The sequence below is a fragment of the Bidens hawaiensis genome, unplaced genomic scaffold (assembly GCF_021521415.1).
Source record: "Bidens hawaiensis isolate Kalapana, Puna unplaced genomic scaffold, B.hawaiensis_p1.1 tig00021494_1, whole genome shotgun sequence".
Lineage (NCBI taxonomy): Eukaryota > Viridiplantae > Streptophyta > Magnoliopsida > Asterales > Asteraceae > Bidens > Bidens hawaiensis.
Window position 1 is genome coordinate 295579 of NW_027493331.1, and position 72089 is coordinate 367667.

General features: G+C 34.6%; 5 protein-coding genes and 2 pseudogenes across 8 annotated transcripts in view; 4 read left to right on the forward strand and 3 right to left on the reverse strand.

The window, feature by feature from the left end:
* Positions 1 to 1981: 1981 nt before the first annotated feature.
* Positions 1982 to 5704, reverse strand: LOC143563491 (uncharacterized). Of its 2 annotated transcripts, none has more exons than XM_077051021.1 (7): positions 5532 to 5704; positions 3878 to 3918; positions 3717 to 3780; positions 3449 to 3637; positions 2618 to 2689; positions 2346 to 2521; positions 1982 to 2248 (listed from the first exon to the last, which is right to left on the reverse strand). In XM_077051021.1, exons 1-7 carry the CDS (start codon positions 5682 to 5684, stop codon positions 2131 to 2133), a joined length of 813 nt encoding a protein of 270 aa, XP_076907136.1. In that variant the 5' UTR covers positions 5685 to 5704; the 3' UTR covers positions 1982 to 2130. The 2 variants fall into 2 exon arrangements, with proteins under 2 accessions (XP_076907136.1, XP_076907137.1); XM_077051022.1 differs by having other exon boundaries at positions 1985 to 2248; positions 3717 to 3785; positions 5532 to 5680.
* Positions 5705 to 8984: 3280 nt separating this feature from the next.
* Positions 8985 to 10124, forward strand: LOC143563492 (F-box/LRR-repeat protein At3g26922-like; annotated as a pseudogene).
* Positions 10125 to 16133: 6009 nt separating this feature from the next.
* On the reverse strand, positions 16134 to 24611 carry LOC143563505 (uncharacterized; annotated as a pseudogene). Its single transcript, XR_013140681.1, has 9 exons — positions 24220 to 24611; positions 23935 to 24121; positions 23680 to 23813; positions 23493 to 23609; positions 18442 to 18672; positions 17611 to 17766; positions 17457 to 17536; positions 17326 to 17375; positions 16134 to 16437 (listed from the first exon to the last, which is right to left on the reverse strand). The product of XR_013140681.1 is annotated as an uncharacterized LOC143563505 (transcript).
* A 3800-nt stretch (positions 24612 to 28411) lies between these two features.
* On the reverse strand, positions 28412 to 36483 carry LOC143563519 (vacuolar protein sorting-associated protein 41 homolog). Of its 2 annotated transcripts, XM_077051043.1 has the most exons (20): positions 35877 to 35983; positions 35562 to 35596; positions 33597 to 33866; positions 33335 to 33514; positions 32968 to 33228; positions 32755 to 32887; positions 32599 to 32689; positions 32424 to 32526; positions 31694 to 31797; positions 31513 to 31606; positions 31272 to 31427; positions 31121 to 31183; positions 30966 to 31031; positions 30683 to 30883; positions 30520 to 30597; positions 30325 to 30444; positions 30158 to 30238; positions 29990 to 30075; positions 29812 to 29893; positions 28412 to 29120 (listed from the first exon to the last, which is right to left on the reverse strand). In XM_077051043.1, the coding sequence occupies exons 1-20, from the start codon at positions 35899 to 35901 to the stop codon at positions 28686 to 28688; spliced, it is 2664 nt and encodes an 887-aa protein (XP_076907158.1). In that variant the 5' UTR covers positions 35902 to 35983; the 3' UTR covers positions 28412 to 28685. The 2 variants fall into 2 exon arrangements, with proteins under 2 accessions (XP_076907158.1, XP_076907157.1); XM_077051042.1 differs by lacking the exons at positions 35562 to 35596; positions 35877 to 35983 and adding an exon at positions 36205 to 36483.
* A 10439-nt stretch (positions 36484 to 46922) lies between these two features.
* Positions 46923 to 47671, forward strand: LOC143563494 (uncharacterized protein At1g08160-like). The gene has a single exon (XM_077051023.1). The coding sequence runs from the start codon at positions 46985 to 46987 to the stop codon at positions 47591 to 47593; it is 609 nt and encodes a 202-aa protein (XP_076907138.1). The 5' UTR covers positions 46923 to 46984; the 3' UTR covers positions 47594 to 47671.
* A 15486-nt stretch (positions 47672 to 63157) lies between these two features.
* Positions 63158 to 69103, forward strand: LOC143563520 (uncharacterized). The gene is made up of 8 exons (XM_077051044.1): positions 63158 to 63316; positions 64556 to 65318; positions 65879 to 65997; positions 66155 to 66832; positions 66914 to 67127; positions 67201 to 67363; positions 67494 to 67557; positions 68629 to 69103. The coding sequence occupies exons 2-8, from the start codon at positions 64608 to 64610 to the stop codon at positions 68708 to 68710; spliced, it is 2031 nt and encodes a 676-aa protein (XP_076907159.1). The 5' UTR covers positions 63158 to 63316; positions 64556 to 64607; the 3' UTR covers positions 68711 to 69103.
* A 1761-nt stretch (positions 69104 to 70864) lies between these two features.
* LOC143563495 (putative ribonuclease P/MRP protein subunit POP5) overlaps positions 70865 to 72089 on the forward strand; it is a 1763-nt gene continuing 538 nt past the window's right edge. The window contains exons 1-2 of the mRNA XM_077051024.1: positions 70865 to 71185; positions 71275 to 71412. Coding sequence (XP_076907139.1) covers positions 71008 to 71185; positions 71275 to 71412 — 316 coding nt within the window. The 5' untranslated portion in view covers positions 70865 to 71007. The remainder of the gene's footprint in view (positions 71186 to 71274; positions 71413 to 72089) is intronic.

Sequence of the window (72089 nt, forward strand, 5' to 3'; positions counted from 1 at the left end):
ACCAAATCCCGGTCGGACTGGTTCAACCGTCCGGTCCAGTCAGGTCTCAACAACATTGCTTTTAGGTTTGGGCTCGGGTTTGGTCTTGGTTAAGCTTGGCTTGATTCAACTTTAAATGAGTAGATATAGCTTACGAGCGATTTGGCTCGTTTATAATACTGTACTAGCATACATTTAAATAGATTGAATGGAATGTCCATTTTTTAATAACAATATTGTATTGATTAATTAGAATTGTTTGATCCCCAGGGTGGGTATAATAGTAAGTTGTTAAAAATATAATAAAAAAGATAGAACTAGCGGGTGATCAAAGATTAGACCAGTAGTAATTGGATAGCGCCACCAGATGTTGGTGCAGTACGGGGCACAAGGGCTAATTGGGTGGGCTTATGAGAAAAAAAATATTTAAGAAAAAGATTATGTTAGAGAATATTATAGAATATGTATTATTAAAGTTTTATAGTGTTACCGTAATTATAAGATTGTACTTTATTATGTTTTCTTGTATTTATCTAATTGTATTTATATATATATATATATATAATTGATCAATAATACATGAGATTTTCATTATTCTACAGATTACATATGAATTATATTGTTTGTTAAATCATTACGCGTTTTTAAGAAAAAGTTAGAGAGTCTTTATGCTTACGTCACAGTGACATGTTAAGATGTTTTCCATTTTTAATTAAATCAATGCACGTAATCTTACAAGTGACTTAAATTAACAAAACTAAATTGCATCGATTATGTCAATCTAAATAAAGAGTCAAAGATAGTCTTGTACGCCAAATTAATCAAAGAGAAACTAGTACAAATGTACATTTGCTTTAATAACCCTTTTTTTGGTTTATAGAGGCTTTTGAATTAATAAGCATTCAAACGATGTACAATGAAGTGGCAGGTAAGCGGGTAACAAGCTGCGTCGCGACCCACTTTTGGATAGCAAACTCACTTCTACTAAAACCAAAGTTTTGGTTCTTAGGGGGGCGTTAAATTACTATGCACGACCAGATGAATTATGTTCAGAAAGTCACGACATCCGGAGATAAGAAACCAAATATGTCAAAGACAAAAGGGATACACACGTTTTGATTCTCCAAAGATGTTTTCTCGTGTTTAACAACTTTGGTTGATGTCACCTTTAGTAATGCCTGGTCTGACAAACTCATTATTCTTAAGCCCAACAAGATAGACACTCTTGTGAGGCCCACATAAGCGTGGTTTCCCCTACCCATCGAAAACAAGAATATTGGTCGGTCGTAAAGCAAGCATTCATTCGAGACACTTGTTTGTGCCATGAGTATGAGTGTATGACGCTTATTTGTGTATAGTAATTTATCGGCCCTTAAGTCCAACAACCTTTTTGTAACTTTTTGTGCCACGACACTTGTTTGTGATGTCAAGGGCCTCCTTAGTCAAAGTGAACCTAAATGGGAAATCTTGCACCATGGCTATAGATACCCCATTTGTAGCTAATATATAAGAAAATTGTTTTAATTCAATGTTTATTCACCTGTTTTAACCCTTTAAAACATACATAAAACAACATACGTTTACATGCACATGTGTTGGTATATTTCCTGCACGCGACCTATAGAACCTACAAAAATTCGTTGCAATATGATAGAAGGTAGACAGAAATTCGTAATTTGGATAAAATAATTCCCCCCCCCCCCAAATGGTCCACTGACCGTTCGGTTCTTTTACAATTTGAAGTTGTTGATTGTTTAGACGATGGGGAAGCCAATCAAACCTAAACGCAAGGATCAAAGACTCATCGTATGACCATGAAAACGTTAAAAAGTTGTGCAAAAAGACTCAACTGATTATTAGAAACAAGAAAGGTCAAATGATGTAGTTACGCATCTCCTTTGTACATACTTTATAGACATCGCACGCCTTTTGACAACAGAACCATAGTTCACGAGAGGATACGATGGCACATGAACATTAGCAAAAAGAATTTTTCTCAACTTTGACTTAAAAGGCAACAAGATACATCACTATCTTAGATATTAAAGTCCATAGTTCGAAAAATATAAACCGTAACATGTTAAGGAGACATGTTTTGAATTTTATTATAACAATCTTTTAACAAAAAGAATTACAAAACTTTTGTTACCATCATTCTTCTTCGAGCAGAAGCGAGGTGCACGATAGGAGTGAAGACAATTCATCGGGCGTCGCATTGCCATACCCTTGCCAACGTATTCTACCAAATTTGTCCAGCAAGAACATGTAACTGTAGATTATTAAAGATAACAAAAGTTTATAAAAAAACAAATAACATTTTATATTTCATAAGCTAAGAAGAAAGATACAAATAGAAAGATTGTTACCCAGTTAGAAGGTTGAGTATTTTAAGCTCTTTTCTAAAGTAATAATGATCACCAAACGCATACGCGATTTGTTTATGCAGCACACCATTTTCCTCGGGTTTTGACTTCTTTAACATCATAAGTAAAAGCTTCTTTATTGGGGTTAAAGATAGCAAAAATGATTCAATGAATGATATCTGAAACACACAAAAGAAAACTCGTAATCTCTATAAAACTAAAAATATGCAAGAAAACAAAATTTTCTATAAAGAATATGCAAAAACTCATAATACCTCATATAACCGAACTTTATTTGAGTCTTTGAAAGCTTCAATAAAAGGAGCACTCCAAGAATCAGTCATTGCCTATAAAAAGATGGCATTTCAATTAGGGGTGCAAACGAGTCGTGCCGGCTCGTGAGCTACTCGAGATCTGCTAGAATCGAGCTGAGCTTAAACGAGCGCGAGCCCAAGCTTCGCCTATCGAGCTCAAGCTGGCTCGCGAGCCTAAACGAGCCTATTATTTATATGATTTTTAGTTAATGTAATACAAATATATAATAATATTTACTATATATGAAATTAGGATAAAAATAACTAAATAATATATATGTACATATGCATATATAAACAAACTATATCAAAACAATTATAAAAACATTTAAAAATGTATACAAATTAATAAATAAAATGTAAACAAGGCTTGTTATTAAATATATATGTACATATGCATATATAAACAAACTATATCAAAACAAATAACAAGCCAAGCCCAAGATGAGCTAGAGCTCGACAAAAAGACTAACAAGCCAAGCTCGAGCTCCCGTACAACAAAATAGGCCAAACTCTAGCTTAGTCGAGCTCGGACCTGGCTCGTTGCACCCCTAATTTCAATATATATGTAATATATATTCCAAGTTATAAACTTTACATCATACTATAACTAACATTTCATATACATATGCGACAACCCAGAAATTTGCATATAAACAATCTCTCTTTAGCAGGTTTATTATTAGCTATGCTACAATTAACAAGTATTAAAAAAACATTTTTAATATCATGTAACACAGATCAACATAATTCCTTATACTAAATTGATGAGAAATGAAATAAACTTAGAACCTGAGAGGTTGCTCGAAACGAAAGGCACATCAAAGTAGCTTTCGGGATTTCATCCTTCATCGACTCACTGTCAGTTCCATAAGTAGTTATTGGTAGTTTGAAACATTTGCCATTTGAAGAATTGACTTCTAGCTGAGGAAACTTCACAGCTGACATTGCTGGAATGATAATCTTATTTGCTGTAGCAATCTGTGTAATGTGTATATATTCGATAAACTATAAACCGTAAAGAATTCATATAATCTGCATATATTAAGAAACAACTTACCTTACCACCATGTTCTTTGAGTTCTGCCATATCAGCAAAATATCCTCTATTCATTTCATCTTTACTGCCCTAAATCACACAAAACAAAAATTAACCAATATGATCCACTAGACCACTAAAGAACATATTGCAGTTATACAACACCAAATTCTAAAACTTACAGTCGAGCACGCTCTTTCTCGATCGCATCCTTATTTCCGAGCTGCATTCAAACCGCACTTCATTACAAATTGCAAGTACTAGGGGTACACAAAGCGCAAACAAGTTACGCTGACTCGTGAGCTACTCGAGATTGGCTCGTTAAAACTTAAAAGCTAAGCCTGAGCCTTAAATTAAGCTTGTTTAAAAAACGAGCCCGGACCCGTGCCCCAACTTCACTTATTGAACTCGAGCTAGCTTTCGAGCCTAAACGAGACTATTATATACATAATTTTTATTTACTGAATTAAATATACATTTACATAATAGTATTAACTATACGTAAAATTATAACAATTAGGGGTGAGCAATAACCAAACCGAACCATAAACTGACGAAACTGTTCAGAAATTTACTGAAAATCGGTTTATTTTTTTACCCTAGTTTAACCGAACCATTCATATTTTCACATATTTCTAGCTTTTATACCTCTATTTAATGTATGTATACCTTTATTTCACGCATTTTAAGCAAAAAATTTAGCCAAAGTTCAGTTTTTCTTATCAACCGAACCGAAAACAGACAAACTAACGGAATAAAAACGAACCTAATAACCGAAACCGATTGTTTAATACTTAATAAATCAGATTAACCAATGACTTTGGTTTCGAATGAGCCTAATAACTGAACGGCTGAACCAAACCTAATAATAAAAATAACTAAAATAATATATGTTATGTTATATATAAAAATTATAACTAAATAACACATAAAAATAACTAAAAATGTAATAATTAATAAACAACAAACTAGCCGAACGTCGAACTCCAGCTTGAAGAAATGACACACGAGCAGAGAGCTTGAGCGTTAGAACAAGAGCTCAAAACGAGCCGAGCTCAAGCTCTCATAAGTATAAACAAGCCGAGCTCGAACTTGGCTCGTTTGCAACATAATAACCATTAAAAGCTCGAGTCTAAGAAATAAAAAAAACTTGTTTAATAAACGAGCCCGAGCTTCATTGATTGAGCTCGAGCTGGCTCGCAAGCCTAATCAAGCCAATTATACATACAACTTCTACTTATTGAATTAAATATATAATAATACTCACCGTCCATAAAACTATAACTAAAAATAACTAAATAATATACATTATGTTATACATAAATATTATAAGTTAATAACTAAAAAGTATACATAAAAAATCTAATAATGTATATAAACTTATTATTTGATAATAAATAATAACCATTAAAAGCTCGAGTCTAAGCCATAAAAAAAGCTTGTTTAAAAAATGAGCCCGAGCTTCATTGATTGAGCTCGAGCTGGCTTGCAAGCCTAATCGAGCCTATTATACATACAACTTCTACTTATTGAATTAAATATACTTACGGTCCATAAAACTATAACTAAATAATATACATTATGTTATACATAAATAGTATAAGCTTGTAACTAAAAACCATATACATACAAAAAAAAGAAAAACTAAAAATGTATATAAACTTATTATTTATTATTAATAAATAATAAACGAGCCGAGCCGAGCCGAGGTAGAGCTCTCGTAAGTCTAAACGATTTCAAATCGATGAAATTCGATAGATGCGAGATTATTAAATGCCTAGGGTTTGAAATTTGGGGATAAATGCGTAATCAAATCATATTAATTAATTAAGTAACCTGATAGAAATCGAGAAAGCGGTTAGAGGTTAACCGTGCGGGAATATTATTCGGTAAAACTGCTTTATCTTCTCCATTCGATAATAATAATAATAACCGAGAGGTGAGAGTAACTGTAGATCTGTATGACGTCAGCTGCTTCAACCGCAACATATTCTCTACGGCGATGATGATGATGATGATGATGTGTGAAGTGATGCAGGGTTTTGAATGAAGCAGGATCAGGATATAGTATTTGGGTCGGGTTATTGTTTGATTTGACTTGTTTATGGGTTTAGACTTTGGAATTTTGTGGGCCTAGGTTGGCATGTTAATCCATCCACAATATGACCCTATCTTATTCGGTTCCGGTTATGACCAATAAACGTCAAGAATTGGGTCGGGTATAATTAGATATTTACCAGTTTGAGTTTTCATCCGGTTTTGGCCGGGTCGGGTCTGTGTTTTAACTGGGTAGAGGTGGGATTGGTTCCAATGAGTCCGAGTATGATTTTTCTGAGGAAGCAAAACCTGGTTTGTAACCACGGGTCAGGCAGGACTGGGTTTTTTTTCCTCCGCGTTTTTTTCGAAAAATATGAAATGATGTAATTACTAATTAACAAATTCCGTCGCATTGTGGTAGTAACACATCGAGACAAATTTAGTTGATAACGATTAGTAAACACGCATAATAGTATCAACACTCGTATAACCTATGATAAAGATAAAAAAATAAAACAACATGTAGTCGGATGTTGAAACTTGCGCGGTGTGGTTGTGAATAGACGTGAATATGTTCGGTATAGATTACGGAACATGAACTAAACAAACAACTAAATTAGGATATGGCAAAATCCAACATATTAACATATATATACACATATAAACTTGCATGTTATGGGGGTGAACTGACTTGAATTTGGTTGTCATCAACGGTACCACGTTGAATCGTAAACATAAATTACTAAGCCTCAAAAAACATTTTATAAAAATGAAAATTGCATATTTATATAATAATAAAAGTGGGAGAAACATGCATTAGTGTTTTATACATTATGCATCCAAGTTTGTATAATGTAATATTCATTTTTATATAACTTTCATTTTTGTACTTTTGGTCCCTACACTTTTACATAGTTTGCAAGTATGTCACAAAATATATTTTTTCAATTTTAACTTTTGTGCCCTATACTTTTCATCTTTTACATTTTGTTTAACATTTACGTTTGAATTTAACTAGTTAACGCGCTGCAACACATATGTGTGGTTGAGCGTCATGTCTATTTTACCGTTTAACAGCCCCATCGCAACGCGTAGATGTTAAGTTGACTTAGTTATTTTTTTATATTTTATGTTTCGGTCTAATTTTTGTGTGTTAACACGATGCAATGAGCGTGTGTGGTTCAACGTTTTTACGTCTACTTTTTGTCAAGTTTACTTAATGGTTAACGTAATTTACGATTGCGGGAGAGAGGATGCCGAATGAAGGCGGTGGTGGTGATAACTTCATGCTTTCAAGTGAAGTGGGTATGTAAATATAAGGTTATACACCTCCGTCGCAACACGGGATGTAAATACTAGTTTTAAAACAAAAAAAAGGATGATATGACATCACCTCATCCCGTCATGTGGTCCAATCAAATAGATGTTTCTTTTGTGACACTTACATCTCCTATTAAGTAGATACATAATTTGTTCATAGACATTAATTTTATCATTCTCAATTGATTTTAAAGACAATAAACACTAGGTTACTTGTAACATATATAGAAAAATCTCACATTTGGATAAAAGAGACATGTTAGGTTCATAATAAATGTTACATAAAAACTATCACAGCATGTTTTAAGGCATCACATATGGATAAGAACTCCGTAACTAAACGTATTTGTGTGGGAACTATCTTATAACGGGTGACTATCTGGGATGTCTTAACTTGGACAACTAAATAACAATCAGAAAAGTCATTGTGGCGTATGAATAATACTGGTTGGTATGAGCTATCTCGATACTGGTCGAATGTGTCGACTTTCACTCTCAGCCGCACCACGTGAGTTTTACCAACCAACAGACTAATTTGTTTTTCTTTATCATAAGTTATACAATTATCAAACTGTTATGCTTATTATTTGAGTTTATAGTCATTACTCATTACTGTTACAAACCTAATCGACACCAATAGACCCTGTGTGGTTACCTAGTTTATTTTTATTTTTACAACTTATATATTAAGTATGGTGTGGAGTGTTAACATTTTAAAGAAGCCACCACCAACACGTCGGCATTGGACCACTCACCTGGGGTTTCCAGGTATAATTAATATGCATTTGCATTGCCACATTTTCACACTCATCCCAACTAATTATCAGTTAAGATCAGTGCTGTGTCTTAGTTTCATCTAAATTTATTTTAGTTGAAATGACGTAATGTATGACCCCACGTTATATGAATGTTATTTTAAACGACTTAGTTTTGCTAGGGGTGAGCAATAATTGAACCGAAAACCGACGGAACCCAACTGAACTTAATCGAAAAGCAGTTTTCGGTTATTTTTTTTACCCTCGGTTAACCGAACCAAATCATATCATTCATATTTTCATATATTTATAGCTTATGTACCTCCATTTGATGTGCTATGCATCCATTTTATATAGTTCTAAGTAAATGTTTTAGCCCAAGTTTGATTTTGGTTATTAACCGAACCAATTAACTGAACAACCGATTGGTTAATACGGTGGAGGCTAATATCCGAACGATGCACCCTCTAGTTTTGCTATCCAAAAAGGGCAAGCGGCGCAGCTTGTTGCCCGTTTGTCTTCTGTATCGACGTAAACTTTGCTTTTTAATGAAATATGTAGTTTGATTTTAAAAAATAAAAAAATTATGAATGATGCATGATTTGTTCTTCTTTGAAATGATACATGGCTTATTTAGGCCTGTAAATGAACACGAACACTTAATCGACCACATATTCGTTTATGTTTGTTTGTTTAAAGTCTTAACGGACATAAATGAGCATAACTAGACAAAGACAAACGGACATATATATGAACAAATGTAAAAACGAACATAAATGAACACACTTAAATGAACAAATATAAAACCTTTAAGTAGATGACTCATCGAACTAATATTAAATTATTCTCTATTAACACATACACAAACATAAATGAACATAAATAAACGAATGAACGAAACATGTGTTCATGTTCGTTCGCTCATTTAATTAAACGAACACAAATTTTTTGTTCATGTTCGTCCGTTTGTTAAATAAACGAACTTACCGCCGAACGGTTCACGAACAGTACTGAACGTTCGGTTCATTTACAAGCCTGGACTTATTACCACAAATGGTTATGTTCCCAATTTCATTTGTTTCGAGTTTTGCTTATTCTTTACTGTCTTCACACTTTGTTTTTTATTTGTCTTGTGTTATGTTGTAACAAGATTCTTATGTCTTTGGGTTAGGAGAGAATGGCTAGGCGTCGTAAAACTAGACGAAGTATTGATCGCGATAGACTAAGCAACTTGCCAGATGATCTTATTCATAAAATCTTGTCTTTTACTGGCATTAAACAAGCAATCCAAACAAGCGCGTTGTCGTCTAGATGGAGGTATCTCTGGACTACAATGCCCTCTCTCAATTTCTCAAGCGAGGATTTCCGTTCCTTAACCAAGTTCTCCAAATTTGTTACACATGTTCTGGCCACCCGAAACAATCAAATAGAAGCGCAGTCTGTCAAACTCTCTTTTACTAAAAACGCTAACCAACCATTCGTCAAAAGAGTTTTGAAACATGCATTTTCTCATAATGTCCGAGAGCTAAACGTCACTTGCTTGCCTGGAAAGGAGGGGTTTCAAGAAAACTTATACGAAGCCCCTCTTTCGGTCTTTAATTCTCGAACCCTCAAAAGTCTCACTTTGTCTGGTTATGGTTACAGACTACGTTAGGATCCCGCCTACTTGGGACCTTCCAGCTTTAGAAACATTGAATCTCATGTGTGTCGCATTGTTTGATGAAAATATGACTTCATTTTTTGATGACAATACGAATGACAATTGTGCTCGTCTTTTCTCCAGTTGTGCAAACTTGAAAAATCTCGCTTTAAATAACTGTAAACTAATGAACGATGACTATCATTTGCATGATATCAGTATATGCCATGATGGATTATCTTATCTAACACTTGATTGTTCTGAGCGTGTCAAGGTGGTTACACCTCAACTTAAGAATCTCACGATAATAAATTCGTCAAGGATACATTTGGTTTCCGCACCTAACCTTGCCTCCTTGAGTTATAAAGTTGATAAAGATAAGAATGATGCTTGGCCGCTGAAGGTTTCTGCTGACCTTCTTCATTTGGAGACGGCAGATGTATGTATTCAATATGACTTTAAATATGAGGAGTATACGCGCAAAATTGTTTGTCTGCTTCAACAACTTCGTAGTGTCAAATTTCTTACACTTAACTTGGAACTTGTCAAGGTATGCTGGTATAGTGGTATTGGTCGTTAATGTTTATCTTGCGCATCTAACGAATATTTTGAATACAAACATGGATATATACTTATGATTGGCAAAGCAATTAACAGTAGAGCTGTAAACGAACTGAGTGAACACGAACAAGGCCTTGTTCATGTTTGTTGTTGAAGAAATATTGTGTTCACGAACACTTAACAAACGAGATTTATGTTCGTGTTCGTTCATTAAGGAAATGAATGTGTTCATGAACGGTTCACGAACACAGATAAAATCAGCGGAGCCTAGTGATGAGATCGATGTATTCATCAATGTGAATAATGAGAAAGGAAATGGGAGTTATATAAAATGTTTAGATATAATAAATAAATGTACGAAAAACTTTCATGAGCAACATATACAAACGAACGTTCACGAACACAACTGAATGAGCAGGGGCTTGGTTCATGTTCGTTTGTTTAACTAATCGAACGTAATTTCTTGTTCATGGTCGTTCTTTTATTAATCGAACAATCCTAAACGAATGGTTCACTAACTATTCGCTGAACGTTTGGTTCGTTTACAGCATTTAAAAGAGGTATAGTGAGATTGTATTCATGATTCCTTTTGCCATTATTTACAGCTTCTTTCTTTATCAATGGGACTAATCTCGCATCAACCTTCTCCATTTACCAACTTAACGAGTTTAAAGATTTATCAAGCTGATGTTACCGAGCCGGAAATAACCATGTCTACTGAAGTAAAAAACTATTTGCTAGATAGTTCTCAATGTGCCACCTTCACACTGGTTTCATATGAGGTATCTTACATACATTTTACTTATTACTCTACTATGTTCAGGGCTAGTCTCCCGAGAAACCCATAATTGTTAAAAAAGAAATTATATAAACAAAAGCCTACAAAATGACTTATTGGTTTAATGGAAAAAGTGCTAGTCCATGAAACCAAAGGTCATTGGTGTTCAATTTGTGTGTGTGGTGTTCATTTTTTTATTAACAAAAAACTTTCCTTTCTGTTTTATATGGGCCACAGGGCCGTCTACGAGAATCGTGAAAATTTTTTTGGGCCAAAGGCGAAAATAATTTGGGCTTTAAACTAGTTGAGTAATTGGGTTTAAACATTAAGCATACATATATTTTTTTTCAAAAAAACAAATATAATTTTATTGAAAAAAAATTCGGGCTTATCGGGGTGCCGGGCTGGGGTCGGTCGACCACCCGACCCTGCCTCATAGCCGCCCTTGATGGGCCTTTTTTTTTGAACGGTTGATGGGCCATCTAGTAACTTGTTTATTATTATTATTAGTGTTATTATTATTTTTATTATTTTTTGCTTTGGAATTGCAACCTGATTAGAGGTGAACAGTCTAACCGGTTACTAGCCGAAAAAAACCGCCAGTTAGAAACCGGTTTATATTATTGATTTCGGAACCGATTATAAATCGGTTAACCGGTTTTTTTTATAATTATTTTATTATTAACCGGTTTTTATCTGGTTATTCACCAACCGGTTAACCAATTTTTATTTTTTTATCAAAACCGGTTAGTAACCGATCCGATTAACCTGTCTAACCGGTTATTTCCCGCCAAATTATTAAACGGTTAGACAAATAACCGGCTATTGGTTAACCGGAATGTGCACCTCTAAACCTGATTGGTAAAAATGTCAAATTATTTATCACATAATTAAAACGTTATTTTAGGGCCCCCATTTTTTACTCATCCTGAGCCCCAAAATTTTAAGGGATTCTCTGAGACGGCCTGGTTATGTTTTATTTAAAGTGAACCAAATGAAGATTATGTATATGTTTCATGCTTATTATCTGATCCATGCAGGAGGCTAGAGCTGCGATGAACGTTTCATCAGCACGAAACCTTATGCGAGAATTGCAGGCGCTACTAGATCAGTGGAAAAAAAATAGTGAACCAAAAACAGCTCGTATGAAAAAACGCAAGGAACCATTGAAGAACCACACGGAAACAGAACACGAGCAAGCTGAAGTTCACACAAATGTGAAGTGTCATATTGAACGGATGGCACGCATCAACGAGCGGTTCAAGAAAGGGTTTAAAGATACTGGTCATGCAATTTCAATGCTGTGGAAGATTGAAGGAGTAGTCACAAAGCTGCCTGCGTCGCATTGGGCTAAGTTGCAAGTAAGTTTTAATAGTTTGTGCGCTGAGGCGGAAGCTAGCATGGGTGTTATGGCGGATCGTTTGAAGATCCAATGTGATAATAAGTGAACTTGCTATCGCATCACATCCGCCTTGTCGACAAATGTAAGTTCTTGATTTTTTATAGTTTTTTTAAAACCGTTACTATATACTAATTATGTGGTGAGATCTGGTACAAATAAAATTAACATACGAAACATACAAATAACTAGAGTAATTACAGTTTTGAACTAGAGTAATTATGTTATAAAAATGATATAGTGTAATAAGAATTATTGAGTTATAGTGTAATAATAATTACTCTAGTGTTAACATAATTACGCAAGTTATTGTTGGGTTCGTAGGCCTTGTTGGCCCGGTTTATTATATGAAGTCAAAAGAGGAGACAGGTGTGGGCGGTCGGGCCCAAGCCCGGCCCGGTTTAGATTTCTTGCATAATAATTTACTAACCCTAGTTCAGTCTCTATATAAACAACATTATGTACTTGTAATATTTGGTCACTCAATAAAGATATACCTAGTTGCCACCCGTGGACGTAGGTCAGTTTAGACCGAACCACGTTAAATCCTCGTGTTCGTTTATTGCTTTCGTGTGTGTGTTCAGTTTCGTGTGTGCGTTTAATCCTAACAAGTGGTATCTAGAGCTTAGGTTCGGATCACGCGAAGAACACGTTGAACAAGCCGAGTCGCCGCCAAACCATCCAGCCGCCGCCACCCTACTGCGCTAGGGTTCCGCCGCCGCTACGGTTCTCCAATTGTCGTTAGGGTTTACACCGCCGCTGTTTCGCCGCCACTAAACCCAGCCCGACGATCGCGACTAGGGTTCAGTCCACTGCCATACACCACCAGTAACCACCGTAGTTATTCACGCCGTGGATCAGTTCGTTTTCGGCAGTTCAATCGCTGACCTAAGAAGATCAACGTGGTCAAGGTGTTGTTGTCAAGAAGTGGAAGGTTGAGCCAGTTTTTTTTTTTTTGGACCGTGTGTTAGGGCAGTAGGCCATTTAACTTTTTTTTTAGGCCACGTTGAATTAAAAGGTTGAGTTTGGGCTTAGGAGTTAGACCAGATCAATTTTTTGGGCTTTTAAATTACAAGGGCAACAAGCTCAAATTTGATTGTGTGGGCCAAAGTTTGGGCAGTTTAGCCCGTAAAGAAATTTGGGTCGATATCCTATTTTGCCAAGTACGAGCCAGGAACAGTTGAATCAAGATCTTATTTTTGTTGAAGAACAGTTGTCAAGTCAGAAGAAGCATTAAAGAAGCAGTGAACCAGTGTCAACCGCGCTTGACAGGTTTTATCGTTTCAGTTTAAAGTTTCAGTTTCTGATTTTCAGTTCGATATTCCGCTGCGTATAAATAGGTTGATTTTTAACAGAGTTTAGTAGAACAGTTGTTAAGTTCAGGCCCGTGCCATTGTTGTGTCTGTCTCTGTTTTTATCCAGTTTTTCATTTTAGTCATTGTTATGGCAGAAGACGGAAAGGTTTCGATACAGAAGTTTGACGGACAGAAGTTCGGTTGGTGGAAGATGCAGATTGAGGCACTACTTTGTCAGAAAGACTTGGATGTAGTGCTTGAGGATGAAAAACCAGAAAAGTTGTCAGAAGCAGATTGGAAGAAGTTAGACAAGAAAGCTAGGGCTTGCATTACATTGTCGTTGTCGGAAGATGTGGCGTTTAACGTCATGAAAGAAACCACAGCCCGTGGTATGATGGACGCACTATCCAACATGTATGAGAAGCCTTCGGCAGCAAATAAGGTCTATCTTATCAGAGAGCTAGTGACAACTCGAATGAAAGAGGGTGGGTCAGTTACAACTCATATCAATAATCTTAATTCGATCTTATCCCGCTTAGTGTCAGTTGACATTAAGTTTGATGATGAAGTTCAAGGCCTCTTGTTATTATCCTCTTTGCCCGACAGTTGGTCGCAAACAGTGACTGCAGTTTGTAGTTCGTCTACAAATATTACTTTCGATGGGATTCAAGATCTGATTCTGGGAGAAGATTCAAGACGCAGAAGTTCAGGTGAATCATCAGGCAATATGCTAGTCACAGAAGGTAGAGGTAGGGGAAAACAGCGAGGCAGTGGGAGTAGGAAGAGGAGTCAGTCTAAGACTCGTAAGGATATTGAATGTTGGGGTTGTAAAGAGAAAGGACACTTCAGGAATCAGTGTCCGAATGGTAAGAAAAAGGTGAACGTTACAGAAGACGACACAGATGACGGGGTCAGTAGTGATGAGGCTTTGGTTTGTAGTGTTGAGAGTAGCGTTGATGCTTGGGTGATGGATTCTGGTGCATCGTTTCATGCCACTCACTGTAGTGAAACGATGAAGAATCTTAAATTTGGGGATTTTGGAAAGGTTCGACTAGCGAATGATGATATTTTAGAGGTTACGGGTATGGGAGACGTTGATTTGATAACTTCAGCCGATACTTCTTGGACTTTGAAAGACGTGAGGGTTATTCCAAGTTTGAAGAAACGTTTGATATCAGTTGGGCAGTTGGATGACCAAGGGCACGATGTTAAGTTCGGGAATGAGCAGTGGAAAGTAGTCAAAGGGAATCTCGTTGTTGCTCGTGGCAAGAAAATGGGTTCGTTGTATATGGTCGATATGTCACCGAAAGGAGTGGATCCAGTTTTGGTGAAAGACAAAATCCGGTTCACAGAATCTCGTGGGCAGAAGAAGGTTCGTTTTGCAAGTAACAAACCCAGAGCCAAAGTGAAGATTCAGGATGAACGAGCTAGGAAGGTTAAATCAGTTGGGGGACATCGTGACAGTGGGAGCACATGTCGTGTTTCAGTTACAGTTCCAGGTCGACAGTGGATTAAGAAAACCAGTATTCCAGCTGTAAAAGTCTCTACAATGAATTACTTGCTGAATATGGAGAGTGTTTGTTCTCAGGTTATCTCAGGATCCGGTAGTTCGTTACAATGGGAGCCGGTAGGGACAGAGAATGGGTCAGGGGCAGTTTCAGCCGTGACTGACGTGTTGGAGCTCCGGGGAGCTTCAACGGGCCTTCAGGTTAATTGATGAGAAGGCGGTGGCAACTAGAAGAAGTTTAATGTTCAGATTACAGAAGTACAATCAGGAGTGCAGACGAGAGTACTCAAGGCCTCCGAGTGGGAGATTGTTGGGTTCGTAGGCCTTGTTGGCCCGGTTTATTATATGAAGTCAAAAGAGGAGACGGGTGTGGGCGGTCGGGCCCAAGCCCGGCCCGGTTTAGATTTCTTGCATAATAATTTACTAACCCTAGTTCAGTCTCTATATAAACAACATTATGTACTTGTAATATTTGGTCACTCAATAAAGATATACCTAGTTGCCACCCGTGGACGTAGGTCAGTTTAGACCGAACCACGTTAAATCCTCGTGTTCGTTTATTGCTTTCGTGTGTGTGTTCAGTTTCGTGTGTGCGTTTAATCCTAACAGTTATTTGTACACTTCTCACGATAAAAGTTGTATTATAGTATTATAGGAGTTACGATAAATATAATTATTCATATTAAGTAAAACTTATACTTTTAATCAATGTTTTAAAAATTGGTTTTTAACTCGTACTGGATTGGGTTAAAAATGGGATAACCGGTAACCGGGTTGAATAGTTTACCTTGTAATGTTATATAAATGCAACTTCAACTAAAAAAAATAGCCCAAAAGTATATGATTCCATAATAAAACATAATCCAAAAGTTAATCCACAATTAAAAAAAATAATACAAAAGCACTCGATTTTCAAAAAATAATCCAGAAGTTTACTTGTTTCAATATTAAACTTTAAGTTAAAAGTAATTTTTAATACATACAAGCCGAAAATGTTAAAAATGTCTTGGGCTTAAAACCGGTTTGCCAGTTTAAACTGGTATTTTAGAAAAAAAAACTGACGGTTCGATGTTCTAGCAAACCGCCCAATAATACCAGCCTGATATGCGAAACCTGGTTTTACCGGTTTTTAAAACACTTCTTTTAATTCTTTCAGGTTCTCCATCGTCTTGTTAATGTTCACCCTTTTGGGATGTTGAAGTTTATAATTTTTGTGCTTACAAGACTTAACTATTCAAGGATATGTGTTTTTGTGTAAGGCTTGAATAGTAATTGACTTATGTTTATATTTATGAAACAATAATATACATCTTGTGGGACAATATATTGATATTAAGGATGTGAGTACATTGCTAGCCATCCTTCTATGACTTTAATCTCTTCCATTCTTTGTGCAACCAACCATTCTGGATCACTATCCATTGGAGTATGCAAATCCCAACAATGATGACCTAATTATCATTTCCACATAACACACAATTAATAATATGTTTGTAGTCTTTTTTGCATGTTAGTTGTTACGCTACTCCGCTTGTCACATTACTGATACCCATGGTTGTAAAAATCCTGCTTAGGCGTCGATTAATCCCTGATTAATCGCTAATTGGTACCCGACCGACTGGTCGCCGATTAATCCGTATTTGGTCAAAGTTATGGGTGCAAACGAGCCGACCCAAGCCCGAGCTTGACAAGGCTCGAACTCGGCTCATATTTAACTTAAATGGGCTCAAGCTCTATTTTCAAAACTCGAGCTTGGCTCGTGAGTAGATTTCCAAGCTCAAGCTCGGCTCGGTCTCGGCTCGTTTACTATTTATTAATTAATTTTTATATATTTATAGTTATTTTTATACGATTTATTTTATTATAATTTTATGTATATAATAATACATATTATTTAGTTATATTTGGTTATTTTTTCATCATACTATATATATAAATTAATAATTATTAAAAATATATATATTAAAAAAATTAATGACAGGCTCGTTTAAGCTCGCGAGCTAGTTCGAGCTCGATAAGTGAAGCTCAGGCTCGGGTTCATCTATTAAGCGAGCTTACTTTTATGCTCATGCTCGGGCTCATGCTCGATTAAGCTCGGCTCGATCGCGCTTTTTCACGAGCCGATCTCGAGTAGCTCACGAGCGGCTCGGCTCGTTTGTACATGTAGTCATAATTGAAAATTATAAAAATAAAATTTGAAAAGTTACATGTAAATTTTAATCGGATTAATCGCTAGTTTCTATCTCATCGCCTGACTAGCGCTTACCGAGTTTTACAGCATTGGTGATACCACAAAATGGGGGAAAAAATAAATAAAACTTGTTTTGAACTTTTGATACCTTCTTGTGTATAAATAGCAACTATAGTGTCTGATATGTTTTGAAGAACTCTGTCATTTAAATAATTCATTTAATCAGTTAAAAATAATATTATAACCAAAAAATGTACAAAAAAAAGTCATGTTTCTTACCCTCCTGAGCTGTATGGATCTTGTAATCCATTAGAAAATATAATGTTACTTGCAAACATGTTCAACACATTTTTAATATCCTGCAAGACATATAAATCTATAACTTCTAAAGCAAGATCAACAAAAGAAAACAAAATAAAATGTTAAAACTTACATGGCCTCCAAACTCTATTGGTGCCCAATAAGGTCTTGGTGTAACACCAAATACTTGCTCACATTCTTTTGTAAAGTTAGCCATATCGAACGACTTCGCTTGAAACATCGTCTCATTGTCACCACGCCCCATTGGCATCACCATTTCGGTACGCGACTGCATAAAACAAAAATGTAATATGTTACATTATACAAACTTGGTGTCAAGTTACGTCAGACATAAGTTACTGACATATGCAGCATTTTTAATCATGCACGATATACTTAATAGTTATTTATCGATGAAAAAGATTGATAAGTATGTTAAGATATACGATTAAAATCTAAGAAGAGTAAAATGCGATTTACGTCCTTGTGTTTTGTTCAAATCTGCGGTTTTAGTCCAATATTTTCAAATTTGCGATTTTCGTTCCTATAGTTTTATTTCACTTGCAATAAAACCCGAACTCACTAACTCCGTTAAGTCTGGTCGTTAAACCCATCAGCGTGCCCCTCACGTGAGGGCAGTTTTGTCCTTTTTCTTTCGAAATAAATCTCAGCTCTAATTCGCAAGCCCCCTCACGTGAGGGGACGGGGTGTATTTGAGAAACAAAAAAGGACAAAATTTCCCCTCACGTGAAGGGCACACTGATAGGTTTAACGACTAGACTTAACGGGGTTAGTGGGGTTTGGTTTAATTGCAAGTACAATGAAACACGGGGATGAAAATCGCAAATTTGAAACTATTGGACTAAACCGTAGATTTGAACAAACCACAGGGACGAAAACTGCAGTTCACTCATCTAAGAAACATGTTCATATATTGCTTTTTATATAATCTCAACACGTCTACCTGCCAATCCCATCCGAAATCTTTGCTTAGACTATAAGGGAAAACTCGTTTACAACTTTGTCCATGTACCGCATTGTATCCAGCCGTGATTTTATTGAGAATGTATTCCTCATTATCGGTCGTATCAGATGCATTGCAAAAGGTGTATAGGGAATTATTTTTGTTATACCGAGCCATACCATTATATAGATACTCCAAATCGTCCTTGAGCTCCTGTGATGTGTTTAACGGCTTCGGCGAAAAAATATATAAAAATTTGAGATTAAACATACTAACAATTGTAACATCCCGAAATTTCAAAGGTAATATTAATTATATTACTTATTAATAGATGGGAAGTTTTCTCGGGTTATCAGGAAATAAATAAAAGAATAGGAGTTGGTAAGGGTCGGGCTAGTGTCGGGTAATGGAAGTGGGTTATGGACTTGGGTTAATTGAGATAGGTTAAATGAGAATGGGATTTCAGGGATATAAATACCCCCAAAATCCCAAAATATCTCATTTCTCACCAAACTCCCTAACACACACTCCTTACACCCTCAAAACACACATTCTAACCGATCTAGATTCGAAGCCGAGACCCGAGATTTGTTGATAGATCTGAGTTGGTAAGGTAAGAACTAATCTAACAAAGCTATTATTACTGAAAATGGTTAGGATTGGATGGGTTAACCGGACCCGAAACCCAACTGCTACTCAGTCATTTGTGGAAGAAGCTATGTATTGGTGGGAAAGTGTGGAGCAGAGAAAAACTAGGGATGAGATCAAGGCGTTGAGATGGGACGATCTGAAAGAGTTGGTGATGAAGAAGTTCTGTGCAGATGCAGAGGTTGAAAGGACGGAGATGAAGTTCCTGAATTTGAAGGCTGGTATGATGACGCATCGTGAGTATACTACTGAATTCAGCCGACTATCTAGATTGGTGCCTGATATGGTTGACACTGAGGTCAAAAGAATCAAATGTTATGTGAGGGGATTGCCACAAAAAGTCCGCATGTTGGTCAGGGCAAATAAACCTGCTACTTTTGACTCTGCTGTTGAACTTGCAGAAGTGGTTTATGCTGACCTGGCTGAGGACGATGTGGTGGTGGGGGAAAAGAAGGAGAAGAAATGGGCTACCTCTGCTAAGCGGTCTGGCGAGATGGTGACAACAACTGATGAGAGGAAGGCCAAGGTTGGGAACAAGGATGCATGTAAGACGTGTGGGCAAGTGCACCTGGGAGAATGCAAGACTGGGACAGACAGGTGCTATCGGTGTGGAAAGAGTGGGCATTATTCTCGAGAATGCCCTGATCGTCCAAAGTGCTTCAAATGCGGAAAAGCTGACCACATGGCTAGGGATTGCAAGGAATCAGGGGCGGTAGGTGCGAAAGGATGAAGACCTTGGGAAACTGCAGAGAGGAACACCTGATGAAGGAATAATTGCTCATGCAATGGTTTTATTAAATTACATTTGCTTAAGAACTTGTTTTGTGTTAAGGTTTAAAACTTATGTTTATCTGTGGCGTGTAATTATTTTGAGTTTGGTTAAGAATGATTATTATGTTATGATGAAAGGTTGTTTTAGACAATAGTGTTAAAAGTACTAATCGAAACCCTTAGAAGGATGAGATGAGTCTTGGTGCATCGAGGGTCTCATGGACAAGCTACCTTAAATAGCTAAAACACATGACCACCATTCGATGGCTGTAAAGTCGGAAGTAGGAAGGGTAACTCAGAAAGCGAAAGCAATTCTATAAAACGTGTAAATGTAAGAAGTTTTCCTTTTATAGGGAATAAGTTAGGTTTCGGGGACGAAACCTCTTTAAGGAGGGAAGACTTGTAACATCCCGAAATTTCAAAGGTAATATTAATTATATTACTTATTAATAGATGGGAAGTTTTCTCGGGTTATCAGGAAATAAATAAAAGAATAGGAGTTGGTAAGGGTCGGGCTAGTGTCGGGTAATGGAAGTGGGTTATGGACTTGGGTTAATTGAGATAGGTTAAATGAGAATGGGATTTCAGGGATATAAATACCCCCAAAATCCCAAAATATCTCATTTCTCACCAAACTCCCTAACACACACTCCTTACACCCTCAAAACACACATTCTAACCGATCTAGATTCGAAGCCGAGACCCGAGATTTGTTGATAGATCTGAGTTGGTAAGGTAAGAACTAATCTAACAAAGCTATTATTACTGAAAATGGTTAGGATTGGATGGGTTAACCGGACCCGAAACCCAACTGCCCAAATCGGACCCCTAAAACGTCGATTTTAGGCCGATTTGATGGTTGGGGTTTGTAGGCGCCGATCATACGGTTCCGTGGGTACCAAAATCGAGTTATTTGGCTAAGAAACGAAGGAGTTATGGGCAAACAGATCTGCAGCGCGACAACTTCGCCTGCAAGATTAAGTTCGCCTGATGAACTTCGCCTTCAAGCGTAACTTCGCCTTCAAGCGTAACTTCGCCTAAGGATAACTTCGCCTGAAGCCAAGTTCGCCTAAGGTTTAACTTCGCCTGAAGCCAAGTTCGCCTAAGGTTTAACTTCGCCTGAAGCCAAGTTCGCCTAAGGTATAACTTCGCCTGAAGCCAAGTTCGCCTAAGGATAACTTCGCCTGAAGCCAAGTTCGCCTAAGGTTTAACTTCGCCTGAAGCCAAGTTCGCCTAAGGTTTAACTTCGCCTGAAGCCAAGTTCGCCTAAGGTTTAACTTCGCCTGAAGCCAAGTTCGCCTAAGGTATAACTTCGCCTGAAGCCAAGTTCGCCTAAGGTTTAACTTCGCCTGAAGCGAAGTTCGTTTATAAAATAAATTAAAAACCTAATTGAAAATGTGTTAAGGCAGTTATCGAAAATAAAATTTTTCCAAGCTGACCTGGCAGCTTAACCCCAGCCAGGGGCTCTGCCCCTTGGACCCCGCTAGGGGCTGCCGCCCCTAGAACCCCGCTGCCAGGGGCGCTGCCCCCGGACCCCCGTTCGTTGTGGGTCATATATAGATAGAAATACAAAACGAGTAGTAGTAGTTAATTGATATGTGTAAATATTATACAGTTAGCCGTGCACTGCTCAAAGAGGGGAATAACTATTAACGGAGAGCGTAACAGTATTCAGGTGAGTTTCTAGCCCCATTTATGTGTTATGTTTTCGGGGCTGTGTGCATACTCGATGTGTTGTTAATACATTTATCCTAAGTGATAAGTGTATGCCATATGTGATATATGTGATGGATATGAATGGTTGCTTGTCGGTACGCGAACGATCTTCGGATATTGCGCGTACTGTCAGGTCAAAAATAAAGGTACGAATATTATACATCGAAGATGTATGAACATTACAAATGAATACTTGTCGGGGCGTGAACGATCTTCGGATATTGCACGTATCGACAAGAGGTATGGTTGTTAATGAATGATGTAAAGAACGCCTAGGGTGTTCTTATGCTATGATGTAATTATTGTATATGTGAAGTAGGTGTATACAGGTACACGAATGGTATGTGAGTTCTACGTTCGACATAGTAAGTTAGGATGGCAAATCCCTCTAGCTTTTGTCGGACATAGACTCGGCTGGTGATGACGTAGTTAAGGACTGCGGGCCTTATACGCAAAGTAGATGATAGATGTAAACGTAGATAGGGACGGTGGGCCTTATACGTGTTACAGATAATCGACGACAACGTAGTTAAGGACTGCGGACCTTATACGTATTATAGATAGGCATCAGCATAGGAAAGGACTGTGGACCTTATACGTGCTGTAGTTGTATTGTGGTAGCATAGGGGAGGACTGCGGACCTCGTACGTGCTATGGTTTAGGTTGCAACATAGGGGAGGACTGTGGGCCTTGTACGTGTTGTGGATGTAGGATGGTATAGGGAAGGACTGCGGACCTTGCACGTACCATAAAGGGTGAACATAGGTAAGGACTGCGGACCTTTGTACGTGTTCACGACCTTGAGTACAGGTATAGACGGTGAACTATGAACGTACTCTCGGTAGACTGAGGTTAGTGATTGTAGATATGTATGTATGTATGGTAGCAAGTATGTAAGTAGAACAGCAGGGTAACTAGTGAAGTATGGATATGTATCAACGGATATGTATGTATGTGTATGTATTGCATGACGTTTGATTAACTAGAACTCACTCAGCGTAGCTGACTTTTAGTATGCACGCAGGTGAGCTGATTACAGAGTTAGCATGAGGATGACACACGGCATGGATTGAACGGCTGGCATCTGAAGAAAGAAGTAAAGATGTTTTAAATATAAAGTTTTGTGTTATGGTATCAAAGAAAAGGTTTAACGTTTTGTAACAAATGATTGATGTTTTATATTCCGCGAAAAGTTTTAATAAACTCTGATTTGAAGAACTGTGTTTATGAGTAAATCCGACGCTAAAGTAGGGCTACCGGGTTCGGGGCCTTACAACAATGTTGAAAAATAATATTGGATGATTGTTGAAAGGGATAATGTATGTGTAACCCATACAAGCAAGTGCAATGTAGCAAATAGACTTACAAAACAATTTTTGAAAAATAATATTGGAAGATTATTCAAAGATGTAATGTAGAGGTGCACAAATTGGGTTTTCCTGATACTGGTTCCGGGTATGACCGGATATTGGTCATACCCGGTTCAGGTTCTGGTCCATGTATTGTCTTTAAAAACCACACCCTATGCATCGGGTTTGGGTTGGTATAGAACCAAGTATTTTAAAATCAGTTATTTGAATACCATATTTTCGGATATTTAAAAAAACCTTATTTTCGGGTATTTTTTGGTATAGATTGCGTTTTTTAAGGTGTTGCACTTTTTTGGAGTAATTTTTAGATATTTTTCAAGTATAGATCAAACATTTTTTAAAACATGGTTTTGGACATTGGAAAACCCGGTTCTGGTTTTCAGGTGTTACCGGATACAAATCAGGTCTAGTTCCAAATATGAGTTTTAGTACTGAAATGCATACCCTGTCCGTATCCTACGGGTAGTAAAAACCTGATTCCAAGATTTTTTTCAGGTTCGGTTTTTTTTTTCACTCTAATGCAATGTAGGCATGTAGCAACTAAACTTACAAGCAAGTGTTGAATAATTGAGAAAGTGTCAAAAGCCCATTGGGCTGAGCACCACCTCTATCAATTTCAGCCCAAGAATCTTTAATGGTTTTGTAGCAAGGCTCACTTGTACTCTGTGCAATTAAAGGTTGTATCAATGATATCTCCATATAATATATCTAGTTAATTGTTTTGCTCACTTACACTAAAATCATTAGACACCACTAGAGCATAACCATTTTCCGGTGTGAGATCCTTAAAATAGAGTATTGGGGCAGAAGCTGCCAATGCACTGTATGCTATGTGTGGATATTTTAAACGAAACCACGAGGCTAACACTAAACCCAAAAAAAATAAATTAAGTTTATAAGTATATATAAAAATAGTTATACGTAATATAATTAAACAAATAATAAATAAGCCGAACTTGTTTAGTTTAGACCTCTAAATAGAACTTACTTCCGCCATAGGATCCTCCAACAACTATAACGGGACAACTTTCAGCAGATAAGTTTTGTTTTAGATTAAGGATTATCTGAGCATAGTCTGCTAAGGCTTGTTCCGAACTAAAGAATCCAAGACTATTGGCATCCTTATATGCTTTGTCTTTTGATCCAAATGGCATTGAAGTCCCATAGTATCGATGCTACAAATCAGACATTATTTTGTATTATGTTTTTATATAGTGACTTAATCGTCTGGCCTTCTATGTTGTTTAATGAAACTTGTATTTAAAAGACTTACCTCTATATACACCAAGAGACCGTGGAACTGTGAAGCAAGGATCGGAAAAAATCCTGCCACAGACAGTTCGATAGTTACATCTACCTCAGCACCCATATAAACAAAGATTGGAGAACTCGTATTGGACCCGCCCCAATACTTGGAATTAACTATATACCGTTGTTGGAAAGTCATGTAACTTTCGGCTTATAGTTGAAATGATCAAGAGTTTGTGTATAGTTGTAGAATACAAAATCAGGTGAAAGGGGCACGTCCTTTGGATAATAAATGGGATTTTCGTTCACAATGCTTAATCGCGGTCTAGTGGTACCGTTGCGGTAGCAAATGTTACTAGGAGCATGGAGATCAAGGCTAGTATCAGAAATGATGTTTGTCTCATTTTTGAAATTCATATGTTTAGTTTTAGTGGAATAGATTTTTGTTTAGGATTTATAGTTGTTTCTCTTGTGTGTGTTAGGGCTAGACGTGCACAAAAAAACCGGTTCCGGAACCTAACTGGTGGAACCGAACCGGAACCGGTTCCAGTTCCAACCCGGTTGGTACAATACCCGGTTTGGGTATTTTTGTACCCGAAAATCGTACCCGGTTCTCATATTTGTATGTTAGTACAGTTCCAACCCGGTTCCTACCCGGTTCTTAATTGTAACCGGTTCGGTTCGTACCCGGAAAAACCGGTTCCGGCGGGTTTTTTTTTAAGAGTCAAACAAAAGTCAAAGTAGCCGTTGGAACCGGTTCCAACGGTAATATAGCCGTTGGAACCGGTTTTTTAGCCACCAATTAGCCGTTGGAACCGGTTCCAACAGTAATATAGCCGTTGGAACCGGTTTTCGAGAGACAATAGATCCGTTGGAACCGGTTCCAACGGTAATATAGCCGTTGGAACCGGTTTTTGATGCCCAAACCTATATATAACTTGTTTTCCACCACTAATTTCACCACCAAACTCAAAAACAAACTAAATACTACTCCTTTAGCAAACCCGTTCCGTTACCCGACCATCCAACTAAATATTATTATGGCACCCATCAAAAAAACTAACAATAAGGCTAAGAAGAGTGTTTTTGTTGCCCCCGTTCCTGTTACGGAGGACCCAAGGGTTGTTACGGTAGTCAACCATAACCGCAACCAAGACATATGGAAGAGTTGGGATTTGATTGTGGATGACGAAGGTTATCAAAAGGCTCGTTGAAAACTATGTGGTTCAATATTAAAGCACGATTCCAACTCTACTTTGAGAAAGCACATCGAGAAGCCATATTGCAAGGCGTTGAAAGGGATTGGCGCGACCGATCAAATTGACTTGGGTAAAGATGGTACACTATTTCGTTACAACACGACTCAAGTTCAAGATAGAATGGCAAAGTTCGTTATTCAACGAGGTTTGCCGTTTAACCACTTTGATGACCCGGAGTTGACGTCGTTGATTCGCGAAACTCTACAACCGAGATACACACATGTAAGTCGTACTACCTTAAGACGTCATTGTATCAGGTTGTGGGAGTGTGCTAAAAAAGAGTTAATCGAGTCTTTTCATTCTTTAGAAGCCATGGTTAGTTTAACTACCGATGTTTGGTCGGCACCACACGGGTTGCCCGAATCATACATATGTGTCACCGCTCATTGGGTTGATCCTGTGACATGGCAATTGATGAAACGCACCATCGCTTTTGAAAACTTCCCGTTCCCACATACCGCCGAAAAATTGTTTGAATTACTTGATGAAGTTATAACGACTTACAACTTGAGAAATAAAATATTTTCGATTTCGTTTGACAACGCTTCAAACAATACTAAGGCGGCTGAAAAATTTATCATTAAATATTCACCACCTTGTTTCGGGGATTTTTTTCATGTCCGATGTGTTGCACATATCATCAACTTGGTTGTTCAAATAGGTCTTGACAATGAAAACATTTGTGATGATTTAAAATACTTTAGACTTATGTTACAAGATGTCTTCAAAAGTGGTAAAAGAAGACATCTTGAATATAAGAACTATTGCAAGTCGGTTGAAAGAAAGTATTTGGGGCCGAATTGGGACGTTCCAACCCGTTGGAACTCAACTTGTCATATGTTAAAGTGTGCTTTTGCCCAACGCCAAACTTTACAAGCTTTTCATAACAATCTTGTTGAAGAACGCGAGGCCGATATGTTTCCGGAAAGTGTTTGGGTCCAAGTCGGTTATTTGTTGGAGTATCTTGACGTGTTCAAAAAGTCAACAACAAAATTATCGGGAGTCTATTACCCTACTAGTTGTTGGGTTTTGCAAGAATTGTACTATATGTCTTGTGTTTTTAAAAGCTTTGCGGAGAAGAACAAACTCTTCGAAAATATTGTTGCGGTGATGAAAGAAAAGTTCATAAAATATTTTGAAAACATACCGCCGGTCTTTACTTGTGCCGCCACATTAAACCCCTATTGGAATGTTAATGGGGTTGAAACAACGATTGAGGAAATATTCGACAACTTAGGTATGCACGAGATTGACCCGAAGTTGTCGACGGAAGCGAAGGACAAGTTCCACAGAAACCTTCAAGACCTTTATGACCATTATTTTCAAATGTATGGTCCAAGCACGAGATCGTCTTTTGTGAAAAAAACAACAACTAGTAGGCCGTGCAATGACCCACTTATAAACTTGATGAATGGGATTCGTGAATCGGCATCTAAGAGGCAAAGAGGAAACACACCAAGTAGCGAACTTGGTCGATATAGTGGAGCAAACTATGTTGAGGGCGCAACGGTCGACGAAATTCGCAATATTGATTTGTTGGCTTGGTGGAAAGGTAAACAAAACGAATTTCCCATTCTATCCGCCATGGCTCGTGATTTGCTTGCCGTACAAGCCTCAACGGTTGCTTCCGAATCGGTTTTTTCTCTTAGTGGGAGGGTGTTATCTATGCGAAGAACAAAACTAACTCCCGAGTCTCTAGAGGTTTGCATTTGCCTAAAGGACCATTTGGATGCGGTGGATCGTGTACAACACAAGGCGAACTTTGAAGACGAAATACTAATAGAGCGTCATATTCATGATGAGGAGGCGGAGGACGGGGTTTCTTCCGATAACGAAGACGAGGGTGAAGACGAGAATGAAGACGAAGAAGAGTTGTAATTATTTGTTTTGGTAAAATTATTTGTAACTTGTTCAACTAATATTTAGTTTTGATTTGTTTTATTATAATTACTTTTGTTACTCATGATTAATTTTTGTTACTTTTTTAATAACGACGAACATTTTATTTATTTAAAAAATAACTATTACAAACATTATTAAAACATAAACGATACTAAACATAACAACTAAAACATAAAAAACAAAGTCCGTCGTTTTAATCCGGGAATACTTATTTTTGGGTTTATAACTTAGGGCCTTGTAACATAGGACAGTTTATTCCTTAATTATAGAATAATCTTTGTCGTTGATGGCAAAGCAATATTTTAGACAATTTAAACATAAGATATATCGGTTTCTTAGCTCGATTTTGACTTCTATATTTTTTAAAAAAGAAACGAAAGATAGGTTTTTTTTATTGAAAAGCCAAATTATATAATATAAAAAAACAAAATAACGTCAGGATAGAAGCAATAAGCCTAAAAAGTACAAAGAAGATTAAACAAGCTACCACCAACAACTAAAGTGAACATACATAAAACTTATAAAAGAAAATTAACAAAAATACCAATCAATGTTCGCCCATCTAAAAGACAAATATAACTTGCAGATCCGTTGTTCACGTGTAGTGGAAGAGTTATAGGTTAAGTTATGGCTCATAACTGAAGGGTGGTGTTTTGTGTGTGTGTGTGTAAGGGAGAGAGATAGATGGGTAATAATTGAACGAGAGTTATAGGTTTTTTTTTACAAGTATACCACTTTTTACAAAACTCTCCAATGTTGACCGAACCCCCACGTGTCGTAAAACGCCTAAGTGTGAAAAGTTTTTATTACACATGATCTTATAAAATATCGTGACATGTTACACATCCAGACAATTAGATTTACCAACTAAAATGAGATTAAAGTTACAAAGAGTAACCACATAAACTGAACTGTTTCGCTTTTCGTTTATAACAACCAAAAATTAAACCGTTTATAACAAAACCCGATCCATCACAACAAAAAACTATCATGAAACCAAAGATTATAAATTCGATTGACTAATAGTCAAACTGCACCGACACATGAACAATAAAAAACAAACATGTCGGGGTTTATTTACAGCGAGTCAGCGAACACATGAATATTTACATGTAATCTGTTTTACCTGTAAATGATTCAAGAATATTACCATATAGTATTAAAGTCCATAAACACATCAACTTCTTCTCACAGAGTCGATCTCTCAAATTAAACAACAAACAAAAAGCCTCATTTTCTCACCATTAAATAACACCAATACATTAATATACACAACCACTACCACACCCATGAATAAATAAAAGAACAACAAACACATCCACAAACTAAATCAACCGGCAGCGGCAGTGGTACACAACACGCATCGCATCCGAGAGCCACCCGAAGGGGTATCTTGGTCGTTTTCATCTTCTTCGTCCTCCATATAATCCCCATTAGTATACGAGTTACCAGACGCAACTCCCGACGACCCCTTTTTGGAAGTTATACTATTAGTGGAATCCATTAAACAATGCAAGTGGTACGCGTGACAACAAAAGAACACCATGACGGATGCACCTTGAATCGACAAGGGGTCGAAACATATGCAACATCTTCCACCCGCTCGGGTCTTTGATTTGGCGTCCATGGATTTTAACACGGGGGCTCGCTCCATTGGATTATTTCCATCGTTCATGTTGGAACGTGATTCTGTTTCTTCATTGCTGAGGTATATTGAGCGTCTTGCTTCTTTGTAATATTTTACCAAAAGGTTGACAATATCCGCCTGACAATATCACATTAACAGATTAACAATATTTCAAAAAGATAATATTAGAGTTAAGTGTGTCATTTTCGTACATGAGGTTTGGCTAACTACGCAACTTTAGTACATTTTTTTTTTTGCAAATCGACACCTGACGTTACCAAAATCAAGCTATTTTAGTACTAAAATAGTAAAAAAAAAAAAATATTTCTTATTTATTAATAACACTGTGGTGAAAAATAAATTAACCAAACTACTTTTTTAACAAAAATAAATGACCCAGCCACTTATTTTTAACAAAAGTAAACAAACGAACCACTTTTTTTAAAAAAGTAGTATGGATCATTTATTTTTGTTAAAAACTTGGTTCGACTCTTTTTTTATCGTTGAAAATATAATTCAGTCCGTTTGTTTTATTTTTTTTAAGTGTGGTTCGGTTCGTTTACTTTTGTTGAAAAAAGTAGTTCGGTTAATTTATTTTTTACCACAGGGTTAAAATAAATAAAAAATTACTATTTTACCCCTGACTTAACGGAAAAACAGACAGGGTTGACGAAAGGTACTAAAATAGCATGATTTTGAAAACGTCAGGTGTCGATTTGCATAAAATTAAAAAAAGGTACTAAAGTTGCCTAGTTGGCCAAACCTCAGGAATGAAAATGACACTTAACTCGATAATATTATAATGTTAAGTATGATACAAAACCAATACCTTGAGTATATCATTACAACCGTGTCTCAGAGAAGTTTCGGTTCTGTAATCTGTGATAATCTTGACTAAACGATCCCTCAGCCTGAAATTAACGAACCAAATAACCCAAAATATAAATGCATCCGACGATTAATAAATAATAACATCAAAACAAGCAATAATTAATAATTATACTAACCGAGGGATTTCCAAACCATTAGGTACAATGTTAACTATATAAAGGGGGTCAAGATTGCCGACAGTATGCTCTAACAATACACCAACCTAACAAAAAACGATAATTATATTATTTTAAATCTAATCTTTTAAATTTAACAATTTGTGAGGTTTTAAGATTTAATATTACCATTTCAGGTTTATCAATACACTGTCTAATAAGTTCTTCCCACAAGTCGTCGTCATGTTGCATACTGACAAATTCTACCGCCTGTAAAAAAAACTATATTATATCACTTTCTCAAATACAGTGAACCCATTTGTCAATAGTAAATTAAAAAATTAAAAATCAGGAACCTCTTTTATATCCCCTTGTTTGTTGATAATAACAGCAAGTGCTTGTTTCGTGTTTCCCATTCTTCCGAGAATGAAAACTTGCTCACTTAGTAAATTTTTGTTAACACAAACTTCATATGCCTAAAAATCACCTTTTGTTAGCATCAAAAAATACATAACGGAATACAAATTATTGTAGACGTTAATTTAGTAAACCTTTTCGAGCATATAATGTTGACTACTACGAAGAAACGGAAGTAGCATTTTTTGATCATATTCTGCATAAAGCTCCACCTGAAGAAAAAAAATTATATCATTAATCACAAAAGAATATATATATATGAAAAATATAATGTAACGTTTGAATAAAACATGACACCTGCATGTCGTGAAAATCTCTGCCAGCATGAGGATTAACTTCGAATAGTGAATGCAAATACTCATATAAATAATATCTGGAATCACATTGTGTTTTTGAAGCCAGAAGCTGGGATACAACTTCAGCAGGGGTAATTATGTCCCTGTATTGAACTAACAATGAAACCGCACGTTTATGATCAATCTGCATTAGCTGGACCACCTGTAGATAATATATAAAACATTCACAAATCAGTTGATAAAACAAATAGATGGAAAAGATGTAAGATAAAATGTCCTCGCACCTTCTCACGAATGACATCATGCAAGTTATGCTTCTCGATAAACTCAAAGATATCTGGCTTCATAAGCTGAAAAACAGAATTTCAAAAATGCAACAAGTTAACGGCATTTACAAAGCAATAATTCATATGACAAAACAATATATGTGAGCACTTACATCAGCATAAATTGCAAAAGCTTTCTCATATTGCCCATCGATTTCATACAACACTGCAAGTGCCTAACATATCATTATATCTGAGAGATTTAGTATGCTTAATATATAGTTCAAATGTACACACATTGTAACAAGAAATACATGCTCTTACCTCTTTGAGTTCATCACTCATGGATGACGTGCTAAGTTGGGGCTCTATTGCTGCAATGACAGGTAATGCGGAGTATATTGCAGGTGGCCAAGATTTCACAGCAATTAAAAGATCCTTATGTGATGACGGTATTGTTGCCAGAGCCACAAGAGCAACCTGCAATTTTTAAACGTATTAAAACCATCAAAGCAATCAATTAACACGATATTTGTAAAGTTTATACATTAAGTTTATCACATACCTCATAAGCAGTATCACGTAGTACTGGATTCTCGGTTGGGATGTATGGAACCAGAACGGGAAGCTGACGGAGATGAGCAAAGTGGAAAACCCATCTGTGAAAATTAAACGTTTTAAATAATAAATATTATAGTTAAAACATATAATTTGTGATTTAATTTAAAGGGAATATGATATCCTACCTCTCCCATGCCGTTGCAGAACCTCGCAGCACTTTGGGACATAAAGATGCTGCTTCTGCATACTTCCTTTCTACAATCAAATGATCCAGGTATCTCGACCCCACCTAATAATTTTTTACAAATTATTGTTAGATAAAAACTATATGTGGTAAAAAGATAAATATTTACAGTTGTTACACTAAATGCTGACTAGGCAAGTTCAGTAACTTTATTTAATTACAGGTTTTCTAGGGCTTCGTAAACGTTCGGCAATGTGTCCGATTATTTTTTGTTCATTTGCGTGAGCTAACGTTTGTTAATGTTTGTCCGTTAAGGTCTTGTTCATATTCGTTTGTTTATGTCTGGTCATTGAAGAGTATTTATATTATACATTTTTAAAATTTTAGTTTATTATGTCAAGTATTTTCGAATAGTTATGTCAAGTACTTAACTTTATATGATTATGTCTAATCCTTGAGTTTAAGAATGTTGATCTTTATATTTCAAATTAATATGTGTTCATTTGTGCTCGTTTATCAACTTAACGAACGAACACGGACAAATCATTTTCTTAATGAACAAACACGGACAAGAAGTTCCATTCGGTTATGTGTTTGTGAAACGTTTGTTTGTCCAATTAATGCTTAACGAACGAACATGAACAAGGTCTCGTTCGGTTCGTTTACAGCCCCAGGATTTATGTAAGCAGGCAAAAAACATTATAAACTTAAAGGAAGTTAAAGCAAAATACCTCGTCAAGAAGTTCACTACACCCTTGACCAGCTTCAACAGCTGCTAAAGCTTTCTCGTGCCACCCGTGTTGAAGAAGCCAATTGATATGATCTTCTGCATCCCTGCAATCAGAAGCAACGCACACTTCATATATGACAAATAATGGCAAAAATAAATGAAGAATTGTTACTAACCTAGGTTTGGCAATAACTACATCTTTTGGGGACACAACATAGTATAACGGTTCATCACCAGCTGCCCATTGACCCCCTGCATAGCTGCTACCTACATTTAAAACATGTAAGTATCTTGTGTTACTGAAATAACTAGGAATGGGCATGAACATGTACCTGTGAAAGGAACATGAGCAAGAGAATAATCTTTAGCTTTGTAATGCTCAAATCCAAGTACAGGTAACGCATCCGTCGCCAGCTCATCATTGTTCCATGTCACCACATGCACTTCTGGTCTTTGTGCATTTCCCTGCTTAATGTAGAGTTACATGTATTATAAAACAATATTATTATAAATTTATAACACAGCAAGAGAAAATGAAGAATTACCTGTCGTGATGGAACACTGCTACTAAATTCCTTCTCTCCATCTTCTTCCCCGGGTATATAAGCTAAAACAACCAAAGAGTCACCAAACGGAGCAACTCCCGATATGAAATAACTTGTTTGAAAAGATGCCACAATATCAACTTGGTTCATGTTGGAGGTTGTAATTTGCCTATATGACCCATTTACCCCTCTGTCTTGATTAGTTTTTATTGAAGCAATTTTTATAGCTGTTCCCCAACCAATAACAAGAAGAGCATCATCCTGATATCATCAAACAACTTGACTTCAACTTTAAATACAGTAACTAAAGTAACTAGTTTATTGTCACTTACGTAATAATATCAGAAATGTTCACTGTTTTGCTTACTTGCCAAACTAAGTGAGGAAGAAGAAGCTCGGGCCGTGGGCTTCCTTTAGGTCTTTCAATAAATGTAACACGTTGATCATTAGCAGCATCATAAACTTTTACTCCCGCGTCATTAGCCCATGCAATTAAACTTGTTCTCCATTTAACTGCATGTATTGGACCTTCTCCGGAGTGTAAAATCTATGCAAAAGGATGTGTTTTGTTTTTTAGTTCAGAAGACCAAAAAAATGACATAAAAAGGATAAATTGGAGAACAAAATACCTGATCACGGTAGCCTAACCATTTTTTAACATTAAAATATAAGTTTCCAGCCAAACCACCAGCAACGAATCTTCTAGATGCTTTTCTTGCATAATCTGGATCTAGTGCAATAGCCTTCATAGGGCAATGATACTCAAATTTTAATTTCTCATCGGTGAAAAGACTGATGATTACAACAGACCCGTCATCTGAACAGCTTCCAATGAATTCACCCTCCAAGTCGAAGCAAAGATCATTGACTGCGGCAGTATGTGCCCGGAATTCCTTAATCTGTAAAGAACATTAGATGCATAGAAATTCAAATATGAAGGAAATAGTATACATGTGAACATTAATTAAAGCTCATATGAGATGTTGAATATAGAGAAAATTCAAAAATAAAACAGTGTATAACTATAAGTTCATTCAGAAGACATGCTTATATTAGACAGTTGTTGCAGCTGGCAACATTACTTGATCAGTAATATGAAGCAAAGTAAAAGCAGAACTTTAGTTCTCAGTCATCTTGATGCACATGAATAAGGTGATTGTTATATGGGATGTTGTGCAATGTAAAGTGTTGCTAGCAGACCTAATACAGCTACGATGGAGAGAATAAATCACAAATGGTATTCAAGCCATCCTAGTGTTCACTTTTTTAGTTTTTTAAGCCTGAAGTGGCCACATCTGGAGAAGAAAAGCAATGAATATTGGTCCACAATCACCTAATTAAACTTACAAGCTGCACAATAATCCTATAAGCATCATCATCCACATCCAACATTCATGTTTCTGAGTGCTTTGATCATTACTGTGTCCCTTTTTAACACTTAAGTGTCTCAATCGCGCCATCTTTTCTTCATAGACTAATGCACTAATCCATTAATAACAGCAAATTATCCAAATGATCATATTCAATTAGGTAAACAAGAATCAACTAGGACATCTAGCATTTTCCAGTTAATCTGGTATTTATTCTAGCATGATCTCAATTGAAGCAATTTGTGCTTCTGCTAAAACTATACATGTCACAACAATACTGAATATGACAGAAATTGAGCTCCAGATCTTTTACCAAGCTACTACTCATTCAATCAATCAGTCAATCAAACTACCTCATCCTCAATTGTGCCAATTTGTGCTTCTACCAATTTATAAATGCCACAACAACACTGTATATAACAGAAATTCAGCTTCAGATCTCATATCAAGCTACGAACAATTCAATCAATCAATCAATCAGTCAGTCAATCTAATTCCTAAATTAGCATACCGCGTAACTGAATTCCAACCTGTAAAAACACTAAACACACAACAATCCGCAAAACTAACCGATTCGATCAAATGAAACAATTCAAACCTAACCTGTTTGCCAAGGAAATCGATGATATGATCTCAATTGAAGCAAATTGTGCTTCTATTAAAAATATAACTATCAAAACAATACTGAATACTACAGAAATTCAGCTTCAGATCTCATATCAAACTACTAATCATCCATCCTTCAATCCATCAGTCAATTAAATTACCTAAACTAACATACATCCTAATTAAATTCCAAACCTATAACACTAAACACACATTGAAAATCACAAAATTAAGGATGCAATTAAATGAAATACATCAAAACCTAGCACCAACACCTTACCTTATTATCATATTCAATTACGTTTACAGAAGTCAACTAGGACACCTATATGCAGTATGTGTAATAGCATGATCTCAATTCAAACAATCTGTGCTTCTACTAAAACTATAACTATCACAACAATACTGTATAATATTACAGAAATTGAGCTTCAGATCTCGTATCAAGCTAAGAACAATTTAATCAATCAATCAATCATCCATCGGTCAGTCAGTCAAATTACCTAAACTAACCTACCGCATAGCTGAATTCCAAACCTAAATTAACACTAAACACATGACAATCGGTAAAATAAACCGATGCGATCGAATAAAATAAACCTAACACGAGTACCTAACCTGATTCCCTAGGAAATCGAGGATATGAACGGAACCTAGCTTCTACTAAAACTACAAATATCACAACAGTACTTATTATAACAGAAACTGAGCTTCAGATCTCGTATCACACTACTAATCATTCATTCATTCATTCAATCAATCAATCAAATTACCTAAATTAACCTACCGGATAACTGAATTCCAAACCTAAATACCTAAATTAACACTAAACAGTAAACACACAGCAATCCGCAAAATGAACCGATGCGATCGAATGAAATAATTCAAACCTAAATACCTGATTGCCTAAGAAATCAAGGATATGAACGGAACCGGCATGAGTACCAAGAGCGATCATGCGTTCCGCCACAACAACATAATATTACAGAAATCTCAACTGAAGCAAATTGTGCTTCTACTAAAACCATAACCATCACAACTATATAATATTACAGAAATTGAGCTTCAGATCTAGAATCAAGCTACGATTGATTAAATCACTCAACCAATCAATCAGTCAGTCAGACAATCTAAATTACCTAAATTAACCTACCGGGTAACTAAATTCCAAACCTAAATACCTAAATTAACACTAAACACATCCGCAAAATGAACCGATGCGATTGAACAAAATAAAATAAAATAATATAAACCTAAATACCTGATTGCCAAGGAAATCGAGGATATGAACGGAGCCTCCATGAGTACCGAGAGCGATCATGCGTTCGGCCACAGCAACACACGACGCTGCATCACTCGATAACAACGACGGCACCGTGCCTCCCATTCTCTGGTACCTAAGCCGCGGCTCATCTTCTTCTTCATCATCCTCTTCTTCTTCTTCTTCTTCTTCTGTATCTTCTTCTTCTTCTTCTTCTCGTTCATCGTCGCCTTCAGTTCCGTTATCGGAAGGCTTCCGGTGAGACATTGCCGGAGATGTGTGTGTATAGAGAGAGAGAGGTGATGGATGGTGCGGGGTTTGGTTTGTGTTGTGTGGTAGTTTTGTGTTGGATGGGTTCCAGTTTGTTTGTTTTGGTTGTTTGAGTGTTTGTTAGTTGTTAAATGGCGAGGACGTGCAATATTCGGTTCGGTTATTAGCATTAGCCGAACCGATTAGCATTAACTGAATCGAACTGATCGGTTATCGGTTCGGTTCGGTTTAGTTAATTTCGGTTAATAATCATTATCAAATTTGGGTTAAAATTTTGCTTAAAAATACATGAAATGAATGCTTAAATACATGAAACGAATGTATAATTACATGAAATTGAGGTATAAATATATGAAATTGATATATTAGTACATAAAATGGAGATATAAATACATGAAAATAATAGTATTAAACAATTAATACATATAATAAATGAAATAGAGGAAAAAAGGCTTTAAACTATGAGGGAAAAAATGAAGAGTTATGTTTCGGTTAACGATTCGGTAATTGATCATCCCTATTAAATGTTTAACTAGAGGACACTGGTTGCAATTTCACATTCTGTTTGATTATTACACCATGCATTTTACGTCATATGATGCTCAGTCAACATTTCAAAATTTTACAAAAAACAATCATAGTATGTAAATGGTCACATCTCTGCTATAATCATTATTTTATTCCTCCCATCTCTCACACAAACGCCACCCAAAATGCCTGGGGGAGATGTTCCCAGATGTTTTGGCATCAAAAAGTCCCAACTACGAATGGTCTTTAGTATTTCAAGAACACTAGATGTGAGATGTGTACTTTAGTATTTCAAGAACACTAGAACTACAATTTTGCATTTTATAAATAACTTTAGTTAAATAGTAAAATGGTTAAATAAGGTCAGTTTACTCACTATACTAACCGATGTGTGTAAAGAAAAACGAAAATAACTTATAAAAATTTATATCGAAACGTGGATAAATATTAGTGTGTTAATTCTAGCAAATAAATTTATAAATGTGTATAAGGTCTTCGTCGCCTTCCGTTTCCGTTACCGCATGGCTTCGGAGGAGACATTGCTGGAGATATGCGTAGAGAGAGAGAGAGAGGGAGAGAGAGAAAGAGAGTATGAGAGAGGTGATGGTGTTTACGCTTTTTTGGACCAATTTTTGGACCGAGTTGAGTTGGTAGTTTAGTTTAGTTTAGTTTTGTGTTTGGATGGGTTCGAGTTTGTTTTTGTTATGAGTGTGAGGATTATTAACTAGAGGACATTGGGAATCAACTGATTCTAGTTGGGATTTGCAATTTTCATCTTTTGTTTTTATATTACTTGTTTCTTCCCATAAATTCCATAAATATAACATTTAAATTAAGGGATAATAATCGAAATGTTCAATATCCGTTGATTTTTAATCATTCACTCGATGAAAATTTTAGTCGACTAGATTCTCCCATTTTCCTAAAACCGACAAGATTATTTCGACTTCCAACGAGATAGTTTTAGTGTCTGGCGATATTATTTTGGCTTCCGACAAAATCACTCTGGACAAGTGGCAGATTTGGTTGGCCAAAATTATGTTAAGATAATGATTAAAAAGTTGGCATGTCGACAGGTATTAACGTGGATATTTTAAGAAGAGTTTGGGCAAATGGACACTCTTTTGATGTTGATTAGTCAAATGGACATTTTGGTCATCCTCTTCTTCTCAATCGTCCTTTTCATCTTCTTTTGTATCTTCTTCTTCGCGTTCGACGTTGCCTTCGGGGTTTGGATTGTGTATTAGGTAGTTTGGTTTTGTATTCGGATGGGTTCGAGTTTGTTGGTTTGAGTGTTTGTTGTTAAATGTTAAACTAGAGGACATAGGAATGAACCGATTCTAATTGGGATTTGTAATTTTGATATTTTGTTTTTGAAAAGTCAACGGGTTTTAGCATGAATATTAGAGAAGAGGTTGTTCAAAAGAACATTTGATATTTTGATATTTTTTTATATTACTTGTTTCTTTTTATAAATATCACATTTAATTTAAGAGGATGACGACAAAAATGTTCATTCAATGCTAAATGCTATTAACTCTGTTGACTTTTAATCATTAACTTGATGAAACTTTTAGTCAACCAGATTATTCCACTTGTCCTAAAACCAACGAGATTATATTGGCCTCTGACAAGATTGTTTTGCCGTCCAAAGAGTTTAGTTTGACTTCCGACGAGATTACTCTGGACAAGTGACAAAATATGGTTGGCTAAGTATCATCCTGAGTTAATGATTGAAAAGCCGGGTCAACGGGTTTTAGTTATTAATATTTTTGTTAGTAAATAAAATTCAGTTTAAAATAAATAGTATAGTATATCGATATTTTATATCTATATGTATAGTATATAATAAATAAAGGATCTTTCATGTCACATGTCAGTCTTCATATTCATTTTCATCATTTTTCTCCCTTATCTCTCTCTCTCTTTTATTAGAAAAGCGATTTCTTTCTAATAGTCATAGTAATAAAACACATTTATATAGAATTATGCTTTATTTTAAAAACTCTAAAAATTTAATTATTTGTTTTCAATTAATAGTAAATGGAAATCAAATTACATTAAATTATGAAATATACACTTCAACATATAAGATATACAAAAAAATATATATATACTTTTATGTACTGAAATTTTTCACCCTTGTAGGCTGTAGCACACGTGTTCTAAGCGAGGTGTGTTAACAAAATTGACGTTGACAATTATAATACTTTGAAATTTGAATGAATAAATCATAAAACAATATCAAAACTGACCGGTTTAATGTGTTGTAAATTACCTATGAAATAAGGGTCACGGGTGCTATTCTAGTAGGCAGGTAGGCAACCGGATTATTCGAAATTTATTACATAAGCAAAATCATTGTTTATAACATAAATCAGATGCAAGAACGAAAACAGAAATTAACCAGATGAATAAGTATAATCGAGTTGAGGTGTACACTCTCTTAAATTTGTTTTTGTAAGGTAAAACATTAGTAGCTGTGACAAATTTTATGTTATTTCATGTTTGGATCCACCACTTATAACCTAAGAATAAAACTGATTTAACAACTACTAATAGGTAGAGGTACACAAAAAACCCAAACCTGGAGTCGGACACGATAAAAATACCCGAAACCGGTTTTTTTATACCCGGGTTTTTAATACCCTAACGCGTACCCGACCCTACCTGTAGGGTAAGGATATGGTATGTATTTCAGTACCAAAACCCGGACCCTGTACCCGGTAATACCCGAAAACCCGAACTGGTTCAATACCCGAACCGGGTTTTTCAAATACCCAATCTATACCCGATATTACCCGAAAATAACCCGGAAAAATAATCCTAAAAGGTGCAACCCCTTAAAAAATCCATATATATCCGAAAAAAAGCCAGAAAAACTCTGAAAAGAGAATTTTTTTTCAATACCCGAAAATAGGGTATTCAAATACCTGGTTTTAGAATACCCGACCCGAACCCGATACACATGGTATGGTTTTTAGAGATAATACCCGAACCCGGGCATTGCCAACACCCGATTTTTCAATACTCGGTCATACCCGAACCCGGTTCCATACTCGAACCCGGGTATTTGAAAAAACCCGATTTGTGCACCTCTACTAATAGGTAATTAAACCTTTTAATATGCAAACGAGCTTTCACCCTCAAAATTAATGAGAATACACATTACAGAGTTCATGCAAAACAGAACATAAATAAATAAATAAATAACAAAAATAACAAAAAAGCAACACACATCAGTCAACACAGTATCACACTGCTACATATAAACTGGATTTAAGACTCCATATATTTTGACTAGGGGTGTAAATGAGCCAAGTCGAGCCCGAGCTCAGCTCTTTTATTATATATAAATTATATTATATACATTTTTATTTATGTTTATATATTTTGAGAAAAACCTTAAACGAACCTAAGCTCGGAACGAGCTCGTGTTACCATAAATGAGCCAAATCTCAGCTCGAGCTCGGTTGTAGAATGTGAAATTAATAAATCAAAATCCAAAAGAGGTCAAACACTCAAAACTTAAATAATACACAAGGCTCGACGAGCCTAAACGAGCTTCTCATACGAGTCTCGAACTCGGGCTCGATAACTAGAGTGTGAAATTAATACATCAAAATCCAAAAGAGGTCAAACACTCAAACTTAATAATACACAAGGCTCGTTAAGGCTCGACGAGCCTAAACGAGCTTCTCATACAAGTCTCGAACTCGTGCTCGACAACTAAACGAGCTTCATTTAAAGCTCGGGCTCAGCTCGTTTTGAGATTTCTATCAACCCAAGCTCAAGTAGCTCGGCTCATTGCACCCCTAATTTTGACCACACATTTTAACAAGTCCCATTTATGTTTCAAACCATTATCTTCACTGAAGAAGCAATAATATTACTTTTTTAAATAACTAAGATTCAAACAAAAAGAAGTACAAAGCACAAACAAACACCCAATTCAAAACACATCATATTCTAGTGCTTTATATGAGCCAAAAACAGTTATTGCAAAATACGTACCCTGCAAAACCTCCAACATCAGTGGCCTTTTGATTTGTCTCTACTTTTTGAATCTGTTATAGCATTAATAAAGCATATCAGAAATAATAATAATAATAATAATAATAATAAGGGTAAAGTTAAAATACAAAGGGAGACAAAAATGAGAAGTGTGAGAAGAATTTGTGACCACACAAAAAACCCTTAAAAATAAATTCAAAAAAAAATAATAAAAACTCATAACTCAAAATATAAATAAAAAACAAAAAAAAATATAAAAACTAAAATGTTTCCACCATATTCCCGTTCAAAAAAATAATACGAAAAAAAAATGACGAAAAGACTCAATGACGAAAATGAACAAAAGACACAATTATAACTAAAAAAAAGACACAATAGATCGCAAAATATAACACAATGTTGAACAAAATATAGCACAATGTTGATTAATATAACACAATATAAAGAAAAAGACACAATGTCAAGAAAAAAGACACAATTAATGAAGAAAATAAACACAAAACACAATGATGAACAAAAAAATACGACTTTTTTCACTTACCATTGTGTGTGTGTGTGTGTTTTATGAGAACGAAAAAGACGGTGGAAATATTTTTGTGTTTTTACTTTTTCATTTTTTATTAAATTTTGAGTTATGATTTATTTATTTATTTATTTTAAATTTTTTTGAGGAGTTTTTTGGTGTGGCTACAAATCCTTCTTATCCTTCTCATTTTTGTTCCCTTTTGTAGAATAATTTGACCCTAATAATAATAATAATAATAATAATAAAATCATCAAAAAGCCTTTTAAGCATATAAACTGAGATCAAGAATCATCTACTCCCATGAACAAAGATCATAATGGCTGGGAGTATTGCTTTCAGTCAGAATACTAGACCATATTTTACGGATCATAATTGCATCACATAATCTTGAAACCAGAACATAATACGAAACAACAAGGTTCATTGTGGATAGCGAAATCCATGATATTATATAACTTTTTCAATAAACGAAAGTTTAAACATAGATAGAACAAACACCCTGCTCGAGCTAAAAATATATTACATAATACTTGTCTTATATTAATTTTTGTCATATTCATTTGATTGTCATTATACCAGAGTACCAGACATGTTCATAAAGATATATTTTATCCTTTTCAATAAACAAAGAAATAAAAAAAATCTCTCAAATAATCAAATATTTTAAATGAAGTTTTTAAGAAATTATTGTTACCGTAATTACAAAGAAATGATCTGTTCTGTTTCTACATAATTAACAAACATGCATTTCTACTGACTTCCGGCTTAATCAAACTTAATAATAAAACCTAGAATAACTAAAACTCAGTTTTAAAACATGGGTTAATTGAAGGGCATACCAAATACAAGTGATGTACGTTATGAAACCAAATCATCTAAAAAAATCGAAGATCATCATGTATTGTATAAATAGAGCACCAGAGGTGCTTCCAAGCTATTGATTTATACCTTGTGTGTATGGTTCAAACACCTTTTGTCTTAGCTCTCTCTCCACTTTGCAATGCAGCGTTTACCTTTGTCAAAAACCGCAAGTTCTGGTTGATCAATCAAAAGTAGTGTTTCCATGTAGAAATGCGCAGAAAATGAACCATTTGCCTCAATCCCAAGATCACTGATGTGCTTTGAGTTGGGTTCATAAACACAAAGCGATGATGATTCGCCCCACAGATTTAAGGGATCTTTGATAGTTTCAATTACAGGTTCACCACTGGCGTTGATAGCCGAAAGACGAGGGTACATGCACCAATCAGCCGGTATCCCGATGATTGAGTGCTATGTGCTTTATGTCCAAGGCTTGATGCAAAACTACCATCGAGCCGGGGGTCTCACCGGAAGCAGCCTCTCTATCCCTATGGGGTAGAGGTAAGGCTGTCTACATCTTACCCTCCTCAGACCCTAACATAGCTTTGCTATTGGTGGGATATACTGAGTACGATGATGATGATGATGATGATGATGAATTACAGGTTCACCACTCTTCCTAAATCCCAGTATGCTTAGTATTGTTACATCTGTTGTGGAAATAGTGAATAACTGTGAAAACGAGCTTGGTGCACCACCTTCCATCATCCATACAGCATTCATATTGTTTTTGCGTTCAAGCACAACAAGAGACTTCCCTAGACTTGAGATGCGCAACTTATTCGAAGACCAAGGGTATACAAAATTATTTGGAAGGTTTATTTCTCTAAATTCTTCACTTGCCATATCGAATGAAATAATGAGATTATTTGTATACCTAAATTCACCGACCATAGCACTCAGTTCACTAGCAAGCCAATAAAAAACCCCATCTATGTTGTATCCATTACCAAAATGAATTGATTTACGAGGGAGATTGCTTATTGGACTTCTCCAAGTCCCCGTGCTTAATGTAAAAACCTCAACTTGCCAAGGAATGCAGGTTTCACTTTCCATATCGCTAATTTAGATCAAAATAAGCCCTAATTTAGATCAAAATAAGCCCTAATTTAAATCAAAATAAGCCCTAATTTAGATCAACATCTAAGTTCAGGCACTAATTTAGATCAAAATCAGCCCTAGTTAGATCAAAATCTGAGTTCAAGCCTAATTTAGATCAAAATATGAGTTCAAAGCCCTAATTCAGATAACAATTTGAGTTCCATAACCACCAAATCAACTCTCACAAACATTCACTGGTTCAGGTAAAACAAAAGCCTAAATAACTTCAAAATGATCGATAAATAATAACCAAATCATGACCTCGATATGTAGATTTAACATACAAAATGTTGTAATCGAAAACCTAATAATTTCAGTAATTATAAGCTTATAACACGAATATTGGACATGCATAATTTTGAGCATAAAGAATAATAATAATAATAATAATAATAATAATAATAATAATAATACAGAGGAGTAGAAATTGAAGCTTACCAGAACAATAGTAGAGTAGTAGACACACTAATTAAGAGGATTTTGGTTTCAAGCATAACAAGAGTATATACTACTAGACTACTAGCATAGTATAGTGTAATGTGATTGTAAGAATGCCGATAAACGAACCAACGTTAAATGAATAGTCAGTCCGTGAATCGTTTTGTGAAATGAACGGAAAAAAATTTTATGCTGGTTTATTTAATAAATGAAATGAATCTATTTTCGTTGATTCATTTATGTTCGTAAATGTTAGTTTATTTTCGTTTTTGGATGAATCATGTAAATTTTTATGTTTGTTTGTTTGTGTTCTTTTAAGTATGTACATTTATGTTTGTTTGTGTTTACGTTTGTTCAGTTATATTCGTTTATCTTTGTTAATTTATGTTCGTGAATTGTTATTTGATATTTTAAATGAATGAACATAAACGCACCCGAACATGTTCATTTTTAAAATGAATGAACATGAACTGATATTTGTCTGAATAAGTGTTTGTGTTCGTTTACAGTTGAATGAGCGAACACAGACATGGCCTTGCTTGTGCTCAGGGGCGGATCTAAAGAATAACTATAAATTATGAAGGAACCACCGTGATTACGTTACAAGCACTGGTCCAGCTGGTAAGTGTAAAGTGACGATTTTATGTTCGATTCCGGTTATCAGGATAAATACAATATTATCAGTTTTTGATGATTCTCGATTAACACATGCTTTTAACATGTAGAAAAAGACTATTAATTTTAGGTTAGCCTTAAGTTTTTTTTTTTATTTATTTAAATGAATTTCTATATTGTTTCTACCATAAAATCCCCAAACCTTGCACCTTGTAAATAATTTAACTAATCACCTTACTTTTATAAGGAAGCTTGTCATACCATTAGAATTTTGTATTTTGAAAATGAAACCAAGAATTTTGGTTTGTTTCTCTACTGAGCCCATAATAAATGGGCCGACCCTAAACCGGCAACAAAGGCCCGTCATAATATATGATATTTGTTACCTGTCCGGCTGTCCTACAAGAAGCTCAACTGCTCAAGCCCATTTAAAGCTTTTTTTTTTAATTTGGTTTTAATATGGTAGCAAGGAACACGATGATTGAACTTTGTTTTTTAACGACAAGCTAATTTACTTATAAATATTCCTATTAACCACTTATATGTCTTAGGGACTTGAACCGTCGACCTCTAGTGTAGAGGTGATGCACCTTACCACCGCGCCAGGTCCCTTAATGACACGATGATTGAACTGAAAGCAATGTTTCAAAAGATAGGCCCGACAACTCTGGAAATTAATAGGTCACAAGGCCACCAAGAAATAAAACAAGTTCTCCAACAGTTTTGTTATCATTATTTCACCTTGTTTTTTTAAGGATTTGTTGGCTCATAATAAAACAAGTGGAAATTTTTGTATTTTTTTTTTCAAAACATGAACTAAATAGGTTGAGCATATCATGTTGAAACTTTTATTTTCTTAATAAATAAAACTTAGAATTTCATAAAAAAAATTCAATTTCTATTAGACAAACCTTATAAGAATGAATGTTCAAAACCAAATTCTTATGTTACTTTAGTTATTTGCTTAAATTGTCTAAAGTTAAGGAGTCTCTTGGAAACCTTCAAGATCAAGAAAGGGTTCACAAAAGTTGGAAGCTCCAAAGATGAATAGAAGGAATAAAGGATCACTTGAGAGTTCTTATTCATTCTTCCTCCATATGCAAGTTAAGCTTCATTTACCTTTTTTTTTCTCCATCTTTCCATTTATCTCTCTCTAGGCAAATATATAGTATAGTGTATAAATAATAATGATAAACAACAACAACAACAATAATAATAATAATAATAATAATAATAATAATAATAATAATAATAATAATAGAAATCTTGATTTTTAGTACTTTAAACAAGCATACTTTTCTCACATATACAGAATTTTGATATATGCTAGGGGTAAATATTGAATGTTTGTAAAGTTTGCGCACTATACGAATTACGTTGTTCCATGTTGTAATGTTATACGTCCATGGACTTTATCTATAAAACTAGTTTTTCTACCCCGCGCGTTGCGCCGGGAAGCTGACAAAACCCCATCGCTGAAACCCGGGAGTTGGTTAAACTCGAGCGTTACTACGATGAGTTCACGAATTCGGTCAGTACCAACTTCGTTCGCTACGAGATAGAATTTGAGCGTTAAAACCCAAAAAATGAATTCGCCAAATTAACATATAAAAACATTAACATATAAGAAAACAAAAATATTGAAAATGTTGTTTATTTGGTTGGCAAATCATGTCGGTGGTAAAACCCAAGCAGTGTCGGTCTCGAGCATTGAGTAGGTAACTTGCCACGAATTCGGTCGGTTTTGATTGCGTAATACCGGAACTAAAAAATGAAAAAAATATAAAAATTGAGGTGGACCAACAACCAATTTATTTATTTATTTTTGGGGAGGGTGGTCGGTCGGTAAACTTGTGCATTGGTAAAACCTGTGCATTGTTGGTCATGGGCTTTGAATAAGGTCGCAAGTCTGCGCGAACTCGTTCTGATTCTTTCAGGTTTACTACGGTACCAAAAATAAAACAAAAAAAATTGACGTTTAATCAGTTTCCATTACGAGTATTATGGTTATTGAACTAAAAAAATAAAAAACAAAACTCACCAATCAATACGGTGCCGCCAAATAGACCAATAAGCCACTTGCGGCACCAAAGTTTCTATTTATATATATTAGTAATAGTAATAGTGTTTTGGTGTAAGTCCAATTTTCGAATTTGTTAAACTGTATATATGTTTCTTTAAAGTTTCATATATCGGGTTTACAAAAATCACGCGTTAACAGACTAATACTAGTTCCTTTTATTTTGTTTAAATCATCTACATTAACACTTGCCAACTTTTATTGTGAAAACACAGTTAAGATAAGATCATATATAAACCAAAACATTCTCTTGAAACAAAATTCTCTTGAAACAAAATTCCTTCCTTTTTGCATACTATAAATATTACTAACAAACTTCACCAAGTTGTCAAATTCCTTGAGAAAAAATGGCTAATGCTAAACCCCCGACGCAAAATGCAGCTGGGCCAACACACTCCAAGCTTATTCGAATCATTGCAATCGTCTTGCTTGCACTCATAGTCCTCGTTGGTCTAACCATTCTCATAATTTGGCTAACCATTAAGCCCAAAAAGCTAGTCTACTCCATCGATGACGCCTCCATCAACAACTACAACATGTCCAATACCAACCATCTAAACGCTACCTACAACTTCATTCTCCGAGCATACAACCCTAACAAGAAAGTTTCTATTTACCATGATAAAGTTGACATTGCTGTTTTGTATGATGATGAAACCATTAGTAGAGGAACTATTCATCCATTTCACCAACCTAAAAGAAACGCAACACGATTCAAGTTGAATCTTGCATCACATGACATGTCTTTGCCTGATGTGGTTGCACGAGATCTTAAAACAGAGAGGTCGTCAGGCCAGGTCGAGATGGCTGTGAATTTGAAGGCGAGAATAAGGTTCAAGGTGGGAGGGTGGAAATCAAGACACTACCACATGAAAGTATCTTGTGCACCTATTATGGTTCATTTTTCTTCTTCCTCAAAAGGCTTTCAAAGGACTATTTGTGATGTTGATATTTGATTTTAGGTGTTTGTGTGTGCTTTCTTGAACATGAGGGTCAGTTTGGAATTTTTTTTTTTTTGTTATTTTTATTTTTTGGGTTTGGTTGATTTCAAGTATTGTAATTTGTAACTGTATGTGTGATTTATTTACTTTACGATATCAAATTAATGCTACCTTAATTCTACATATCTTTTCCTACATATATTTCAAATATATATTTTTTTGTATTATGTTGGAGGCTTTAGGTAGATAATAACTTTAATAACTAATATGGTTGATGATATCGTGTAGCTTAGCAAATTGGTTCGATCTCCTTTCATTAGTTCATACATATGATACCAAACTTCTACCAAAAGGATCTAACATCCACTTTGTCCAAGTAGCACGGCAATTACTAGACCGACTACTAAACCAAAAGCAAAGACAAGTGAACAATGTTATTATTAAAAAGTTGCTCAATTCCTTTCAATTGAAAGATGTTCTAAGCCTCCAAATATTCCACCAAATGATAAAGATAATCGACCCCACTAAATCTTTTTTTCTTCCTCTTTTTTTTTGCCACCAAATGAGCCAAATCAAGCCAATTTTGAGAAGGAAATCGATCCACCAGGAAACAATATCCAACCAAGAGCAACTTTGCTCCAAATCCCAAAGAGAGTGATTAGTCAACTCAGGCCAAATGTTACATATCAGACAAAGTACGGAAGTAATATCTACATATTTGTCCATCAAATTATATCGGGTGGGGAGATGATCCATCAAGATCCTCAAAGCATAAATATTAATCTTTCTTGGAATGTATTTACACCAACTAGCGGAAAGTACTCCATCTTGTGGAACATTTTCTAATGTAGACTTGCATAAACTCTCATCATAATCTTGATTGTCCAGCCCCCAACGGTTTGTATACTCTTCGTGCTAGCCAACAGGAAATGCGTATCCTTCATGATTAGCCTATATATTTAATGGTTCCACGTTTGTAAGAGAAATGTCAGAGAGCATATATTACAAGTTTACAACACATAACATGAATAACTTTATAAAATAATCATTATTTATAGGGAATTTGGTTTTTATTAGTCTCAACTATCGTCTTTTGGTCACTGTCGGTCTCAACTAACAAACTGGCTGCTGACGGTTTAAACTTTTAACGTATTTGTTCCTAACGGTCTGCGACTAACAAATTCTAATGCCGTTAGTTTCAGATCATCGGAAAAACGTTTTTGGCTGGAAAACACACATTTTTTTTCCCGAAAACTCAACAATTTTGTCCCAAACATCATGGTAACTTTGTATCGTACCTTTAGGAACCTTTTTTCTAGTAAAAACCCCAATTATTGAGGCCGCCGGAACCCTAGAACCGTCGTCGGAATCAGTTGATGGTGCTTAAGCGATGGTGGTTGGTTGGCGGTGAGTCAATTGGTGGTGGTGGCGGTGTTCAGATGGTGTTTTCCGGCAAATAAAAATTGACTTTCCCGGCTAAAAACGTTTTTCCGGCAACCTGAAACTAACGACGTTAGGATTCTATTAGCCACGGACCGCTATGAACAAATACATTAAAAGTTGGGACCATCAGTGATCAATTCGTTAGTTGGGACCGGCAATGACCAAAAAACAATAGTTGAGACCAGTAAAAACCAATTTTCCTTATATATATCAAGCGCACACAAGCAAAGGCAAGCTCATGGCGAAGAAAACCATATGTAATTGTGAGTCAATCCTACTTATATATCCGATGTACAACTTTTATATTTCTAAATTCTATCAACTACATGCAAGTTACTATTGTCATAAAATGTCGTAGGTAATTATTTAGTAACTTCCACTAGTGATCCAACGTTGAATTTATCGTTGATGATTTGTCGATGAAATTGCCATGGTACTCACCAATGTCACATGTCCAAAATTCATTGTTGAAACTTTCGACACTTATCCTTAGTAGACTTCACTGGTGATCACTTGGTAAATTCCGTTGATAATCTATTTAAAAATGCACCACTCTCATCATGTTTACCAATAAATTATCACCAATGGGTTGTCGAACAGACCTACCTTCAACAAGGGTTAAGTACGGTTCAGTAGCGAAAGTAATTTGTCTTAATGTCACTAATTAATTAAAATAAGAACAAAGACACCTTGTTAGCACGAACTTGGAAACCCAAAAGAAATCGCATACTCAAACTCAAACTTGCATAATCAAATTCAATAATACATCTCCAAGTTGTTTAATAAAAATGCATCAAGAGTTTTAACACGTTTCTTATTGACCACGAGTTTTTAACAACTTTTTTATTCCATAACAACTTATTAGTGACCAACAAGATCAAATTAACTAAACCCGTTTTCAATTAAATATAAATGTTCAACCTTAGAAAGTAGAAAATTCTAAAACATGTGTGTTTTCATAAAGGGACATGTACGATACGCAATCACTTTTAGAATTTTAAGTATATAATCACAAGAACTGTATAAACATTCGTATGCATCACTAATCATATAAGGAGAGAGAGAGAGTTATACGATTACATACTCAACTTATTATCACAGCTAAAGCGTACACAAGTATTAATACAGTTCTTAGGGTTATCTACTCAAAATTAATTATATGTCTTAACAACTCGTATAATTTATATAAAATACATCCCACCTTTATTTACACTAAAGTGTGGTTTTAGAATCTTTGTACTAAATACTTGTTTGAACTTTCCAAAACACACAAACTTTATTTTGTGGGGAGAGTATTTTTGAAGAAAGTATTGTGACAATCGTCAATTTCAGGTTAACTCCGTTAACTCAACTCCGTCAATTCAAACTTAAAGATCATTGAATCTATAACGCACACCTCATTACATTTAAACTAGGGTTTAAATGACGCTTGAACAATTACTACATGTGTAGTCTTTCGGGAATTGCACCGAAACGCAAACGAATTGACGCAAACCATTGGTGAATAAACGAAAAACGTCAAAACAATAATTATGTGATAATTATGTGTTAGACTTATCTGTTATGTGATAACATTGTATAAAACGCTAACTCAAGATGCAAACGAGTTAATTTAAGCTAGAAAAGTGATAATTAGTAGTTGAGGGACCTAGATGTAACATGTTATTATTGTTAATAATAATAAACCCTAACTCTCTCTTCTCTCTTTCACTCTACCCGACGGCAGCCCTCCCCCTCCCCTCTCTCGCGATCGGCAGCCTCACACACACACATATCACACCCGTTAAAGCTTGATTCTTCATAATCGGAGCATCCTACACTCGTTTCTAAGCACCTCTCACGTTTCTCTTGGTTATCTCTGCGTTTTTAAGGTATATATATGAAACCCTAACTATTGAATATCATATATTAAGTGTTTTATGATTGATTATGGCTAGAGGATGATTGATTATGTGTTAGTGATTGATATTGATAGTCATATGTGATTTTGAACGATGAAAGATTGATGAATCATTAATTTTTTGTAAACCCTAAAGGGTTACTACTGATTTTTATGATTAATAATGTTTATTGCGTGTTTTGAGTTATGTCATATGCTTAGGATGCATGCTAGATGATTGTTTATGCTTGCTGAGTTTTGACAACAGTGATTGTTAAAATTGAACGGTGTGTAACTTGTTGAGTATATAAGCAAACTGAGCTAATTATAAGTCTACAAGGTAGTAATCTGAGTCTAGTTTTCAGAAAGTCCAACCACGCCTAATTTGGAGGTGTTTTGGTTGGTCAAACGATTTAAATGCGATTAAAGGTCAAAACTGGTACTGGACAGATTGTAAGTTATGATTAGACAACTGTAACTAAATGTTAATGTAAGAATTGGTTGAGATTATTGATACTACAGTAAACTAGGTTGAGTCTAGTTTCTAAAGAATATAAATTTGCTATGTTTGGACGTGTAAAAGTTAACATTTATGATTTTACAAAAACGTTGTGCAAATCTGAGTTGTGAGACTTGCTGTTGGGTTGTTTTGTAAATATTATATCTCATGAACTACGAGACCAATTGGGTTGGTTCCACTTCTGGAAGTTGACTTGTTGAGTCAGGAACCTAACCCAAGTGGTCTTGCATTTGTTGGATTTTTCATTTAACGGGAATTGCAAATAACTTTCTGTTGCGCATAAATTTGACTGTTGTGAGTTTGCTTTGGTAAATTGATCATTATGAGGAATATATATGGAATAAAAATACAACCAAATATGTTCTGGAAACCTAACACATATATATTTTTGTGATGATTTTTGGTAAATTAATTGAGATGCTATGATCGGTGGAATAGACTAGTTTTACAAGTAAAATTCTGTCGTTAAGAAACTAGTTGCTGAATTTTGTAAAAGTTGCATGAAACATGGTAATTGCTAACTAATTGTCGTGTTTTGACCAAATTGCCCTTGAGGGGAATGATTGCTAATTAATTGTCGTGTTTTGACCAAATTGCCCTTGCGGGGAATAATTGCTAGTTAATTGTTATGTGTTGACCAAATTGCCCTCACGGGGAGTAATTGCTAGTGATGTACATTATTAATATATGACACGTAAATAATTGCTCACACATGTAATGTATCACAAATGTACTTGTTAAAGTCACACACGATTCACAAACGAAACACAAAACATACTGTGTGCATAGGTATTATGTGCCGGGTCTAGAGACTCGATAATATTCCGACAACTTAGAAAAATCTCTTTGTTGTTTTAGAACGCTAGAGAGAGTTTTTCTGTGACGCGCATCTTGGTGATTTATTTTGGGAATACTTCGCAAACAGTGAGTTCACTTACCCCTTTAAACTGTTTTCAAACGCTTTTCACTTGGGGAGATAACATACTCCGAAAACGCTTTTAAGATTTTGTTAATATAGATTATATATCACTTGTAAAGACTAAGTGACAAACGCAAAAACTAAAGTCCTTCATTCACATCGAACCGTTTAATATTGGATAATAGCGAGTCATTGTTGAGTAGTACTACTGGGTTTGACAAACCCCACCCAACGCTAAACTCGACTGGAGGTCGAGTGGGTGTAATCTTGGCTAAACACATACCATGGTCGGGATAGACCTGGTGGCAAGGCAAATGATAAACAGTCAGCTTCGGTGTCGAACACTTAGTAATACTTGTTTTATAGGCTAGCTACCTATAGATATATAATTGACATAACACTATCTGATAACGCAAAACGCTTAACGCAAAACGTTGAACGCAAAACGCTGAACGCAAACGCTAAACACTTTATTTTATATAAACTTGTGAACTCACCAACCCCGTGTTGACACTTTTAGTATGTTATTCTCAGGTAGCCGAGGCGGGCGCGCGGTATAGGATCATGCATTGCTTGAAACGCTTTTGTTATGCAAAATATTTTAAAACTGTTATCTTTGGGTTTAAGTCGTCCTGCGTGACGCAACATTTATTTTATGGTCTTTACGCTTCCGCACTTATTTCCATTTAAATGTTTTTACGGTTTGATTATAACTAATGATTCCGATCCTGTTAGTTCACACCCTCTGACGGTAAAACTCCGTTAGTGGATTTTGAGGGTGTGACAAGTATGTTGTGTAAGTTGCCACTATGATTTTAAAACTACATACCTTTTAGTTTTTTCAAAGTTGTATATTTATAAAACATACCCATATAGATATTGAGCCGAACATGGGCCACATGGCAGCATACATAATTACAATCTTCGTATTAAAAACTATACAATAGCTTTACAATTATTTTATATACGGATGTAATAATTCAAATCACTACAAGCTCAAACACAAACACTAGATACAATGTCTTTCCTTCTCTCTACACCATCATTACATTCAAAAAAGTAATCACATTGTCTTAAACTAATTGTTTGAAGTCACTAAATCATTTGTAACTTCAAAAGTTGATTATATCTTTCATATTATCCCTAACTAAAGGGAAATATAATCATTAGTTAATTGGTAAACTATCCTTTCACCAAGTAAAATTTGTAATAATTATGCTTTTTCATCTTAAGAATGGAGAAATCTGCATTTTGTCTCCCTGGTTTATATCGTCGCGCAATGGGTTAACCCCTGAAAAAGATTTTGCGAAGTTTGCACGTCTGTGTTATTTTGGCGGGTCAGTCTGTGCCATTCCGTCAGTTGATCAAGCATTGACCTGTTAAAAAATGTTGAAATTACGTTTTTCCCCTAAGCCTTTAATTCATTTTAAAAATAATCACCCAAAACCATGTGAATGCCGGGATTCGAACCCGAGACCTCCGGTTTAACAATCCACCAAAACAACCAGTTGAACTAAGTTAGTGTCTGGTATAGCTATACAACCTAAACTATATATTATCACTTTTATCGCTTCATCTTCCCCAATTATAATTAGGGTTCCTAAGTTTTAATTCCAGAAAATTAATTAACACAACTTATAATAATAATCTTGATATTAAAACAACATGTTGTTGTCTTCATCAAACTGTCCTGCAATTCATCACTGGTAATATTATCTCTCTAATTTCTATGGTTTATATGTCTATCATGATTTCAGTTTTATTTATAAGATTTTGCAAGTTTTGATGTGGAAAACCAGTGTATTGACCGGGATGTGATCGATTATTGCAATACATTGCATAACCTTCCACAGTTCTACTTGCTCTGTTATAAAAGCACCAAAAGACACATGACCGGAAAAACGAGATGGCCGGAATCCATGGCGGCGGCATGGTGCCGGAGGTTAGGGGTTTTGATCGGAATGAATTATGGATGCGGTGGTTGAATTATTAAAGCGATTGGTGGTGGGATTTGAGAAATTCGAGGGTTTGAGTGATGAAATCTAGGGTTTGAGGATTTGGTTAATTGTTATGAAACTAATGATGAAGATGATGATATTAAGAGGGATTACTTGGTGGTGGGTTTGAGAATTTGAGGTTGATGATGATGAAGATGAACTGATGATAATGATGAGGAAGATGAACTGATGATGATGAGAAAGATGATGATATTAAGATGTTGTTAATATGCTCCTGCTGTAGAACATATTAATTATATTAATGATAATCATATTAATTATATGATAATGATAATATAAAATATAAATAATATTAGTAAATGTTACGGCTGCTGTTGCTATTATTATTATATTATTATTATTATTAATACTATTATTATTATATTTATTATTTATTAGAAGAAGATTACTAAAATATCCTTAATATGTTGGTACTATTACTAAAATACCAATAGTCAACTGACGGTAGAAGTCAGAAAAACCCGCCGGAGAAACATAAGGGCCCAAGGTTCGCAAAATCTTTTTCAGGGGTTAACCCATCGCGCGACGATATAAACCAGGGAGACAAAATGCAGATTTCTCTAAGAATGTGATATTCGTTTTGATAATAACAAGGTTTATTGGCTAAAAAAATTCAAATATTCATCGTTTAAAAAAATGCATCCCTATATTAGTATCTAATTATATACAATATCAAATAAACTTAAAAATAGCACAAAAACCAATAAATGTATATGAAAGTTATATATAAAGCGGATTCATATTATTCAAATCAAATCGTTTCGAGATATTTTTTTAAATTACAACCTCGGTTCGAATATGATTAAGTATTCAAATCGAATGACCTGAAATTTGAATTTAAATTCTTTATTCAAATATCTAGAAGGCTATGTGTAATTAGCTAACACCCTATGACAAAATCGGCTCAAAGGGCATTGAACACCGCCCATTGAGGCATTTTTAGGCGGACAGATAGGGTGAACTATCAGTTTCAGGGGCAAAAAGGAGCAGTTAGGCTCGTCTTCCAACAAAAAATTTATTAGTAGGCTCTATCAGTTTCGGGGGCAAAAAGGAGCAGTTATTCTTTTAATTTCATGAAAGTCATTTTTTTATATAAATATCAGTTAAAAAAACTTAATAAAACTGATTAGTTAACGATGGATAGTAAAACTATTAAACACTTTAGTGGGTATGTTTAGTGAAAGCGCTTGTACATACATAACAATGATCTAACGTTTTCATTTTAAAAACGTATTTCTTTATTCCCATAGATTTTTTTTAAATAATATTGCTAACGATAAAAATAATAAATAAATAATAACGAGTCAAAAGAAAACAACTAAAAAGACAAATATATAAAAAAATCAATCTCCTACTATATCTTTTATAGTGTATGACAATTGACGAGCATAAAAGAGATACATTTAGCAGACCCTTCAAAATAATTAAAAGTTAATTTTATTTACTTTATTATTATTATTATTATTATTATTATTATTATTACAAAATAGGTGTCACTTATTTTCTTTGTAACGGTAAAATGAATGACTTTATGTTATATCTTTATTTGATTCTTTCATTCTAAAGCTATAGATTGAGACAAGTGGAATATGTTTGTTGTGCTTTTCCGGTTAAACAGCATAAAAGATTAACAAAATTTATATTTCGTTCCAAAAAGAGGCAAACAATTTAGAAGTGACAACTTGCATCACCTTTACATGCACATGCAATTAATATTTTTTTAATAGTTAAATCTTTATAGTTCTAGTGTTTATTTGATTAAAAAAATAGTTTTAATGCTTGATAAACGTCTATTTTCCATCGAGCCACTAAAAGGGACATAAGTACATTCAAAACCCGACAATTTTAATCCAAAATATCCAACTACCACGACCCATGTCTAATCTTCTATTATTTTGATATATGATATATACACATTTTAAATATGAAATTTAATTGGTAGATACTAGTGTTTGTTAAATTTGGAATGGTAACAACTTTGATATGGTAAAATTGGTGTAATTTTAGTGTTAGCCATTTTACTTTGTAACATTGTGGTTGTATCTCATGGGTGTGTATGGGTCCGTTTGGTTGACTTTGGGTTAAAACTGAATCAAATACCGAAATGTCAGTTTTTAAATTTTGAAAACTGTTTGGTTCGGTTTTTTCATTTTTATCATTTAGGCTTGAAATTTTGGGTTGAAAGAAAAGATGGTAAAAAAATAACGAATTTGGGTCTGAATTTGTTTGTCAATTAATAATTAATGATTTACGATATATTTAGCCATTTAGGTTGATATATTTGGATTAAGGGGTATATAAAATTATTATAATTTACTTAAATTAAAATAAAAATTCTATAAGTTTGCTTCGGTTTTTACGAAAACATAAAACCAAACCGTTGATTTTATTTTCGTTTCGGTTATTTCAAGTTTTTTTTTCTTTTGGTATGAAACATGTGTATATAATGTTTTTGGTATGAATTTAAATAACACCACACTTATACAGTTATACTTGTCTTGTGTTCGAGTGCATTAACGCTCTGTTACCGAGTTCAACAAATAAGAGAAAAGAAAAGAAAGAAAGAAAGAAAAATTCTTTTACTTTCTTTTTCCTTTAACCTTTACTTTCTTTTTTTCCGTTTCTTTCCAAACTGAAAAGAAAATCAATTCATTCTAATTTATTTTTTATTTCTTCTTATTTTCCTTCCGTCTGTTTTCTTTTCTTTCATTTAATGAAACTTGGGAACACAATTTTCTCTCATCTTCTTTCTTTTCCTTATTTAAAAAAACATCTGAAACACAATAAAATTTATTAAGTTTAGAGTTTGGACAAAGTGTTGTTGATGGCTATGGTGACGTCACCCATGGCTATGTGACTTGTTTTTATTGGTCTCAACTTCTCCACCTATTTAACGTCTGTCAACCTTCTGACCCCCCCCCCCCCCTCTTTGGTGTCCCTGCGTATTGGTGTTCAACACTATTTGGTGATCCAAAAGATGCTGACATGGCCATGATTGGCACCCCCATAACACATAGTTTTATGTTGTAAAATAATAATTATATAAAGTTTTACTGAAAGATTATAGATACATATTTATGGTTATTAGAAAACTAATCTCTCTACATATATATACAAACATGCTACAACAAGATACATAATGCATACAAAAATGACAAATAATTTCATGTTGTTTAATATCGTGACTAATATTCTTTCTTGGTGGAAAAAAATCACATTCAAGTGTATGATATATTTACACGTTGGTATACTTTGTTTTGTACTATATATATCATAAATCTATAATAGATACGTTTTTGTTTCTTATAGAGTTGTGTAGTATATATTGATTGCTATTTATGATTTGTCTAATATGATTATATATATATTTCTAAATGTTACTTTCATTAAGGTTTACTACTAGTCAAGTTTTAATTAGTTAGTAATTTATTAATATATTATATTAAAAATTGTGGTGTTTATCTTACAATCTCTTGATTTTTATGTAAAAGAACATGTTGCTAGTGCAGAATATATTACTTTTGAGAAGTTTATAATTGTAGCATGATGTATAATTTTCGGGTTTAATCATAATATTGTTTCATTTATCTATGATTACATATACAATTTAAATTGTATATTTGCTGATTATCTAGGTAAATTGTATATTTGCTGATTAGTTGAAAGATTTTTGGTTGACGCCTTGACGGGTTTTATGTTGAATATGTTAACCCGAACATAACCCATATAGTTATTCGAGTTAAATACAGTCGACCCTAACATGAAAACACTTAAAATCGTGTCGTGCTTTGGGATGACTAGTCAATGTTATGTAACGATGTTTGTTTACGAATACAAGTAATACCATTGATTTAATATAGTATAAACAACCAATACTTTCAGCTTAAATGGTTTTATTTTATAATTGAACTTTTTTTTAGAAAAAGAAATTGATTTTATATATCTTATCTTTAATTTTCAAATAGCAATCTTGATTTTATATATAGAAAACAAGAGTAGGAAAAAAAGAAAAGAAAAGAAGTTAGTGCCCGATACTCTCGTGAATCTCTTTAATAAAAAGTTATGATTAATTATTAATTCATAGTTAATAAAAGAAATTTAAAATTTTAGCCTCTCAAAAGTATATGGTAACTTTTTAAAAGGTTATTAAAGTTTTGAACTTAAATGGATTAACTAGTCAACATATTCAAAAAAACTATTAAATTTTTTAACTTAAATGGATTAACTAGTCAATGCATTTATTTTTCTTTTAACTGATGAACACACATTGTCTTTACTCCTAAAATCACCACATATATAGAATTCAAATCCAAATCAACTTACTTGGAGAGTACATTATTTTATCATAAGACTAGTCAACACAATCATTAATCCAGTCTTTTAATAAGCGCTTCGTGTTTAAATAAACTATTTAAGAAAATAATCATTCAAAAAAAAAAACCTTATTACTTTTGTTTCGACTCGTGTTAGAAATTGTGGTTTCAACTAGAGGTGGGCAAATAAAACAGTTAGGTAGATTGAAACCGTATGTTCTTAATCGGTTTGTAGTTTTCTCCAACTAAATCGGTTCCAAACCGATTAACCTAACCGAAACCGACCAAAAATCAGGCAAAAACCGGTCAAAACCCCAACCGAAAATCGATCATAATCTGGTCAAGAAACCAGGTTCAACCTGAAATGCAACCGATATTGACTTTTGTTGACCAAACGAATCGGTCTCAATCCAACCAAATTTTAAGTTTTAAACCGATTTATGCACTCGACTATATTAAAATAAGTTTATAAATACAATTTCATAGATTATTTCCAAGTAAAGTGCAAACTATCTCTAGTCTCTACCCACTCTAGTAATGAGTCATCACTCGTCTTCCCGTTGAATTAAAGACTCCGTAAATCGCGTAGTGAAGCAACTGAAAATAAAAAGACGGTCCACGTTCCACAAAATTAAAATATACACCACAAAATATAATATCATGAAAATTCTAGGACATAATGGTCAAATGTTATTTTCCATCAATGGCTCCACCTCCCTCATTCTCTTTTACAATAAAACAAAAGTCACTTCACGTAAATAAAAATAAATATTTTAATAATTTACTTAGAATTTTATAAAACATTGTATTTGTATAAAGAAAACAATATATGTATGTTATATAAAATTTTGTTATTTAAAAGGGATGACGGCGCAACTTATTGCTTACTTATCTCATTCTTTATTATAATTGGATTCTTTTATGTTATAGGATGATATGTATTAATTGATCATGTTATTAAAATAATATAATATCCAAATTCAACATAACGCTTTAAAACTCTAGTTTTCGCTCCTCTTTTAGTTTGGTCTCTGACACCGGTAATTTAAGAGACGTTTTGTGAATAAAAAGTCAAATGGTTATTTCTAGACGTTTAACTTCTAAAAACGGGAATTAAGATGCGATATTACTCTAGCATTCGCATACAACTTTAATTATTTATATGTCTCACGTAAAGAGTCAGGTTGCATTTGATCTTTAACTAGGAAATTAGCTTAACTTCACTCTAAAATAAAGTAACAGAAAAATCTAAAAGTGCCAATAAACTGGTGTTCGAGTGATAAAGAAGAAACTTATAGTTTCATGTGACTCACGTTCGATTCTTACCCACCATCATTTAGTTTTGATGGCACTAGGGTGATGATATGAGACTAGACAAGTACGTAAATTCACTAATTAGATCATTGAACCGAACAAGTTTTATCTTATCACATTATTATGTCACTAGGTTAGTAACCCGTGTGACACACGGGCTAAAAAATTAAAAATTTGATTCTAACGAATTAATCTAAAGATGTATTATAAAGTCAAATAAATTACAAATTACAGGAAAAAAACTACATGATAAAGTTATCATAAATCTCTAAAAGTTTCTAAAATGGCATTTTGAAATCCGTATGGGTATTGATGTCTCCCGTTACCACGTCGTTCCTTTAGGCTAACTTTTCTGTTTTGCAAATATATCTTCCACACAGATTATTTCCAAAGAAGCATCATACATGATGATCAATCCAGTCTCACTTCTTTATGTTTTCATATGATTCTTAGATACATCATTTAAGTTTCTTTTCCTTTAGTGACTTTCCTTAGCAACATTGTTGTCTAACCAACCCTTATTCAAGATAAGTTGTTCAAATTGCAGCAAAGTGATGGATAAAACATCAAAGAAAAGAGCACAACCATAAATGTAGGCAAACTGTTGAAACAAAAGGGTAAAAAAGGAAGGGTGAAAATAATTAGATATAATAAGTATAAAAAACATGATATGTTAAAACTTAAATCAGAGATCATAATTTTCTCTTTTCAGTAGGCATGAACCAGTATGCATCTAGCACCTGCAAATCATCACATATAATAAGAATCTTTAACTTTAATATAAATGAAGAAACACTAACCGGGACCCCGGGCAGATTACGGGTAACCTGGGGGTTAGATAGATGTTTCCCACGAGGGGTTGGACCCGGCAAAGATGGTTCTTCTGATAACCTGCAAAACAGACACCGTGAGCTTGTCACTGAGAAGGGGGGGGGGGGTTCCTCCTTGTGACCACCCTCCGGCGTGAGAATCAGACTAGATTGCTCTTTAAATATAAATGTATATTAAGAGATTGCTAGAGCAGATATCAGGTATAATATGATGATAATGTCAAATATCGCCTTCTACATATCATGCATAACCCTTTTTCATAATGGCGCATATATGTAAAAACAACCAACATTAAAGAGTTAAAGTGGTGAGAATACCTTGTAGATTGGCATGAAGCTAGCTAACTGAAACAACATGCTCGCCTGTCGACAGGGGCCATGTTGAAAAAGAAGCTGCCATGAATGACAGATAATCATTTATCACAATACAATTTTATCAAACACCCTCTTTTTTGATTAATCACACATCCAATCACCTCTTTTAGTATAAATTTTGAAGTTAATGAGAAACGCGCTTGAATATAATTGACCAATATACCCTTAATGTTATACTTTCTATTTTGACTTTCCCAATATTCAAATATGATCCAACACCAATTTTGACTCGAAAATAGTCAAAGTTGACTTCAGATAATATAGCATTCAAAAGATGCAAAAATGAAACTTGACTTGATATAATATATCATTAGAAAACAATGAGACTGTTGACATTATAAAAGAGTGATTTCATGAAACAGAAAGTTTACCACGAAAGTCCCCACAGGTGTTGTGGTTGCTGGTACATTGTCCTTATTGTAAATAACTACAAATCATACGAGCTGAATTAGGAACCTATAAAAATAGTAAAGGATATGAATCTCATAAATTTGTGTATTATGTAAAATATTATGAGAAATGTATAGAATATTACCATTGGTATTGTTACTCGGTGAACTTGTAAGTTGATATTTACTTTATCAAAAGAAGCGCGCCTTTTAGAATCTGATGCAGACTGTTTAAACGTGTTCGTTCACCTGTAATATAAATAGAAATATAAAGCATTATATTTTATCGTGGCAATATTTTGAAAGTTACAGAACAAAGTTATAAATATATTTAGGTACTCATTCCCTAAACTTAATTTATAACCGAAAAACCCAGCCCAAAGCAGCCTCTAATCGAAACTTGCGTTAAGGCATCAATAGTGGAGCAGCCAAGCATTGAAAGTTTTCTGATGCGTATTTCTAATGCACAAAACCTTATATATCATAAAAAGAACATAAAGTACTAATTCCTTAAAAAAATGACAGTTAAAAAGCAGTTATAAAAAATATTTATCATCTAATTCAATAAACAATTAAAAAGCAGCAAAGGTAACATGCTTTTAATATTATGAATAAAAATATTACATATGGAGTATACAATAAGTTTTTTTTAATGGCCTTATATTATAACCCAAATTACAGAAAAATAAAAACTTTTGACAATTCATATTTAATTAACAAAAAATAACACAACAATAAATAGTTCGTGAAACAAATCAGTGACCTCAGTAGCTCTAGCGACATATTTAGTAGTCTTCATAGTTCATAATAAATGAAAACTTTGACAATTAAGCTATAAATTTTGTAACAGAATACCTAAATAACAAAATAGAATATAAAAATTTATTAAAAATCATACCTCGAGCTATACATACTCTAATGCATAATAAATATTAGTCATATTGGTTGCAAAAAAGTGATTTATATATGTTCTCAAACTGCGTTAAACCAGATTTATATTTTTAACACTATAACATAAAAAAAATCACCTTGCAAACACTTTCATTGTTAAGCTTCACGCATACGCATAGGTTTTAAACTCCAATACAGAAGAAAAACAAATCTTTAAGAATATATTACTTAAAAAGCAAAGAATGAATTAGTATAAATGCTTCAAAACAAATTTGTTGGCAATAATTAAAAGGTACTTACTGATGCAGTATAGTTGGAAATAACGACACTTTAAACCAGAAGATGATGATGGATATTGTTGACTCTGTTGAACGGAGACTGTAATTTTTTTTTTTTAGGGTTTGCTCACATTTTGATTGAAGCTATTGTATTGTGGTAGAAGAATGATGAGTCAAATCTGGGGTTTTTAAATAATAAAATGAATTAATGAGAAAACTCCACGTGTACAAACAAAGATAAATATTTTTCCGTCAATGGCTCCTTGTATTGATTATCTTTTATGAGAGAAAAAATAGACGTTACACTCACGCCATAATATATGCACCTTCCAACTGAATAAACTCATTTTACTCTCTCTCTCTCTCTCTCTCTCTCTCACACACACACACACATATATACATACAACTACTCTATCTCTAAATACATCATCTATACGGCGTGTTTGTTGAGAATAATATTATTACTACTATTTAGTATTCGCCTACTACCCATACCTCTTTAATTTCCATCATTTTTCATAGAATTAATATTATTCACATAAGAAGAAGAAGAATAAAAGTATTTGCAGGTTTTAACTCTTTCTTCATTTCTTTGATTATAGGCAGAATAATAATCTGTTAACTGCTTGTTGTATAGTTTCTGAATTCCTCTTCATGTTAATCGATTCATTATTGTTATATATTTTGTTTTAAGTATATATATGTATATATTATATCTACTCGTTTGTACAGGTTTGAATCTGGTGAAATGAGTGGTTTAGATAATTAGATGTAACATTTATGCGGTTTATTTATTTAATAGAAAGTTTTAATTTCTGAATTATTATTGTTTTCATGTTAATCGATTAATAATCAGTCATCGTTGTGTTGTTAGCTGGATTATAATTTATAAATATGTTTTAATCAATTTAATTAATGTCGGTGAATTTCGTTGTTTTGAAGAAATAATAATAATAATAATAATAATAATAATAATATTTGTATTGAGTATTCATTCTCTTTTTTATTTTTTTAGCTTTTTTTATGCTTTTTGTGAATTGGATTTTAATGTGTTAGATTAGGAAAAAAATTATTCATATTATAATATTGTGTTTTCAGTTGAATCATATTTCTATGCTATAATATTGTGTTTTAGTTTTTGAATTATTGTTCGTGTTAATCGATTCGTAACCAGTCGTTTAATCTTGTTATGTGTATTTTTTAATCTCAATTTCATTTATGTTGGTGAATATTGGTGTTTTGAAGAAATAAAATCTGTTTTGTGGTTTGGATTTTAATGTGTTAGATTAGGAAAAAAATTTATTGCCATTTTTAAAAAAAAAAATTTGTATCGAATCTTATTTCTATACCATATTTAGGCATACATCATTTTTTACCGAGTACCAGTACCGTACCGTACATATATCATATCTGTATCGTATTGAACAGGTACCAACTGAACATAATAGGTTCCGGTATTGCTACCATTTGGTTTTGGTATATGGTTTAACTAATTTTCGGTATCTGTATTTTTTTAGTACTGAACCGGTCTCATCCCTAGCTATAATTGTTGGCATGTTAGATTCGATATGCGCGTGTGTGTTCACATGGAATTATTATCTGGATATTGTAGCAATTCTATTAAATAGGATTCCTTTCTAGCCAAGGATAAGTTATCTTTGCAATATTATCTAAAACATGAATTATGCAATGCCATTATTTGCGAGTACAATATTAATTTCGCGGTCATTGGCTCTTAAATGCCATTAACTATCAAGGTTTCATTTTTTTTTAATTTTAAATCAGTAATTTAATTTTTATGGATTCAGGTTTTATGATGATTACAGTTAATGCTTAACTCTAGTGGTCAAGTGTAAAGCAATGGCTGTTGCTGGAATAAACAACGTTTCGGTGCTTGAATCTTCTTATTTTGGTAATCAAGAGAAACCAGTCACCCGTACATCTTTTATCCGGAAACTGTGGCGGGATCTTGACGATGAAACGAAAAACAAACAGACCGAAAGGAAACAGACGAATGTTAATGATAATATTACAGGAGGCCGATGTTCATGTTCTTCAGAGGGCGGTGAAAGTGAGAATATGTCAACAATTACTAGTGAAGCTGAAAACGAGTGTCCTTTGAATCAGATCGCGGGCTTGCAGCCATCTCCTGCTATTGGTTCGGCTGATAAAGAGCGTGTTAGACGAGTGTTTCGTGAGTGGGGTAGTAAGAATATTAATATTAACAGTAACGAGAGTGCATTGAATGTTTCACATACTAGTAATAATAATAATAATTGTTCACGGGCTCGTTTGGTTTGTGATACTGAATCCTTGAGGGTGAGGACAGTGAGGCAATGGTTAGAGTCAAGCACTCAGCAAGCGGAAACGTGCCAATCTCCTATGGAGGAACAGGATGGATTAGGTGTTGGTCAAACTAGCGTTGGTGGACGAAAGTGTTTGCGTTTGTTATATGGTAGACATGCTCTTCTTGACTTGCTAAAAAGGTTTGAGGCGGAGAGGAAAAAAGAGATGCAAAATTTGTCGGAAAGTCAACCCGTGTCAACTTTTGCTCATCGGAAACGAATTAAGGTTTGAACATTTCTATGTATTTAGGCCTGTAAACGAGCTGCACGAACATGAATGAGGGCATGTCCGTGTTCGTTCATTTAGTGTTAAACGAACACAGACACGATCACACACACATAATTGAACATATTTTTTTGTTCATGTTTGTTCACTAATAAAATGGGATGTGTATGCGTGTACATGTTCTTCGTTTAAAACCTAACGAACAGTTCGCGAACGTAAATTAACATAAATGAATATAATTGACCAAACATAAACGAACAAAAATAAACGTACCTGTCCAAACATACATGGATGTTCATGAGCATAAACGAATGAACAAAGCGTATGTTTGTGTTCTTTTGTTTAATTACATGAACAAAAAAGTTCTGTTTATGCTCGATCATTTACTAAATAAATGAACATAAATGAACATCCCGCCGAACAGTCAATGAACGTTTGGTTATTTTATCTTTACACACAAAAAATGTTTCTAAAGTTATTGAATTTGTTATATTGTTAGTTTATTTATAAACGTATATTATTAGTTCGATAATTTGAGGTAACTTGTGATCCTGCTGTAGGCATTGCTCAAAGGTAGATTCTTGTTGAACCAAAGATTTGTGCAAGATGAAAAACCGACCTCTACCGCAGCACGCGATTTGGGACATTTGAGGCAATCACAAACAGTTTTTGATTTGAGGTATATTATCTTTTCACTATTATTTTAAAAATCTGTCTGATATCAAGAGAATAATATTCTTCACTGTTTATCCAGTGAAGCATACTTTTTAATAATTATCAAGATTTGAACTTTTTGGAATATTAAATGTCACTTTTGTAACATTTGTTTGAAACAGAAAAGGGTTCCTTTCCAGAGTGAATAGCCAAGAACAAGCTCATGATGGGCCCCACTCTGATACCGCGTCTATCAATAGTATGAAATATCAAGAAAATGAAGTATATGAAGATATTGTTTATGAATCTGATACTTTTTCTGAAAACGGCACAAAAAATCAAGAAAATCTAGTACATGAAGATATTGTTGATGAATCTGATACGTCATCCGAGAATGACACAAAATACCTAGAAAATCAGTTACTAGAGAATACTGTTAACGATAATGAATCCGAGAGACAACAACCACCGCCACCACCAACGCCGCAACCAACTGAACCGTGCCAACAGTCTTTGGAGCTTAAAAGTCGGTATGAGTCGAATGTGGATGAACTTGAACTTGAACTAGAAGTTGACCAGGCATTTGACCATCTAAATGCATCAGAAACCGAAACGGATATATTGTCTTGGCAAGAAGAAATTGTGGAAGCCGAAGACAATGTGACTTTGACTAATATCGAGTCAACCCAAAGTCAAAATGCAAACTCGGTTGAGAATCAAGATGATTGGATGCACCAAGAAAATGTACATAATGGGTGGTATGATGATGATCATCCGGTGGTCACAACAGATGCATTTTATATACCGGATGATGAGGGCGATAACAATATTCGACTTGAACTTCAACGACTCACGAGCCGGTATTTGACTATCTACTTAATCTCCATAATCTAACAACACTTTTTAGATAATATTAAGATTAGAAAGTTTTGACCTTGTAGGCGACGAGTTTCTAATCTTCTTCAAAGTGGTTTCCGTGTGAGACTCAACCACGTGTTACAATCCTACCTGGCACGCCAACATCAAGCTTCTGAATCAGACGATGACTGGATGCTAGAGACCGAGCACCAAAAATATGAAAATGATGAAGTTGACGAGAGTACAGAACTAGGTGACAGCTGGCAGCACCCTGAAGTCAATCAACAGTCTGCAACCGTAAGTTTAACTTAAATGATCATATATAGACGCGGGTATGCATGTTTTATAATTTTATTTTGATAATGTATAGGATTTGGAGATCATAAATGGTCTACGCATGGAAATGGTTATGCTACAAGAACGAATGAATAGCATGCAGAGCGCTCTTGAGACGTGCATGAAGATGCAACTCGAGCTGCAACGGTCAGTGCAACAAGAAGTTTCATTAGCCCTAAACCGGTCATCTAATTCAGGTTGACATAATTAATATAAATATATAATTAATCATACGTCAACGTACTCAATTTTTAATATTTTTTTTATTTGATATTATATTTGTATTCAAAGTCTTCTCTCATTGGCTCATTGTTGACCTTATTTTAGGTGAAGAAAGCTTGCAGTCTTGTTTCTTATGTTGTGACAGCGGGTCTGATTCTTCACCAAATAGGTATATTATATATTTACTAGCGGGTTGGATCGGGTAATGGGTCAAGCGGGTTTTGACTAAAATGGGTTTCGGTCAAAACCGTTAGTTATAAAAAAAGTATTAGTTTAAGTTTCAAGGTCTATTCTTGGTGACCCTATAAAACAATGTTTGTTCAAATTCAACCCCTTTGAATGGGTCATATATAAAGTCATAAAGAATGTTTATGTTCTCAAATTCAACTACTTTGAATTGGTCATAATTAAATACGGGAAAGGTCAATGGAGTGAGCGATCTTCTAGATTTCGGGTGCCCCAAAAAAGTACTAAATAAGTCCGTTATATATAATATTTCTTTTTCCTAAAATGGGGCAATTTAGGGGTGCAAACGAGCCGAGCTCGACTAGGCACGAGCTCGGCTCGTTTAGAGCTCTATTTTCAAAGCTCAAGCTCGGCTCGTGAATGGGTTGAAGCTCGAGCTCGGCTCGTTTACTATTTATAAATTAATTTTTTGTATAATTATAATTAATTATATATGTATATATTTCTATTATAATTTTTTATGTATAAAAGAATATATATTATTTAGTTGTTTTTATTTATTTTTTAATAACATTATATTTATTAATTTATAATTATTAAATATATATTTTAGAAAAATTATATAAATGGCAGGCTCGTTTAGGCTCGCGAGCCGGCTTGAGCTTGATAAGTAAAGCTCGGGCTTGTTTATTAAATGAACTTATTTTTCGGCTCGAGCTCGGGCTCGGGCTCGGGCTCAATAAAGCTCGGCTCGATCGAGCTTTTTAACGAGCCAGTCTCGAGTAGCTCGCGAGCAGCTCGGCTCATTTTCACCCCTAGGCGCATATTGTGATAACAATAAATGAATAAACAGCAAAGCTATTGTAGCGAAAATACAAAACAAAATTAAACGAATCCAGAGGCTCTCTTATTTGTTGCAGGCTTAATGTAGAAAAAAATATATATAAAAAGTAAAAAAAAAAATCGTGCCTTTCTTGATATCGGGCCTCACCATTATTTCTCTTTTTTAATTATTTTTAAAATTTTATTTGACAAATTTCGTTTGAAACTGCAGGTGTGGACATGTGTACGTATGCGCAAACTGTGCAGAGAAGATTAACTGGTCAAAGGTAAAAGAAAGCGTGAGGCACCCGTAGAAGGCTGAGGTGGACACAGAGAACACAACACTTGATATACCCTTACTAATACAATTTTAATTATTATTATTAACACCGGGGAAAAGAATAATTAGCAGGTCGAATGACAACAAGGCAGACAGACAGATGGCGAGTTCATATCGGTTATTTTATTTATATTTATGAAGTTAACAAAATGTTTTAAGGTTAATGTGGTGATTTAAGAAGAATGGCTGCTTATGTGTTTTTAGTGTGATGAGTAGTGGACAGCACCAGGCCTTAAAGCTTTTGTGTTATCAGTTTATTCGGTTCATTATTGTAACTCGCGTGTCGAATGTGGTGCTTTGCTGGACAACTTGAAATATGATTACAAACGCTTTTTGCAAACGTTTTAAAGTGACTTCCAAAAGGACCTAATCATCATTGCTTACATTTGTATTTCATAATAATGCGAGTGAAACTACTGGACGTCTGCGAGTAGAATATACACGAGTTTTAACCCCGAGTTAGTTTTGATTGTGTATAAAGAATATGTTTACTCTTATCACAACATTACAACATAAGTGTGACTTTTAAAATGCCTATTAACAGAAATTTTGGCTTGCTTTGGGGTGAAGTGAATTTTAACGAAAACGGACCGTCTTAACATGCTTAGTTTTAGAAAAAGTGTGTAACGCTCGTCAAACACTCGTCTTTGAGTTTTTTCTTTTATCAACGGTACATTGTTATAACAAATTAACAATAAGCAAAAGTAAAAAAGTAAAGTCGTATATCAATTCTTCATAATTGACACTCTACTATGTCGTTCTTAATAGCTATATTATTGTCAATCCATTAAGTCCTTAAAACATTGTGGATCGTAAGTAGAGACGTACAAAACCGGTTTTAAACCCAAACCGGTTTGGTCAACGACTGGTCAAAACTGGTTTGACCAATGTTTTAAAAACCGGTATTTTACTTTTACCGGATTGTGCTAAAAAATGGTATAACCGGTTAAACCTTGGTCAAACCCAGTGTTTTAAAAACCGGTTTAAACCGGCCGGTTGACCGGGTTATAACGGGATTGTGCAACAATTAATTTTCTATAAATATAACTTCAACTCAAAACTAGATGATTACATAACAAAAAATAATCTAAAATTTAAGCTATATTAAAAAAATAATGAAAAAACACTCAATTTTAAAAAAATGGTCATAAAGTTTACACGAATGTTAATTGTTGGGTTATAAGTAATTTTTTTAAAAAATGGTCATAAAATTTTTCGGTCTTAAAACCGGTATTTTAGACAAAAACCGGCGGTACAATGTTTTAGCAAACAAGTGAAACATACCGGACTCAAATACCGGCCTGCTATGCGAACCGGCGTTAAAACACAAATAAAAGCGGATCCAACTCACTAATATAAGCCCACATCCTAAAACAGTAAAACCCCTCTCTATTCTCAATTTCTCATGAGCCAATCAATGTTTCCGGTAATATTATTATTTACTTGAGCTTGAATATTTGTAATGTTACAAGTCTTACTAGTTGAATTTGTTATCAATTTAGTTTTTGTTGATGGGTGAACTTGATTATTACTATTAGTAATAATAATAATGTTAATACTTGAATTATATATGATTTGTTTTATATTTTTATCTTGTATAATTAAGCCTTCATTCATATGATCACAACGAAGAACATATCATGATGACAATTACCCTGTTGGTTTTTGAATTAGGTTTAGTTAAGCATGCACACCAACTGTTTGATGTTATGCCTCAATGACATATTGTATGTTTCACTCTCCATAAGTTCATGTCTTCTAGGGCTGAGCACGGTTCGGTTCGGTTCGGTTTTTAGGTGAAACCGAAACCGAAAATTCGGTTTTTTCATATATACAAACCGATCGGTTTCGGTTTTCGGTTTGGTTATATTCGTTTTTTTTTTGTTTTTTTTTTGTTCTATTAATTGTTTTATGCAACTAGTTCCTATGTACAAAAATAAATATCGACATTTCACAAACTCTAATCATTTAAATTATTTATTTTAATATACCAAGTTAATCGGTTCGGTTCGGTTTTTTTCGGTATTTTTGAAATGGGTAACTGAACCGAAACCGAAATTCCGGTTTTTCAAAAAAACAAAACAAAAAAAACCGTCGGTTAATGCTTCGGTTCGGTTTTTTCGGTTTGATATTTTCGGTTAATTCGGTTTCGGTTCGGTATTTTCGGTTTTCTGCTCACCCCTAATTGTCTTCTTATAGCAAGAAATTGGTTATTTGTAGTTCAACTTAAACTTGGTTTGTTTTTGTAGGCCTAAAAACCAAGAAATCATAATGGTCGGCTTTAAAAACAGGTACTTGGTGATGGAGGTATTTGTCGATCCAAACAAAGATATTTCTAAAACCGATCCCATTATTCTTAGCCAACATAACATATCAAAAGCAATCAAAGACAGTATTCTTCTCAACTTTGGCGAGTGCGGTCTCGCCTCATCATTAGGATCTTTCCAAGGTTATTAACAACATTATATTCTTTTACTCTGCAAAATATTAATATTTTTTTTATTTTACACTTGAATATTCAATATCATGTTTGTGCAGTCAAATATGTTAACCCTATCACCAAAGTATGCATTATCAGAGCTTCAAGAGATGAGCATCAGAAAGTTTGGGCTGCGATTACCATGGTTACAAGTATCGGGAATTGCCCCGTGGTTTTTAACTTATTGGACCTTAGTGGTGAGTACAATTTTTTTACATCAATACTACTTTGTTTGTTAAATTTGATTACAAAAAATGCATTATTGGAATGATAATAAAGCAATTTAGTAGGTTTTATGCTACCATATATTAGAACTAGGGGTGTAAACGAGCTAAACTCATACCTAGAAATGAGCTTGTGTAATAGACAAGCCCAGCCCGAGCTTCACTTATGGAGTTCGAGCTGGCTCGCTAGCCTAAATGAGCCAATTATTCATATAGTTTTTATTCATTATATTTAATAGTTATATTATAATAAACTGTTTATAAAATTATGATAAAAATATCTAAATAGATTAAAAACGAGCCGAGCTCGAGCTTGAAAAATCTTCTCATGGGCCGAGCTTGAGTTTAAAAAATAAAGCTTAAACGAGTCAAGCTTGAGCTCTTTTAAATTAAATTATTCGAGCTCCACTCGGCTCGGCTCGGCTCGGCTCGGCTCGAATACACCCGTAATTGAAACTGCTGTATTGGCCACCCAAGCGTGTATTATTTTCTTGCTAGTTTAGGCTAAAACCAGTCTTGTGGGACTCGTTAGGCGCTAGTCAGGTAGTGGGGTAGGGACTAGTGATTAATCGGATTGGAAATTATATGGAATTTTCCAAATATGCATACATACCAAATTTTATATAATTTTTTTTCAATTTTCCCGGTTT

What these genes read in the sequence shown, in the direction of transcription:
- LOC143563494 (XM_077051023.1), top strand. Translation starts at nt 46,985, where the DNA reads ATGGCTAATGCTAAACCCCCGACGCAAAATGCAGCTGGGCCAACACAC.
- LOC143563519 (XM_077051042.1), bottom strand. Translation starts at nt 36,471, where the DNA reads ATGTCTCACCGGAAGCCTTCCGATAACGGAACTGAAGGCGACGATGAA. An exon ending in GAGATTTTCACGACATGCAG is followed by an intron (nt 30,598 to 30,682) that starts GTGTCATGTTTT and finishes TTTTTTCTTCAG; the next exon opens with GTGGAGCTTTATGCAGAATA. An exon ending in AACAAGGGGATATAAAAGAG is followed by an intron (nt 30,239 to 30,324) that starts GTTCCTGATTTT and finishes TTTTTTTTACAG; the next exon opens with GCGGTAGAATTTGTCAGTAT.
- LOC143563520 (XM_077051044.1), top strand. Translation starts at nt 64,608, where the DNA reads ATGGCTGTTGCTGGAATAAACAACGTTTCGGTGCTTGAATCTTCTTAT. An exon ending in CTTCAACGACTCACGAGCCG is followed by an intron (nt 66,833 to 66,913) that starts GTATTTGACTAT and finishes TTGACCTTGTAG; the next exon opens with GCGACGAGTTTCTAATCTTC. An exon ending in TCTGATTCTTCACCAAATAG is followed by an intron (nt 67,558 to 68,628) that starts GTATATTATATA and finishes TTGAAACTGCAG; the next exon opens with GTGTGGACATGTGTACGTAT.
- LOC143563491 (XM_077051021.1), bottom strand. Translation starts at nt 5,684, where the DNA reads ATGTTGCGGTTGAAGCAGCTGACGTCATACAGATCTACAGTTACTCTC. An exon ending in GCTTTCTCGATTTCTATCAG is followed by an intron (nt 3,919 to 5,531) that starts GTTACTTAATTA and finishes GTTTGAATGCAG; the next exon opens with CTCGGAAATAAGGATGCGAT. An exon ending in CGTTTCGAGCAACCTCTCAG is followed by an intron (nt 2,690 to 3,448) that starts GTTCTAAGTTTA and finishes ATCTTTTTATAG; the next exon opens with GCAATGACTGATTCTTGGAG.